The sequence below is a fragment of the Ambystoma mexicanum genome, chromosome 10, assembly GCF_040938575.1.
Source record: "Ambystoma mexicanum isolate Mex_15411 chromosome 10, UKY_AmexF1_1, whole genome shotgun sequence".
NCBI lineage: Eukaryota > Metazoa > Chordata > Amphibia > Caudata > Ambystomatidae > Ambystoma > Ambystoma mexicanum.
The window spans coordinates 1691921524-1691993612 of record NC_090932.1 but is presented as its reverse complement, the minus strand read 5'-3'; positions in this window follow the sequence as shown (position 1 = coordinate 1691993612).

Sequence of the window (72089 nt, the reverse complement as noted above, 5' to 3'; positions counted from 1 at the left end):
TCATAGGAGAGGTTAAAGACTGTATATGGCAGTTACAGTCAGAGAGTACATATCATATGAGAGGTTACAGTCTGTATATGGCAGTTACAGTCAGAGAGTACATATCATATGAGAGGTTACAGACTGTATATGGCAGTTACAGTCAGAGAGTACATATCATATAAGAGGTTACAGACTGTATATGGCAGTTACAGTCAGAGAGCGACATATCATATGAGAGGTTACAGACTGTATATGACAGTTACAGACAGAGAGTACATAGATCATATGAGAGGTTACAGACTGTATATGGCAGTTACAGTCAGAGAGTAAATATCATATGAGAGGTTACAGACTGTACATGGCAGTTACAGTCAGAGAGTACATTTCATATGAGAGGTTACAGACTGTATATGGCAGTTACAGTCAGAGAGTACATATCATCTGAGAGGTTACAGACTGTATATGGCAGTTACAGTCAGAGAGTACATATATCATATGAGAGGTTACAGACTGTATATGGCAGTTGCAGTCAGGGAGTACATATCATATGAGAGGTTACAGACTGTATATGGCAGTTACAGTCAGAGAGCGACATATCATATGAGAGGTTACAGACTGTATATGACAGTTACAGTCAGAGAGTAAATATCATATGAGAGGTTAGAGACTGTATATGCCAGTTACAATCAGAGAGTACATATCATAGGAGAGGTTAAAGACTGTATATGGCCGTTACAGTCAGAGAGTACATATCATATGAGAGGTTACAGACTGTATATGGCAGTTACAGTCAGAGAGTACATATCATATGAGAGGTTACAGACTGTATATGGCAGTTACAGTCAGAGAGTACATATCATATGAGAGGTTACAGACTGTATATGGCAGTTACAGTCAGAGAGCGACATATCATATGAGAGGTTACAGACTGTATATGGCAGTTACAGTCAGAGAGTACATATCATATGAGAGGTTACAGACTGTACATGGCAGTTACAGTCAGAGAGTACATATCATATGAGAGGTTACAGGCTGTATATGGAAGTTACAGTCAGAGAGTACATATCATATGAGAGGTTACAGACTGTATATGGCAGTTACAGTCAGAGAGCGACATATCATATGAGAGGTTACAGACTGTATATGACAGTTACAGTCAGAGAGTACATAGATCATATGAGAGGTTACAGACTGTATATGGCAGTTACAGTCAGAGAGTACATATCATATGAGAGGTTACAGACTGTACATGGCAGTTACAGTCAGAGAGTACATATCATATGAGAGGTTACAGACTGTATATGGCAGTTACAGTCAGAGAGTACATATATCATATGAGAGGTTACAGACTGTATATGGCAGTTACAGTCAGAGAGTACATATCATATGAGAGCTTACAGACTGTATATGGCAGTTATAGTCAGAGAGCGACATATCATATGATAGGTTACAGACTGTATATGACAGTTACAGTCAGAGAGTACATATATCATATGAGAGGTTACAGACTGTATATGACAGTTACAGTCAGAGAGTACATATCATATGAGAGGTTAGAGACTGTATATGCCAGTTACAATCAGAGATTACATATCATAGGAGAGGTTAAAGACTGTATATGGCAGTTACAGTCAGAGAGTACATATCATATGAGAGGTTACAGACTGTATATGGCAGTTACAGTCAGAGAGTACATATCATATTAGAGGTTACAGACTGTATATGGCAGTTACAGTCAGAGAGTACATATCATATGAGAGGTTACAGACTGTATATGGCAGTTACAGTCAGAGAGCGACATATCATATCATATGAGAGGTTACAGACTGTATATGACAGTTACAGTCAGAGAGTACATAGATCATATGAGAGGTTACAGACTGTATATGGCAGTTACAGTCAGAGAGTACATATCATATGAGAGGTTACAGACTGTACATGTCAGTTACAGTCAGAGGGTACATATCATATGAGAGGTTACAGGCTGTATATGGCAGTTACAGTCAGAGAGTACATATCATATGAGAGGTTACAGACTGTATATGGCAGTTACTGTCAGAGAGCGAAATATCATATGAGAGGTTACAGACTGTATATGACAGTTACAGTCAGAGAGTACATATATCATATGAGAGGTTACAGACTGTATATGGCAGTTACAGTCAGAGAGTACATATCATATGAGAGGTTACAGACTGTATATGGCAGTTACAGTCAGAGAGTACATATCATATGAGAGGTTACAGACTGTACATGACAGTTACAGTCAGAGAGTACATATCATATGAGAGGTTACAGACTGTATATGGGAGTGACAGTCAGAGAGTACATATCATATGAGAGGTTACAGACTGTATATGGCAGTTACAGTCAGAGAGCGACATATCATATGAGAGGTTACAGACTGTATATGACAGTTACAGTCAGAGAGTACATATATCATATGAGAGGTTACAGACTGTATATGGCAGTTACAGTCAGAGAGTACATATATCATATGAGAGGTTACAGACTGTATATGGCAGTTACAGTCAGAGAGTCCATATCATATGAGAGGTTACAGACTGTATATGGCAGTTACAGTCAGAGAGCGACATATCATATGAGACGTTACAGACTGTATATAACAGTTACAGTCAGAGAGTACATATATCATATGAGAGGTTACAGACTGTATATGACAGTTACAGTCAGAGAGTACATATCATATGAGAGGTTAGAGACTGTATATGCCAGTTACAGTCAGAGAGTACATATCATAGGAGACGTTACAGACTGTATATGGCAGTTACAGTCAGAGAGTACATATCATATGAGAGGTTACAGACTGTATATGGCAGTTACAGTCAGAGAGCGACATATCATATGAGACGTTACAGACTGTATATGACAGTTACAGTGAGAGAGTACATATATCATATGAGAGGTTACAGACTGTATATGGCAGTTACAGTCAGAGAGTACATATCATATGAGAGGTTACAGACTGTACATGGCAGTTACAGTCAGAAAGTACATATCATATGAGAGGTTACAGACTGTATATGGCAGTTACAGCCAGAGAGTACATATCATATGAGAGGTTACAGACTGTATATGGCAGTTACAGTCAGAGAGCGACATATCATATGAGAGGTTACAGACTGTATATGCCAGTTAAAGTCAAAGAGTACATATTGTATGAGAGGTTACAGACTGATTATACAGAGCACACGGTTCCCGGGAGGTTTGTAGGACACCAGCTTTGAAGCTGAAAATGTGTAACTGATTTAAGCAAACAACCAGGTGGATAGCTGAGTATAGCTGCGACATAACACTACAGGTTCCATTTTGGGAGTGCAATAATGCTGTTCACAGTTTTTGGGGTAGCTAAGTACAAGTTACTAGTAGAATTGCTGCCCACAGGTGCGTATCCTCTGTTTGATTCTTATATATTAAAGGATGCCAATTCGATGACTTAAAATAAGTGGAGTCAATAACAGATAGATGGGCACTAGTATTCCAACTAATTCTATTATTGTCAGTCTTAATTTCCAAATGCCCAAGGCTATTCTGAAAGAGCACATTTCAGGTAGGACAGGATCATACGAGCGTCAGGAAGCTATAACAGTTCAGGCTGGGAGTGAACCCATGACTTTTTTCGCATGATGAAAGGCTTTTTCTAATTATCTAACCATGACCAGTAAAGGATACAGGTATTACCGTGTAAGGGTACAAGTAGCAGGGTTCTTCCGGATCCTTGAGGAGAGGAAACGGCTTGAATGTAGTGAAGTCAAGAATAGACCTTCCAAATGATGCCACCTTATGACTGAATCTAACAGTCAGAAAGAGGAATCACTGGAAAGGGCGTGGAACACAATGGGACATCTGCCTAGAAGAAAATAACTTATCATGACTACGGGCCTCATTACGACTCAGGCGGTAAGGGGTTTACAGCGGCGTAAACAGCGCCGACCCTTACCGCCTGAATCCGAGGTCCCTTAGCGCCATGGAGGTTTTAACACCTGCTTTAAGCAGGTGTTAAAATCCATGGCGCTAAGGGACCTTGATGTTAATTACGCCACCGTAATTTACGGTGGCGTAATTAACGCCTTCCCCACTCCCATTATGCCCTATGGGGCAAAAATGGGAATGGGGAAGGGTAAATGGGGATTGGGGACTTACCGCCCCGCCAACCTCGGAATGGGGCGGTAAGTCCGCCAACCACCATGGCGTAAACGTAGTTTACGCCATGGTGGTAAAGGTACGACCCAGGCGGTAACTTACCGCCTGGGTCGTAATGAGGCCCTGTGTCTAAATACCTTTAGTTCTCTCTACTAAACAACTAATAAGAACACCACTAACCTGTGGACATTGAATGCTGGGAAGTTCCAACAAAAGTACTCCAAGGCAATCCAAGAAGGAACCAATGAAAAGGAGGGAAGGTTAGTAAGGGTAGCTTATCCTGAACAGCACAAGGGTCACACTAGATACCAGGTTGGTGCACCACAGGATAGCTTCTGAAGTAATTTTGCACTAGTAACCTTCTTAGTCAATAAACAATAAGTGATTGTCAGAGGAAGTGTTCCTTGCCCTTGTAGATCAGGAGATAGTCTTATTAATATACTTCAAAGTACTTCATTGGTAAAAGAAAGATGAGGCTCACATCCATGAACCAAAACAAAAGTAAAATGATGAGTTTAAGTTACCGCACTTTAAATAACACACACATGGCAGACCACTCCCTGAGCCGCACACTCAGTCACTAACGGCAAAAGGAATTTATGATTCCGCCTGTTTGTAAAAGCAAAAGGAAATATCGAGGCTGAGTACCCCAAAAGGAAATACACCAAACACGGTTTACAAAGATACACAGATCTTTATTCTACAACTGAACAGTTTTCAAAGAAACAAAGAATCGGATAGCTATCAGGCCCTCAGTACATCACAGCGAATACCAGCCCATTTGGTGTGAGAAGTGGGTGGGGCTGTACATCAGAACATTCCCTCTTTTATACAATTTTACAACATGATGTCGAGCCCATCTACAGGTTAATAATTCCTTGGGCTAGGGGTTCGTGCCACATTCACTTCTAATATATTCATCTATAGGAATATGGATTATTCCTACTATATTCACAAATAGGTCACAATGGCAACAGTGTATTCTTTGGATTTAACATTAAGCCTTCGTACATGTTTTATACAATGTAGTTCAACAAGTGTTCACATTCAGTATTTAAACAGCATTGTGCTTGATATATGCTCGCGGATCAGGATCGTTGGCATAGGTAAACCTTGATCTACAGGTCAACGAAGGACAAGGTCTCATTACATGAACCTAACATTTGCCTTTGGGCAGTTTAGGCATTAACTTGCATGTAGAGGTCAAGACGGCCAAGTTACAAACAGAAGAACACTGTCCACCATTTTAGAACACAGGGTGACTTTGGAGTGAGAATCAAAATGTCGGATGAACCTAAAATGGCGGCTGGATCGATCTAAGGTCAGGACTTTGCAACGCAAATTTCTTCGCAGAGCAACTGGGCTTAGGCCAATATATACAATAAAGGAAGCACAATATGATATCCCGTTTAATAAACCCTCCTTTTGGCCTAAGCCAAGCGCTAAACTACTTCTAGTCACTTTACGAGTAACTCCACGTCTCAGTGTCCATACATCCTGAATCACTATCGGAGATATCAATTGCCATAAGATCAGTTACTAAGATTTCTTTCAGCACATATTCATTGGAGTTCTTGTCTGGGGCGTATACCTTGTGTCCTAATGTACCCATCGCTTGTGTCAACATCCCCCTAGCATCGAACACATACCAGGAAGACAATCTATACAACAACAAAGAAACAACAGGATACCTAAAATGATCAGCAAGACCGAAAGTAATTTCCATTCCCAAGATCACAAGAAGTCCCAGAACCAAGCGCTAAGATCCCAGTTTCCCTCAGGAACATGCACTTCTGAATTTAGGACATGCAGATTCTGTATTGCCTTGAAGATAGTTGGGGAGGGATCTGGCACGAAAACACAGCAAGCGGATCCCACAAATTTACATACCCCACCACGTTCAGCCAGGATGAAATCTAATACCATCCGGTTCTGAAGTGCTACTAACCTTATTGCTTTCTGTTCTAGAGTCATATTATAGAGTATGTCGGTGGTCCGGTTGATGGTCCTATCCAGTACTCTCGCAAGTCTCCTGATATCTTCAGAGTTCATTATTTGTCCCCAAAATGGCACAAAGGATTTAGCTACATCTTCTAGAACTTGTGCTGAAGTGTCGCCATTCTTGTCTCGCCACGGACAAGTCTTTGGAATCTCTACAGTACTAGTAATGAATACCCCAAGTAACAGATTCCCTAAATAACAAGTTCCCTGCCAATCCCTGGGTAACCATGGAAATGCTACATTACCCCAAACAAAGTAGACAGGTTTGCATACATAAAAAGGTCTGTCCTCACTAGTCAAATTCGCAACATTGGCGCAACCCTTAAAATCACCCATTAACTGAGTACCATTCCTTTGTATGCAGAAAGAAACTGAATCGGGGCTATGATTAACAATGTAGGAAGGAGGCATGGCATCCTTATTTCCTATGGGAGCCATCTTGAAAGAGATCAAAGATTGAAAAGGACGGGACAGTCTATCAGAAGGCCTAATTCAAGCAACATTAAGCTTACTCCTATTCGCAAAGAGTGAGCATCCCAGGGGCATCAGAACACGTTTTTCAAACTTGTTCAAATTAGTCCATTCGAAGTTCCACGAGATGCTATCGTTCCATCGGCCAAAGAATAGTGCTCTAAGAGAAGCATAGAATGCAGTCGTCAAAGATAAAGGATGAATATACCAACCTAGCCCCTTATCCCTGTGTTGCGGTAAATGTGAACAGACCCAAAAATTTGATTTGTTAAAAATGGCATGTGTAGCATTCATTATGAGTAATAGTGTGTTGTGGTGATAACTCTGTCTGTGCTGAGAGTATCTAGGAGATAGAGTGTGCAGATGCACGAAAGGGGTAGAAATAGTAGGTACATTTTCAGTAGGTAAAAAATACTCAAGCGGATGTACTTCTTCTAGATACCAGAAACCAAAGACAATGATTACTGTGAAACCAATTAACATTATCACAAGACAGCAATACGTTTTTGGGGCCCACATATTAGATCGTCCATTTTCGCAGCTGGTCACACGTTCGCTTATGTGTTCAGTGTGTGCAGAAGCGGTTGCAGGCATTGTAGTCTTCAAACGAAAGAACCAATGTTATTTGCTGGCGACCTCCAGGCCAAGCGTTTTCTTAGTCCTTCCACAAACCCTAGCCAACAGAATCCCCTTATGTAAAAATGATTGGGCCAAAAAGACAAGCCCTTTGATGATTCTCCTCGATAGCACAGCCGAATCGTGCAGTAAGTCTATTTCCTCCAACGCAGATTGTACCTTGTGATCACTGGTACTGAGTGATCTTTGAACAACGTGTCGTCACTTCCCACTGGAAGTGGCGAATGATCAGAAGCAAGATCAGAGACAAGATTAGGGACAACTTCCGGAAACAAAACTGTTGGAGAGTGTGGCGATGGAATGGCTGTTTCCCCAGACCTCACAGGCTCAGGGAGAGTCTCTGATGCACTCTTGATGCTGGTTGCTGCTTCGTGATCGTTGGTTACAGCATTGGCGAGGGGTTCTGTATCTTCTGTATCGTGTGGCACTGGGTGTAGAATCCTCTTGGTATGTGACACGTGTATCCAATTCTTCCGGCCTGCTACCCGAACCGCAGTCTGTGTGACCAGCAAAACTTGGAAGGGGCCCAGCCAACAAGGTGCGAGGCAAGAAGATTGCCCAAATGATTTGGTGAGGATCCACTCCCCCGGTCGTATGCTGTGACCGGGGCCCTCGTACCGTACAGGTAAAGCCTCTCGCACATGGTGATAAATCAAATACAAGTTTTTAGTTAACTGGCCACAGTAATCAGAGAGAAGTACATTTTCAATGTCTCGTAAAGAACGAGACTTCAGAACATTCCAAATATTAGCTGGCCTACCCATAACCACCTCAAAGGGAGAGAGCCCAGTCTTAGTTTGAGGGGTTGTTCTCATAGATAATAACACGATCGGTAAGGCGCCCGGCCATTCTAGTTTGGTGCCGGCACACGTCTTAGCCAGCTTGTTCTTGATGATGCCGTTGTGTCTTTCTACTAGTCCAGCACTCTGAGCGTGTCTAGCTGAATGGAACCATTTATCGATCTGTAATCCCGTGCATATCTGCAGAATTGCAGCAGCGATAAAGTGTGGACCATTGTCCGACCAGATGACTCTCGCCAACCCAAATCTTGGAAAATATTCCTTTAACATAGTCTTTACCGTGGTCATAGCTGTGGCATTTTTGGCGGGAAAAGCCTCAACCCATTTGCTAAAAGCACAGATGACGACTAATACATACTTGAAATAGTTGCAACGCTCCATCTCAATAAAATCAAAATGAATAACCTCAAAGGGGACAGAAGGTGGACCAAAACTACCCCTAGGAGTTGATGTGCCCTTTCCCACATTATGCTGCAAACAAATCATGCACCCTGAATGAAACATTCAGCTACTTTAGGGATTTTGTCATTTACCCACACATTTTGCAACATTTTAGCAATTTTACAAGCACATATGTGGGTGGGACCATGAGCCATAACAACCATCATCATAATATATGCGTCAGACAGTAAGCATTTCCCTTCAACTTTGTCCACCCAACAGCCATCATCATCCAGTTTTCCCAAGCCCTCAGCCCATTTCTTAGACTCTTCTAATGTGGCATTGGCTTGGATATCCCTTACGGAATCAATACTCTCATCCAAAGTACAGTGATTTGTGGCTTCCCTTGAAGTAAACATTTTTGAAGAGAGATCAGTGGCAGTCTGTTTGGCTATCTGGTCAGCAAAAGCATTGCCTTTTCCTATATGATCTACAATTTTCTGATGCGCTGCACATTTTATGATAGCTAGCTGAGTAGGGAGTGCAAGTGCTGACAGTAACCGTACTATCAAGGGGCCATGTTGTGTTTTTGTACCATGTGACGTCAAGAAACCTCTTTCTGCCCAAAGTCTACCGAAGTTGTGAACCACCCCAAAGGCATACTGACTGTCAGTATATATGTTTACCGTAAGCCCTTCGGAAAGTTCACAAGCTCGGGTCAATGCTATAATATCTGCGGCCTGCGCAGAGTTATGCATGATTCTTTTGGTTTCCACAACGGTGCTCAATGTAGTGATTGCATAAGCAGCTGTGGATGTACCATCCGGGAGTTTGAAGCAGGAGCCATCGCAAAACAGCTCCCCTTGTGGATTGTTCAAAGGAGTATCTTTCAGATCGATTCTGCCTTTTGTCTCTTGTTCGGTAATGTAAAGGCAGTCATGTGTCTCTTCATCACTGCAAGCAGTATCTTGCGGGAAAGGTAAAATTTCAGCTGGATTGAGAACAGAACACCTCTTATTTTGTATGTGCGGTGCAAACAAGATCAATTCATATCTCGTTAATCGTGCGCAGGTGAGGGGTTGTGTTTGTGTTCTGTTCATAGAACATCTACAGAGTGATGTACAATCAGGGTTAAAGCATGGCCTAGGACCATTCCCTCGCCCTGTTTTACAGACGCAGCAGCAGCGGCGACAGCTCACAAACATCTTGGCAAAGCACATGCTACAGGATCAAGGGCTGAAGAAAAGTAGCTGCACGGCCTATTCTTCCCTCCATGTTCCTCCGTTAACACAGCCAAAGCACATCCATCACATTCATGCACATACAACACAAAGGCCTTTTCGTAGTTTGGTGTGCCCAAAACTGGTGCTGAATACAATGCAGTCTTGAGCAGATCAAATGCATGCTGGTGTTGTAAGTTCCACGGCAATGGAGAAGAAATGCCCTTCTTCATCAAGGCCAACATTGGTTTAATCACTAGTGAGAAATTGGGGATCCATTCCTATCAAGGCTCTAACTTATTTCTGTGTATTTGGGACAGACATGCTAGAAATGAGTTTTATTTGTTCAGGCGTCAACCTTCTTCCCTCCTTTGATAGGAGATAGCCTAACTAGACGACGTCCTGACAACAGTATTGACATTTTTTAAGCAAAGCTTTATGTCCATGTTTAGCCAAGTGAATAAGCAACAACACAGTGCCCTCCTTACAAGTGCTCTCTGATTCAGCAGCTAAATGCAAATCGCCAACATATTGAAGCAATGTACAAGTAGAGGGCAACTCAAGGATATTGAGCTGCTCTTTCAAAGCCCTATTAAAGATACTCAGACTTTCCGTGTAACCTTGCGGTGCACGGGTAAAGGTAAACAAGCGTCCCCCTAGGGTGAACGTGAACAGGTATCTACTGTCTTTGTGTATAGGAATACTAAAGAAAGCATTCTTTAGATCCACAACACTAAAATGCGTAGCTGAAGCCGGGATGATAGTTAATGTTGTTGTCATATCAGGCACAATTGGAAATTGTGGAGCAACAAACTTATTGATGGGATATAGATCAATTATGATGGCCTTTTTTGTACACGGGCAAAATTGGACTATTGCACAAACTACCTGCAATTTCCTCAATCACCCCTCGATGCACAAAATCGGAGACTATGCATTTCAAAGCTTGCTCACCATTGACTGAAATCTTATACTGTGGAATACGTGGCAGCTTTACTCCATGTTTCAAGACCATTTTAACAGGTTCAATTTGCATAATACAGACATCATTATAATCAATAGCCCACAAACACTCAGGAACATCACCGAATTCCGGTGGTAAAGGTCTGGTCAAGAATTGAGAGACAGAAAGTTGCTGTGCTGAAATCGTCAAACACACTCCATCAGAAGAACAATGAATTGCCGCATTTAATTCCTTCAACAGATTCAACCCCAACAAATTCTCTCCACAATTCGTAGTCAAAAGGACTGGACAGTGATCTGTAAATGGACCCAAAGAAAAAGGTACCGGCGATGAAACCGGACAGACAACTGGTGTGCCAGAAAACCCTACAGAAACATTGGTTTGCCCTGACAGTGGAATGTTTGGAACCCGTGAATGATCAATGGAACACTTTTGTGCCCCTGTATCTATCAAGAATAGATGTTTCCTATTTCTCACTAACATTTCTACGTAGGGACGTTTCTGATTAACGGGAGTAGACATTGGTTCCAAACCCTGCTTCGGGCAATCCTACCGAAACAGAATGTCATCAAAAGGAAGTTCTTCAGAGAAGTAAGCTGCAGAAGGATGATCAAAAATGTTTCTACTATCCACACTAGGTGTCTGATTGTCCTGTGAAAAAGGTTGCTGTGAATCCTGTGAAAACTGACCTCTACCAGGACCCCCTACACCTGGGCGACTTCTGGATCATCTACCCATATTCTCAAATGTGTTATTCGACCTCTGTAGGAGGATCTGGCATTGTGCAGGCCAATGACCCTCTTGTCTGCAATAAGCACACTGGTTAATGTTTACAGGACCCAAGGGTGCATTACCCTGTGGAAAATACCGACCTCTAAACTGCGTACTACCTACTCTAGGGCTACTAACAATTTGCTGCAATAGTACTTTTGTCTTTAAGTCACCTTTTCTCTTTTCAATTCTTTATTTGTCATTATTGACACGATTCTCGTAGTACTGAGCCATGTGCAATACTTCTGACTGAGATTTTGCTTGCCAAGCGCTCTCGGAGGACATAATTTGCGACTGGATGTCAGGCAGCAATCCACCACAAATTTGTCCACGAATAATCTTTTCCCAGACTCTGTGCCTAAGTCTTGTCCACTGAAATCCTTGAATACCTGTTCGAACCGATTAAAGAACTCGGTAGCACCCTCAGACTTCCCTTGGACACAGGCCGTAAACTTGTCCCAAATAATTCTCTTTTCAGGAATTATAGGTTTCAATTTTGTAACTATTCTTTCAGGCAAAGTTAGTATTACCTGAGGCGGTCTTTCGCCAGCTGGCCTTTCTCCATCGAGTCTAACCATGTTAGTCCATGTATCTTCTAGCACTGGTATATCATCTATAGTTCTAATCTGCTTCCACAAATCAACAGACAGGAGTACAGGAACTAACAAATCAATGTCACTTAAAGTGAATACCAATGATTGCAAAACAGACTCTATTTCTTTGTAGAACCCCCTTCGGATTCTTCCTAATGTCGGGAATAGATTGCTTGATGGTGTTCTCTTCCTGACTTGAGAACGGGATGTGAACAAACTGTGATACATAATGTGCAAGAATATTTTGGGCAACTGCACCTGTTGCAGGATTAGCCAGAATTTCAACCTTTGGGACAAATGTCGGAGGAACCTCTCTCATAGGCAACTGAGAAGTGGGCAACTCTGAACGCTTAGTAAACAACAGAGCCAAATCGAGTGCTAAAGCAGCCGAAGAAGTGTCAAACGAAAAAGCTCTCTTATAAATACTCTATAACTCTGCGGGACAACAAATCTTCTTTTTTACACACTCATCCTGTATGTACTCTACCATTACCTGTATCACTATCCTCTGCATTTCTGGCGTATACTGACTATACGTGTCATATACTTCAACAGGAGTTATCGACATGTCTGAGATCCATCTAATCGCATCTCTCATACAAATTTGCGTTTCCTCAGTTATCGATTTTCGACAAGGAAGGAACCGTTTCTGTACGAACATAACGTCCAAGCTATCACCATCTTCATCTTCATACCGTAACCTTTCCAGCTCCCTTCTATACTCAAGAATACTCTCAACATGCTCTAGCACCTTCTCCACAGTATCTCTAGAAAATCCTAAAGTATTCAGATCGCTCAACCCTTGTGGGAGATCTGTATTATTTAGCCTGTTCCACATTACACACAAATGAATTCCTGATCCTTCAATAAAAACTTTTTTCTCAGGAAGATTGTCTATATTAGAAAGTGTGGCAAAACATCAGCTTGTTCACCCTTCTCCATGCAATGCTTAACCCACGCAGTTAACTCACATTTCTTCTCTGAAGACACAGTACTATGAGTGACAACCCTCAATCCCGCTCCCCGATCTACTACAAGTGGTTTAGAACCACTTGGAAGAGGTAGAACAGGCAAGTTTTGAACATCAAGGAACAGAAGTGCTATTACTGGTACAGCAGGCAAAGGTGGAGGCACGGGTGGGGGAGCAACAACAAGAGGAGGAACAATCACTGGAGGAAGAGGAACAGCAGGAGGAACAATAGGAGGAATGATAGGTGGAGCAGGAGGAACTATGGGAGGAGGAATAACAGCAGGGAGAGGCAAAGCAGCAGGGAGAGGAACATACAGAGGTGGCGCAGTGGCACCAGGCCTTCATTCATTTAATAGTTTATTGATAAGTTCATCAGAAACACGAAAGTCTTCAGAAGGATACATTTTCTGAATACCAAGTGAAAAAGCCCTATCCATATTCCTAACTGACTCAGACTGTTTATTTTGGTCATACAACAACGCTTTTTCGGCGTCCGTCATATGATGGCGCGCATGCTTTTCTCTACTCTTAAGCTGCTGCAAAGCTTCTTTCTTCCAATTCTGTAATACATCAAATGCTGCAGGTCTAGCCTTTTTCTTCAATAATATAGATTCTAAGTATTCAATACGAGGGATTTCAAAACTACCATTGATTGGCCACTGAAGTTTGGAAGCATGCCTAGATTGTCTGTGCCAAATATCATTAAATACTATACTACCAATGCCGTGCTTACAGTACATAGTACACGGCGGTGACCCCTCCATTGGCGCCGGACGGCCAAATTCCAAAGATTGTCTGTCCTTGCGGAATAATGCCCTGAAGCAGGCAGACAATTTCCCAGGCATATCAGAATACTGGTGTTACCTGGTCAATAATTGAACTTGCAAGTGCAATACGCCAAAACAAATGATCAGGATACTTAAGAATCGGGTCACAACTCACCTGATCAAATCCTAAGGAGGTCCGATCAGATTACAAAGTTTTCTAACAAACATTTCCTTGTGTTTGGTAATTTCGACAAATCTGCCCACCTCGATATATGGACCCTCGTCAAGATGGTGACTCGGACCACGTGCTCACCATCCAGTGATCGGGTCATGCAGCGCTGCTGAGGTGTCACGTCTCATCCAAGAAAAGGGGCCCCCTTTTACACCGAACGATCCCGGTCCGATAGCCGTGTCAACCTTCAATGAGCTGGCATCAATCTTGAGGGTCCCTATTCGGACGCCATCGGTAAAAGCAAAAGGAAATATTGAGGCTGAGTACCCCAAAAGGAAATACACCAAATGCGGCTTTACAAAGATACACAGATCTTTATTCTACAACTGAAAAGTTTTCAAAGAAACAAAGTATCGGAAAGCTATCAGGCCCTCAGTACATCACAGCGAATACCAGCCCGTTCGGTGTGAGAAGTGAGTGGGGCTGTACATCAGAACATTCACTCTTTTATACAATTTTACAACATGCAGCCCATCTACAGGTTAATCATTCCTTAGGCTAGGGGTTCATGCTGCGTTCACTTCTAATCTATTCATCTATAGACATATGGATTATTCCTAGTATATTAACAAATAGGTCACAATGGCAACAGTGTATTCTTTGGATTTACCATTAAGCCTTTGTACATGTTTTATACAATGTAGTTCAACAAGTGTTCATATTCAGTATTTAAACAGCATTGTGCTTGATATATGCTCGCGGATCTGTATCGTTGGCATAGGTAATCCTTGATCTACAGGTCAACGAAGGACAAGGTCTCATTACATGACCCTAACATTTGGCCTGCGGCCAGTTTAGGCATTAACTTGCATGTAGAGGTCAAGATGGCCAAGTTATAAACAGAAGAACACTGTCCACCATTTTAGAACACAGGGTGACTGTGGAGTGAGAATCAAAATGGCGGATGAACCTAAAATGCTGGCTGGATTGATCTAAGGTCAGAACTTCGCAACACAGATTTCTTAGCAGAGCGACTGGACTTAGGCCAATATATACAATGAAGGAGACACAATATGATATCCAGTTTAACATGTTGGTTCATCACAGGCGGCAACGCTCATTCCAGAGAGCCGCAAGTTGGAATTCAAAGAGCCGCATGCAAGTTTTCTAAGTGCAGCAGGAAATGTTTAGAAATCCGCCTGTTGTTTCCTCACAGGCGGCAGAGCTTGTTCCTGAGAGCCACGCAAACGTTTCCTAAGTGCGACAGGATGAGTTTTGTAATCTGCCTGTTGTTTCCTCACAGGCGGCAGGACTCGTTCCTGAGAGCTGCACGTTTGTTTTCTAAACTCGGCAGGAAGAGTTCAAAGGAAATCACAAGTAGGATCTCTAGACACGGTAGGATAATTACCAAGGTCGGCGATCAGCACGCGTGGCAAACGATGCAGCACAGATGGCTTTCACTGCTGATAATTTCGGAAGGTGGCCTGTAAGCAAAATCCACCTATTCAAACGGAGCTCAGGAAGGAACATGAACAGTACTCCCATAGGAAAGTCGGAGAGAGTTGCGAGGATGCAGATTAGCCCTTCAGCTCAAGGACTCCATGGGCCTCATTACGACCCAGGCGGTAAGGGGTTTACGGCAGCGTTAACAGCGCTGACCCTTACCACCTGAGTACGAGGTCCCTTAGCGCCATGGCGCTTTTAACACCTGCTTTTAGCAGGTGTTAAAATCCATGGCGCTAAGGGACCATGGAGTTAATTACGCCACCGTAATTTACGGTGGAGTAATTAACGCCTTCCCCACTCCCATTATGCCCTATGGGGCAAAAATGGGAATGGGGAAGGGTAAATGGGGATTGGGGACTTACCGCCCCACCAAGGTCGGAATGGGGCGGTAAGTCCGCCAACCACCATGGCGTAAACGTAGTTTACGCCATGGTGGTACAGTCACGGCCCAGGCGGTAACTTACCGCCTGGGTCGTAATGAGGCCCCATGTGTTTAATCAGAAGCAGTGAGTAGCTTCCAAACACTGCTAATAACAGTTTAGAAATCACTTGTCAGTCTCTCAGCACGTGATACACGTGATACTAACAGCGTGTGTAATGCAAACACCGTTTGCTGGGCAAAGTATTGAATAGCCTCCATCTGGAATAGAAAGGCTGTGTGGTTCTGTAGGCATAACAATCCCTATGAGGATGGGGTGCTACAGGACCAGATGCAATCTAACTGCCATACATGACAATGGGAACATTCTCAGAAAAGAGTTAGAATGGGTGTGTGCATTTGGACAAGATCAGAAAATAGGTGGGCTGGAGAGGCTCCAGTAAGCAACCCAAGAGGTCAAGCATGTGGATGGCTGCTGATGGAGGTCAAGAGAGTGCACTAGTGCAAGAGACTTGTTACGTGTCCGGTAGACCGAATATTGTTGTAGGTTAATGCTGTTTTCTAATGGCAGAGGTGTTAAGGAACATCTGGTGTAAGGAGGCAAAGACGTTACATGTCTAGCTAGACCCAAATTTGTTGTAGTGATAGCTGCTTACTAATGTGTGTGGACGGATAGACATGTCTGAGGCAGATGTCCATGGAAGTGATGAGTTGATACGTACATTAAGCTCAGTTGGAGCTTATATTTGATCTCGCTGAGTGATCAGATTATTTGTGTGAAACGACAAGCTACCCTCATAGGCTCTTTTAGGCACTATAGACAAGCTACCCTCAAAGTCTTGTAAGCACAAGTAGATCAGCTATTTTAGTACATCTTCTAGGCATGACAGACAGGCTACCTTAAGATCTTGGGATCATAGGAATCTCTAAACGCAATAGACAGTCTACCCTTAGTGTTGCTATATATTTTACAGGATACCACATGGAATCTTTTAAGTGCAATATCAAGGATACCTGCATATATCTGTTATGCATTACAGTGGCTAACGTATAGATCTTCTGAGTGCAATGGATAGGTAACCATCACATATCTCGTAGCGTAATGGACAGGCTAACATTATAAACTGCAAAATAAAGGAAAGTAATTCATTTGCAACAAATCCCTGATCTCTAAAGTATAAACTATGCAAAGTGAGCTTAGTTAGACCTTTGTACAAAAAACACTTGAAGGTCCCCTAGTTTGGCATGATTGTTTTGAAAAACCAAATTGGGTCCATGCAGGACATGCTTATGCAACCCATAATGCTTAAGGTCCACACTTTGCTCAGATATTACATTTCTGTCTGACCAATTCTATTAAATCCTGTATATTAAACAAGGTTCCTTTGAGGACTTGTTACTCAAGAAGAATGTAAATAGTCTGATAGATTAGTATATTCCCCCCATTTCCCCCACAGATAATCTTTGATACCCTTTCTAGAACTAGTTGCCTATGAAATTTGAATCGTCACTGGGGGATCCATAGAACATAGCCCAACACCTAGTTTACATGGGGCCCCTGAACCCCATGACCTTTGTTCCACCCTTTTCCACAGCACTTTGCATCTGAGGGACCGCAGAACATATGAGGTATGAACTATCGGCCAAGAGTAATGATAACATTATCTCTGACGTCAGAGCATTAGGAAACATCATCATCATAGAAAGTAGGATTATGAAGCAGCAAATGACCGAGATTGAGGTGAAGGTCAGTAAGATGCACCATAAGATCAATAGCAGCAGGAATTGTATCTATATGGGGCATATTGATATTAGATCGGCTACATGTAGGTGAAACAGATTTTGAAGAGGCAAGTGAGATGCAAGACCAATCATAGGTAGTGCATGGTCATGTTCAAGGCTGGTCGAAGTTACAGAGGTATGTTTAGATAAGTCTGAAGCAGGAGTAGTGTTCTAAGTGAGCATAAGGCCCTTAGGGTATTGTGCATGCAATGGATGGGGATTCAGAATAACTCTGACACCAAATCATCGAACCAATTTAGGAAGATGCCAAAGGTTGCTGTTATAATAACAATTATCTAAAGTAGGGAGTTACAACGAACATCAACGGACTTCCGCTCAAGCTCTCAGTGCATTCTTCATAAAAACACATTTATATACTAAAAACCCATCATAGGTGATGTCATACTACGTTGCAAATTTGAAAAACCTACATGGGGTAGTATTGGCTCAAGGGGAACATCTAAGTATACTTTCTATAAGGGGTGGGATTGTGATTGGATATCTACTGTCATGTGGACAACTCATGCCTACCTTTAAAACATGCCATCTTTAACACTATGAAGTACATAGTATATCATTAGCTCTCGAACTATAAGGCCCTTCATTATACAGCCCTCTATAATTTGTTTGTGTGCAACATGCATGCATGTGCATGGCCAGTCATAATCACCAATGAGCCATGTGTTCCCATGCTTCCCAGCTTCCAGGGCCTGGTGTAGCAGAGACATCCTGAAGAATTAACTATCATGTGTGCTGCCAGGATAATTGGCATACACTTCAGTAATGATGCCCTTGGCATCACACACAACCTGAAAATTGATGGAGTACCAATGTTTCCGGGTGCGGTAGATGTGCTCTGTTGCTTCAGGTGGATATAGAGCAACATGGGTGCAATCAATGGCACCAAGCACTTTTGGGAAGTGTGCCATCCCATAAAAGTCTTGCACCACGGCCTGCCTTTCTGCCGGTGTAATGGGCATATAGATATGCCGGCAGAAGGATGTGCAGTTATAATTGCCAACACCTGGTATAAGCAGCGTGACTGCGTGGCCTAGGAGATGCCGCCTGCTATGGTGGTAGTGCGCTGGAATGAGCCAGTGTTCAATAAATGCTGAACATTCAGCACCTTTTGCAAGGGTCTCAGTGCTTGGGAGCACATGGTGGGTGATGTGAGGTAATCTTCCCACTCCATGACCAGGGAGAGGATGATATGGGGGAAACCTATACCTGCCATAGATCTGGTCTTCAAGCATCCCAAAAAGGTTGGTCCTTGGGTGGAAGATTCAGACCCCGGCCATCCTCCTCCTCATGCGGTGTCCCTGGATGACTGCTGCAACAAATGGTGCATTCATTGTGGCTGTATCCATGCATTTGTTAATCGTGCATGCTTTTTAGACATTTGTTAGTGTGCACATTGACGTTGACTCCTGCTATTGCGTGGCATAGCTGTTTTTTGCGCTCAGGCCTTCCCTGTTCAATTCCATGAATACTTTAGTTTTGCGCATGTATGGGCAGTGCGATTGTTTGGCAGTGTTATGTCCCTCGTAACGTCCACATTTTTTCTTGTTCTTCCTCATTCCACGTGCTGCGCCCCCTTTTTAGGTGGATGCTCAGGCCCGGCCGGCCCTTCTCTTGGAGTCTTGTACAAGGTGTTTGTCGGGTGGCAGTGACGTGGTTGACTGGAGTGGTTTCCTCGCAAGTGATGGGTAAGCCCTGTGCATTGTGTTCCATAAATCGCTGAACAGGTATTTTGTGTGCAAGTGCCGTGTGTTCCACGCAGATTATTCCCTGAATTGGGTCCATTGTCCCTAACTCCCGCCCCCTCACCACTGTCATATTGGAAAAGAAGGAGAAAAGCCATATATGGGATCCCATGTATTGTCCCAATACCGCATCAACTGTACGAAAGACGATATGCACTCGGACAATCATATAAAGTGTACCCTTCCACTGTTGGAGTGGAAGGATGTCATGTAGAGGATGTCAGCATGCACCATTGGACATTGTGGAGTGCTAAGTGAAACCTGAAGAGGTCAGAGTGATGTCATAAAGAAGATATAAGAAGATATATCCAAACAATATGAAAATACTCAAGAGTGATGATGTAACTGAAGCAACAAGAGAAACATTTAGGTAAGGATACAGTCATCATATATACAAAGAAGATAAAGTAGCTTGTTGGCCAATAACTGTGACTACTTAGTAACACAAGGTAGACGGGGCCTGCTACAGAGAAAATATAAAGTGGCAAGAACAGACCATAATAGGAAAAATGTTATTTGGCTTGTGCCAAATTTAGCCCAGCTACCTCAGAAACAGACCAAGGCTTCAAAGTCAAGAAATGCTGGAAAACAGCTTTGTGTGCAAAACAAAGAAGAGTCTATGCTGGACTGGGATCAAGGATGCTATTTTAAGGAATAAGTGCAAGGCACAAGGGGAGGCAGATGGATACGCCTTGTATGTGAGACATATATCTCTAAGATTAAAGAAAACAAAAACATCTGCAAGAGCCAAGTATTGGACAATGAAAAGTGTATGAAGTCTATAAAAGGTGGAGTGAGCAAGTCTCCAGATGCCATGAAGTGTAATGACACTGAGTATAATTAAATTAAATAGCAGTAAATGGAATGTCGAAATGGACACATTTGTGGTCCCTTCACGTGTGATTCCACGGTTGAGAACAGGGGCTACTCACTAAGCTTTGGAAGAAGACAGTGATGTGCTACGACTCCCTTAAATGTCCTAAAACAGAGAACAGGCTACAAGGCTACTGATGAGAAGACGTTAGCTCATGGTTGGACTGAGAGATGATTTATTAATTGGGAACGCTGGGAGTAATCTGATGTGGCTCGAGTACATGGGTTTAGTTTCTCTCTTGTGCTGCTAGCTGACCCGAAAGTCTAAGGGTGGGTGAGAATGCCCACCAATCAGCGGGTCTATGGGGTAACCTGTTATACAATGTTGTGCAGACCAATCTGCTGACTTTTTTCAGTATGATATGTATTTACAGGTAGTTTGAGGTGTGCCGTACAGATAAGAGGCATCCAATGAAGAACTAACCCGTATGTATGCCAGAGGTGCATGTGCTCCCCTAACCAATCCCTCACCTCAATAGGGTTTACAGTTTGCCACATAGGATGACGTCATAAATGATGCATATTGTGGCATAAAGCCTCTGTATAATCAGGTTTGTGTGTGAGTGTGCAGGCATCAGTCCGATGTCTGCCAGTTGACCCTGCTTTATTAAATTGAGAACAAAGTGGTACTTTGCCATATTGTTTGTATCTGTCAGGTTGTTTGGTCTGTGAACTTTATTGGTAATTCCATCTAGCTCAAGAGACGCTTCAAGGTGCTAGAGCACAGTGCCAAGTAGAAACATGCATGCAAAACGCACCCTAACACTCATTCTGTGAATGGGTGCCCAGCAACTCACTACTTCTCCCCATCCTTCCTCCTATGCAAAACCCACCCTAACTCTCATTTTGTGACTTGGTGCCCAGCAACTTACTACTTCTCCCTACCCTTCCTCCTATGCAAAACCCACCCTAACTCTCATTTTGTGACTTAGTGCCCAGCAACTCACTACTTCTCCCTACCCTTCCTCCTATGCAAAACCCACCCTAACTCTCGTTTTGGGACTTGGTGCCCAGCAACTCACTACTTCTCCCTATCCTTCCTACTGTGCAAAACCCACCCTAACTCGCATTCTGTGACTGGGTGACCAGCAACTCACTACTTCTCCCCACCCTTCCTCCTATGCAAAACTCACCCTAAATCTCATTCTGTGACCGGGTGCCTAGCAACTCACTACTTCTCACCATCCTTCCTCCTTTGCAAAACCCACCCTAACTTTCATTTTGTGACTTGGTGCCCAGCCACTCACTATCTCTTCCTCCTATGCAAAACCCACCCTAACACTCATTTTGTGACTTGGTGCCCAGCAACTCACTACTTCTCCCCATCCTTCCTCCTATGCAAAACCCACCCTAACTCTCATTTTGTGACTTGGTGCCCAGCAACTCACTATCTCTCCCCGCCCTTCTTCCTATGCAAAACCCACCCTAACTCTCATCTGTGACTGGGTGCCCAGCAACTCACTATCTCTCCCCACCCTTCCTCCTATGCAAAACCCACCCTATCTCTCATTTTGTGACTTGGTGCCCAGCAACTCACTACTTCTCCCTACCCTTCCTCCTATGCAAAACCCACCCTAACTCTCATTTTGTGACTTGGTGCCCAGCAACTCACTACTTCTCCCTACCCTTCCTCCTATGCAAAACCCACCCTAACTCTCATTTTGTGACTTGGTGCCCAGCAACTCACTACTTCTCCCTACCCTTCCTCCTATGCAAAACCCACCCTAACTCTCATTTTGTGACTTGGTGCCCAGCAACTCACTACTTCTCCCTAACCTTCCTCCTATGCAAAACCCACCCTAACTCTCATTTTGTGACTTGGTGTCCAGCAACTCACTACTTCTCCCTACCCTTCCTACTGTGCAAAACCCACCCTAACTCTCATTTTGTGACTTGGTGCCCAGCAACTCACTACTTCTCCCCATCCTTCCTACTGTGCAAAACCCACCCTAACTCGCATTCTGTGACTGGGTGACCAGCAACTCACTACTTCTCCCCACCCTTCCTCCTATGCAAAACCCACCCTAACTCTCATTCTGTGACCGGGTGCCTAGCAACTCCCTACTTCTCACCATCCTTCCTCCTATGCAAAACCCACCCTAACTCTCATTTTGTGACTTGGTGCCCAGCAACTCACTACTTCTCCCTATTCGTCCTACTATGCAAAACCCACCCTAACTTGCATTCTGTGACTGGGTGCCCAGCAATTCACTACTTCTCCCCACCCTTCCTCCTACTGCTGCTATAAATGCACTACCGCTTTTGACCCTTGCGTATACTTCCTAAGCCTGCTTCTAGCACCGACCGCCTGCCTCCCCGAAAGCTGTCAGAGCTCCAGACATGTGCCCCACTTTAAGACATGTGCGTAAACTTCCGACAAACGTTGTGGTCGAATCAAATGAAAATCTGACGATTTTAGGTTTGTGCGGTTAAGCTCTCCCAGGCCTACCAGAGACAAACCGGCAAAGTTGCCTGGAATCACCCTCACACGGCCGGCAAAGTTGCCTGGAATCACCCTCACACGGCCGGCAAAGGTGCCTGGAATCACCCTCACACGGGTCACGGACGCCCTGCCATCCATAGCTTCTGGAAGGATCTATGTGATTACTTGCCATTTTCGGCCATCGCAATTGTCAGGTCGACATGTTGGTACGATTCCCTTCCTGGGATATTGCTCCATGTTGAGCGGAGTCTCCTTTCATCCCCTGGATGTCTTTGCTTTTCCAGCGTGGTCCCGCACAATCTTTTTTTTTTCTGAGTAATTATTGCTCGCGGACATAGCTCTTGGTTTGCGGTGTGTCTTTACTGACAGGTATTTACTTAGAAATTCATCCCCTCCCGTGTCGCTGGCGTGCGATGCACGCGGCAGTGTGGGCCCATCAGATGGCAAAGAATCGCCGAGTCAGCAAATGGTCTGTCCCACTTGTCACATCAGAGGCGACGAGAAGCAATTAGAAGATCAAGCGCTGGTGCCAGCCAGTCCCCTATCGGTATTAATGGGCACGTCCAATCAGGATACCAGGCACATGTTCAGAGGAATGGGGGGCAGTTGGGATAAGGGGAGACACATCCCTGAAGCAGTTTCTGCTCCAGGGGCGGTGGCGGCTCTGACTTGAGCAGGTGCCTGCAAAGAGGGATCGCATGAGGGGAAGTCAGGGGTCGTAAATACACGCCCTTTGCTCTCCCCAGTGGCCCCTGTGTCTGTCTGTGCAGCACCGGACACTCCCAGGCTTCTCCCTAGTCTCTCGCCTCAGTGGGAGTGGAGGTATTGGTCCTTTCTGGGCCCTCTGTCCCTTCTTATGCTGATAATCAAGGAACTAAGGCCTCAGTCTGGCACGCTTTCCTCATGGCACAAGCATTATGCCTTCCGCTGTGCATCAATGGTGACTTGCACACATGCTTTCCTGAGCCACCTTGAAGCCAGAACTATTGCAGTGGAGTGCAGTGAGGGGGAGATGACGTATGGGGAGGCACACAATCCTAGGTATCTGTTGCTTATACCCGCCCATCACCATGCGAAAGCCTATGGCCATCCCTAGCCGTTTCCTGCCACATGCCTCTGCCATAAAAACACCCTGTTGGAATATCTTTGAGCACCCAGGCGAGCCTAGGCCACGTCTCAGATTGCAACACAAATCCACTGTTTGCAAAGAAGAGAAGCAATATGTGTGCACTTTGCCATCTGCTCTCTGTGCACCAAGGGAAGGCTGGGACCTACTTGAGTACCTCATCTCTGCAGGCAAACATGAGGTTACCCCATGGCAGTGCTTGGGCAAGGTCACAGGATAGTAACCACACCTCTCCCCTGTACTATGGTCACTGACCAGCATGCCACCACCAGCCCCTACCAGCACTCCAGAAACGTTTGCTGCATATAAACATTGAAAAGCACCATCATTAGTAGCTGATACCTCTGTGGGCGCGCACACCGGCGCGCACACCGGCAAACCCTGCCCCCGCACGCGCTCCAGAGCAATGTTGGTGAAGCGTTTCTGCACACCCAAAGTATCACAGTTGCATGAGTTTGTGCACACTCAATTTCTGACTGGAAATAAGGCTGTGTTTGGACATCTTTCCATACCACTCAGTGGAAAAACCACTACCATTCTGGGATGGCTTGAACAGCGTTGTAGGGCAAGTGTGTTCTTACAGTCAGGGTGTCACTAGATTAGCACAATGGAAGAGAAGGCCACTTCACCCTAGACTTGTCAACTACTGCATACCGCAGCAACTGCTTGGCTGCTATTGCACACTAGGCCCTCATTACAAGTTTGCTGGTCTGGTATTAAAGTGCCCGTAACAACGTATACCAGTACTAGACCGGCAAATCACGAGTCACATGAACCACTACTTCTGGAATGCCTTGTGCCGCCAACACCACCCACGGTATTAGTGGCGTTGGGCAGAAAGGCAATGGAAATTCCAGCAATGCTGGTGCAATCTGACATTAACACTGCACCGAAGGAAACACAGTCACATTATGAGCATGGGCTTGCCAGTAACACAGGCAGAAATATGACGGTATTACCGGCAAATCCATGCCAGTACCACTACCACCTCAGAGCTGCCGGTAAATGGACCCAGGTGGAGGAAAAAACAACACAGGTGCACCCTATTCACACAGCTGCACCAAATACACATAGGTACAGTACTAAAGGACAACACACACCACAAGAACATTTCCCAACACAACCATGCAGGCACACATTGTTGCTGTCATGGACATGGAGGCATAGCATGCTGGAGTGCAGCTGATTGAGCTGGAGCAGCAGCAGTGGAGACAGGAGGCCAGGGACAGGAGGACAAAGAGGAGGATTATTGGGATGAAAGTGGTGAGGCCGAGATGTGACGTGATTGCGCGCACAAGGGCCACACCCTGGGCTCCTGGGCTCTGACAGACAGCCATATACACACCCTGAACCGCCTACACAGAGAGACAATACTCAAACGCTTGTCCCTTATCCAGGATTACATAGGGAGCAGGATCAGCATCAGGACAGCCATACCACCGCTGTTGAAGTTGTTGTTGGTCCAGCACTTCCTCACCTCTGGCACGTTTCAGCACTCTATGAGCCAGCTGCATGGCATATCGCAGCCTGCTTTCTCCAGAGTGCTGGTGCAGGTACTGGAGGCCCTCCTGGGCCATATGGGGGAGCACATCATCCTCCCAACCGCCCAGGCACAGGTCAATGCCACCAAATCCCACTTAAATGCGATTGCGGGCATGCCCAATATGTTGGCAGCATTGGACTGCATACACGTTGAGCTGGTGGCCCCCAGCCCCACGCCTCAGAGGAGGTATACAGGAACCAGAAGCAGTACCATTACCTCAATGTCCAGGTGACCTGTGATCCAACCTGACTATCACACACTGCTGTCCCTGCTTCTCTTGGTTCAACCCACAATGTCATGATCCTAAGAATAGCACCGTGCCAACATACATGGTGTCCCACAGAGTAAAAATATCGTGGATGTTGGGTGAGTGCATTTCTATGTATGCCTACATATCAACAAGGGTCACAGGCAAAGGAAGTAGGTGGTCAATGCCACAAATGTATGTCCGCCATTCACCCTACAATTGCAGGACCAACCTGCGTACACCCAATTTACAGGCCACTAGACACAGGAGTAGCACATGACTGGAGAGGTATCAGTCACAGACCAGGCCATTTCCAACACCAAACATCAACCACATGTAATGCGCTACAGGTACCAGAATGCAACACTGCCACTCCTGCAAAACAAGTTTATGAGAGGTATGTCCTAGTGAGACTTGGTACATGCATGAACACACTGAAAGTTGAAAATCCACTGTCACAGCCAACACCACTGCCTATCACTCACACATGTCAATGTGAACATCAATGGGTCTTGTTTTGTGCACTGTTGCCACCTGCAGTGTATGGGTTGATAGTGGGATTGAGAGGGAGAGGAGCAAGATGGCAATGATGTGCAGTTGGCAGCTACAGTGTTGCCCAACTTGTCACTAGGTGTCAGGGCCTTCTATGCTTGGTAGCTGTCATGTGGTGTTGATCTATTAATTAGTATGGTTTGCCCCCATTGTGGGCGTCATGAAGTGCATGCAATCAGTGGTGTAGTAGAGGCATAAACACCTTTGAACTAGAAAAATAGGGAATTAATGCAGACTGGTGAGCCTACACTATTGTAGGTCAGTGGCAATGCATGTCCTACCTCCAGAAATCCACCCAAGGAGCTGAACAAAGCAAGGTACTGCTGTGACACAATGGCTGTCTCAGGGTGCAGCAGGGAGCATAAGGCACAGAAATACAATCGTACCAGATGCATGATGTTGCCAATCAACACAGACAGCCTAAGTGAAGGACATGGCAAATTGACACTGTCCTGCCACATGCAAGATAATGCTAACCTTATGTCCTCACCCCTTGCCGGTGACTCTGGATACCCTATGCCTCCATGGCAGATTACTCCTCTGAGGGATCACCAGACGCAGGAGGGGGTGGCATACAATAGGGTGCATGTGCGGACCATGGCAACCATAGAGCAGACATTCAGGATCCTGAAGGCACATTTCAGATGCCTACATCGGTCAGGTGGTGCACTCATGCACAGGCCAGAGAAGGTGGGGAAAATAGTCCTGGCCTGTGCAATGTTGCATAACATCTGCGTCAGACGCAACATACCCCTGCGCCAGATCTGGACATACCACCACCAGAGGATGAAGATGATGATGCCCCCTTCCACAATTCACTACCCCTCCACCTCACTGCATGTCATGCACACACACAATAAATACTTGCACAAAAAGAAGGAATGTACATTAATTGCTGCAAGTGTAAACCAAGATGTATTGAACACAGTTATCAAATTACTACCAATACCCTCTACCCCATACACATGCTTCCCCCTCTGCACATACCTCATCCCCACACACCCTGTCCCCATACACCCCCTCCAACTCCCCAACACCCTGTGCCTCACAACCCTACACTCCCTGCCCACATGCCCTATCCCCACGCAAACCCTCCCCACATACCCTGTCCCCACGCAACACCCCTCCCCCTCCCCACCCACCCTGTCCCCATACACCCCCTCCAACTCCCCAACACCCTGTGCCTCACAACCCTACACTCCCTGCCCACAAGCCCTATCCCCACGCAAACCCTCCCCACCCCTCCCCACATACCCTGTCCCCACGCAACACCCCTCCCCCTGCCCACCCACCCTGTCCCTCCACACCCACCCTGTCCCTCCACACCCACCCTCCCCCTGCCCACCCACCCTGTCCCTCCACACCCACCCTCCCCCTGCCCACCCACCCTGTCCCTCCACACCCACCCTGTCCTAGTGGCACAATATCATAGTCACTTCTTTGGCTTCTTGCCCACAGGGCCCTTGCCAGGCCCAGGTGTGCCCGTTAGCCCCTGGGAGTGGTGCCTCAGGCTGCCCTGCAGAGAGCTTGCTGGGGTGGTCACACTTGAGGGTGGGTCAGATCCCTGGGCCTCCGAGCAATCCAGGGTGGCCCGCAGGGTGTGGGTGAGAGACGGCCAGTGCAGGCACCCCCTCATTGCCCTTCTGGACCCTTTGTGCTAGTAGGACGAGGGCCTGAGGTGGCGAGTCCCATGGCCTGTGTGCACCTGCTTGCCTGCACACATTCCCAAATGCGGCATAACTCATTGGGCCTCATTACGAGGTTGCCGGTCCAGATACAACAGTACCGGTAAGCTTACCAGTACTGCTGTATCTGGACCGGCAAACTCCGAGTTGTGCTTGCGGGTGCCTTTCATTCCGCCAGGTCTTCCCTGGTGGAATGAAAGGCACTCACTAGCACAGCAAGCATGTAGCACTGGCACCGTTATATACCGGTACTGGCACCCACAAAAGGGCAATTAGTGGGTTTGGGGGGGCTGGAATACCCCGGTCGGATTTTCTTGCCTGTATGGAGGTAGCCTTGCCAGTAAAACTGGCAAGGCTATCTCCAACATCGTAATAAGGCCCATTGAGTTGTTGCTGCACCCTGATGGCCATTTCAATGGGTTGTTCCTGAATCCCACGTATTCTTATATCCCTGTTCCGGATGTTGGGCACAGGTGATGGAGGGGTACTGTGCAGGGTTTGAAGGGCTGAATGTTGGTGTTGGGTAGGGGATGTGCTCCACAGAATCATCATCACCTCCCTCCTCCTCAGCGTCCTTGCCGGGATAAACTGGTTCCTGGTGTGGTGTTGGCGTCACCACAGGTAGGGTGGGCTGGGCTACAGGTTGAGTGGGCTGTGCAACTGATGATAGCTTGGCTGCAGATTGAGTGGTCTGTGCTACTGGTGGTGGCTGCGTTGCAGGTTGAGAGGGCTATGCCGCACATGTTGGCTGGGCTGTGGGTGATGACGTGGCCATCCCACCTGCACTTGCCCATTCTAATGATGGACCTGCTCTTTCACTGTTGGAGGATGTGCCTGTTAGGATGAGATGAGTACGCAGTTAGTATTCAGTGAGTCACATCTGGCAGTGTGCATTACACTGATGCTACATTGTGTGTGTCATGCACCTGTCATGCTGTTTGGTCGTTTGGTTTGCTCTGATGCGTACATGTACATGTGGGCAGTGGGAGTGCACATTGACTGTTGGTCTGCCATAGTGACTTGTAGTGGTGTGTGTGCGTTGGAGCTATGCTTCTAGTTTTGTACTCCCTTGGTGCACATGGCAAGCACTCATGTTGCCATGTGTGGAACACTGCATGCTGTCTATAGCACTTGTGCATGGCTTCCTCTGTACTCAACCCTGGCATGTGCGGCTGTGTGATTTGAGCAATGTTCTGTGGATGTCATGTGTTGAACCCATTCCCTTGGCCATGCATTGTTTATCTGCCTGGGGATTTCTTCGTGTGGACACATGTTTGTCAATTACATGGGACTTGTACTTACCGTGATTTCCTTGTGTCCCGACTCCGGCCTCTGCCACAGCAACTCCCTCAATTCACTCCATATACAGTATAGAACAGCATGTTTCCTCCCAGGGCATCAGGGTCGGGGTAAGGCCATCCCTCCTGCTCTTGCCCGGGATTCCCTGCGATGTGCAGACATGATGTTCCACACATGCAAACGCAGGTCGTCCCATCACTTGTGGCAGATAAAGGGTGTGTGGGGGACAGGACCCATTGCAGAGACCTTCTTCACCACTGCCTGCCATATAGCAGACTTCCGCCTTTGGTTGGTGTCTGAGCGAAATACTGCCTCTGCATGATGTACAAAGTGGTCCGTTAGCGCAATGAGTTCTGGCTCCGTAAAGAGTAGCTGGCGGAGCCGGACCTCTGGTCGGCGAGATGTTCCACTCACAGGCATGTTGACAATGTTATCTTGTGTGGATGGCAACAGGAAGTGGCTGATTTTTAATGGATTGAGTTTTCCAAAACGGCTGCCGGCGAGCTTCCACATCCAACGATGATTTTGTTTCTGGTGTCACTAATTCCGCTACGGAAACACAGGTGCCTGTGGTTCCGGCACTGTAGGTGCCGCTATCATTGGTACCGGCATGTATTTGCTAGAATAAACATCATTTTGATGTTTACGCTGGTAATTCCAGTGCAACAGTAGTATCGTTTACGGCAAGAGGGGATGCACGCGCCCACAGACCTGGAATTTGCCGGTAATTCTGGCAGTCTGGTTGCCTGAAACGGTTCTACTGGAACAAAGGCATTACCAGCATTTTATCGCAAGCTTGTAATGAGTCCTGCATGCAGTGTAAAACACAATTGGAAAATGATCTGCGCATGGTTTTCATGCATTGTATGATTGTGGTGGATTTATGACCTGGAGAGAGGGCATGGATCATAATCACTGAATCGGTCACTGTACTGGTGTTGCCTCACGAATCCGACAGCATCATCACCCGCACCTGATTTTGATGATGATGGACATGGTTTGGTTTGCTGTGAAATCAACATGTGTCTGCAATGCAAAGGAAATGAAACATAGATGAGGCAAAGCTCTTGATTACACTGATGAAGCTGCAATGGGCAAAACGACTTTCCCAATACAAAAACGAGAGCTGCAATCAAGGACACACCTTTTCGCAGGCATTTTCTCTATGACCTCTGATGAATGACCTCAGCGTATAGTATATGTAAACAAGTGACTCAGCTATGTATCAATTTGCTAATAAAACAATTAATCGGACACACACAAAAGTCATTAAATATTAAATAACACTACATAACTTTTCAAAGCACATACAATACAAAGTTTATGTTTATGTTTATTATTTGATAATGCGCACAAAACCCAGAGGTAGCCGGGCGCAGCAGGTACAAGGTTACTTAAGCTTAGGTTACATACAGAGGATAAGAAGCATAACAATACAGTGCATGCATGTCCATACAAGCAGTTGAAAATGAAAAACTAACAGGTTACAATATTGAAGGTGTATACAAAAAGGTGAAAGGGTAAAAGCAGAATAGTCATGGACTGGTTTCAGGAGTAGCATGGCCGTAGGTACCGCACAGATTAGTTGTCGTTGGACCAGAGCCAGTTTTTTACCTTACATCTGAAGTTGGTATTGGGTAGGTTAGCCCTTAATGCAGTAGGCAATGCGTTCCACGCCTGGGCAGCTCTGACAGGGAAGCTAGATCCGATTTGGATCGTCCAAATCTAGGGGTTTCAAGCAGGAAGTGGTTGGTAGCCCTAGTGTGGTGTCTGGACGATTTCTGGTCAGTCTGGCCAAGATGTAGGGGGGTGCTGTGTTGTTAAGCCCTTTGTGGGTGAGCGATAGTGTCTTGAGAAGGACTCTGTCACTGATTTTAAGCCAATGGTGGTCTTTCCTGATTTTGGAGATATGTTCTCTACGGGGTATGTCAGGGGCTGCTCTAAGAGCGTTATTTTGAAGGATTTGTATTTTATTAATGATGATGGTTTTATTGGCTCCTGCATAGAGGGCATTGCAATAGTCCAGCTTGGACATTACTAATGTGTTAGCTAGTGTGATGCAGTTAGTTTTGGAAAGGTACGGTCTGCAGGTCCTGATTAATTTACAAGTGTACGCTGTAGAGGATGCCAGGGAGTTAACTTGTTTCTTGAGGGATAGAGTGGAATCAAGGTAAAAACCTAGAGTTTTTACCTCAGTTGCCACCTTGATTGACCATCTATGTTGAAATTGCTATAGTTGGGACCCCGTTTTTTTAGGTTGGAGTCGGAACCCAAGATCAGTATCTCTGTTTTGTCGTCATTTAGACGGAGGCCGTGGGAGGCCATCCATGCCTGAATGAGGAGGTAAATTTTGTTTACTAGAGCTGTGTCTTCGACAAAGTTGCCAGATAGTGGTATGAGAATCTGCGTATCATCCGCATAATTGGTGTAGATTACCCCTAATCTGTCAAGTTTGTCGAAGGGTGGCTTAGTAAATATATTATACATTGTCGGGGAGACACATGAACCTTGTGGGACACCACAAGTGATATGGATTGGGTCCGCTGCCGCTACAGGGGAGAACACTCTCATTGTCCGGTTAGCTACAAAGGATTGTACCCATGCTATATCTTCACTTGAGAAATGGGCGGCAGACGCTAAGTGGTTGCATAATACTGCATGATCCACCAGGTCAAAGGCCGCTGATGAGTCAATGAGGAGGAGCATAGCTGTAGTACCTTTATCCTTCAACTCGTCGATTTGTGTCTTGAGGTCAATAAGGACCGTTTCAGTACCGTGAAGAGGAGGTCAGCAATCGGGATAGGCCAAAAAAGGACTTTGCAAGTGGCCTTACCCTAGGTTTCTCTCAACCAATTTCGACATGTAAACGATGGTTTGGTACGTCTTCATCAGGAGATAAGGGTAGATGTCTATAAACAAAACAAATATATGGGCCCATCAGTTCCCTATCCAAAACTAAGATTAAGTGAAAAAGAGAGGCCAAGTGAAAGGAAGCAGAAAAGAGAATGCAAATACATGACTTCACAAAGCTAAATTGCAGACATAAAATGTTCTGCTATTGTCCTGCTGAAAATCCACCAATATCTACACATATTGGGGTTAAACTCAGGGCGTCATGCATGGTGTGCTACCATAAGGAATCAGTGTCCCTAGACCAGGCTGGTGCAGATCATTAATGTGGCAAAGAGTGATGGAAAATTAGATACACACCAATTGGAAAGAAGTCAGAGCCCACATGCAATTATTTGGAAAAAACTTTTGAAGGGACAACTTGCAAACCAACCTTGGCAACTGTAGCAGGAATCAATCCGTTGTTTAAATTTTGTGTGGAACAGAAAACACTGGCATGCACATTGGCAATGTTCTGATTAACAATCCTGCATTGCAGATGGTTGAATTTTAAGCTCCAATCTGTGAGGGTTTCAAAAGAAATTATATCAGAAACCCTAGCCAGGAATATGTAAAAGTGACTCGTACCTTATTGGTACATAGATGTATTATACAATATCCATGTAACAGAGGACGTCTAAAAAGAGCTACTTACCTGCGGATAGCATCCCACGAAAATCGTAGCAGCTGCTTGAACGGGAACTAAAGTCCACGGGATCAGCTGCTTGCTCCGGTCATCTATGACTCGTTCAAACAGGTGGGAGATGCGCATCTAAACTGCGTCTTCTTACCCACGCGTTAAGAGCACCTGGCTACCTATCACGTGATTACCCTGTGGCGCGTTGATAGGGTAATACATGACCTGAAGGGACACGTGATTGTTGGTCCACGTAGCGTGTGCGTCCGTCAATCGTGAATACTGAATGACGTATTCACATTGAGTCGCGTAAATGGAAAAAGTGATCGGAAAAAGTGATTGGCTTTTGTATGTATAATTATAAAAGAAATTTTAGAGCTGATCAACAAGGAATACTATGTGCCTGCATGCCAAAGTATTTAACCCCTCGGTCAATGTTTTTAGATTGAAAATCCATAATTCTTCTTTGTAGGCTAGGTTTTTTAGGATTTGAGTGGAATTATTATCAAAGACCTTTTCCACACAAAACCATTCCCTTTGATCTACTTTGTGGCCCATCTCAACGTAATGGATCACCATTGGGGCATTAAGGTTACGAGTTTTTATTTTTGAGCGGTGCTCGTTAATCCGTGTACTCACTTCCAATGTACATTTTTTGACATGGGCATCGAATTGCGTAAATTACATTTTTACTTTTGCAAGTCGTAAAGGTGCGGAGATCCCAATTTTTTTGTTGCATAGAAAACGAAGTCGTTTTTTTAGAGAATCTGCAAGCCACACAAGTGGTACATGGATAATGCCCGAGTACCGGATTTTGATTAAGATCCCGTATCATAGTAGGTTTAGGATTGCTTCTGCTGGCACGTGTAATCTTCTGTTTTAGATTTTTACTCTTTTTAAATGCAAAGAGAGGTTTAGGTAACATAGTGCCTGATGCATTTAAAATGAGCCCATTTTTTAATATAATGCATTTTATGGCTTCACTATGTTGACAAAAAGTAGATGCACATACTAGTTCTTCTTTTTTCTGTAGTTGAACTTTAGGTAACAGTAAGGCCTCTCTATTTGCAAAACAAGCTCTTTTTCTGGATTGTTTTCTGGACAACTCATGTCTACCTTTAAAACATGCCATCTTTAACACTATGAAGTACACAGTATATCATTAGCTCTCAAACTATAAGGCCCTTCATTATACAGCCCTCTATAATTTGTTTGTGTGCAACATGCATGCATGTGCATGGCCAGTCATAATCACCAATGAGCCATGTGTTCCCATGCTTCCCAGCTTCCAGGGCCTGGTGTAGCAGAGACATCCTGAAGAATTAACTATCATGTGTGCTGCCAGGATAATTGGCATACACTTCAGTAATGATGCCCTTGGCATCACACACAACCTGAAAATTGATGGAGTACCAATGTTTCCGGGTGCGGTAGATGTGCTCTGTTGCTTCAGGTGGATATAGAGCAACATGGGTGCAATCAATGGCACCAAGCACTTTTGGGAAGTGTGCCATCCCATAAAAGTCTTGCACCACGGCCTGCCTTTCTGCCGGTGTAATGGGCATATAGATATGCCGGCAGAAGGATGTGCAGTTATAATTGCCAACACCTGGTATAAGCAGCGTGACTGCGTGGCCTAGGAGATGCCGCCTGCTATGGTGGTAGTGCGCTGGAATGAGCCAGTGTTCAATAAATGCTGAACATTCAGCACCTTTTGCAAGGGTCTCAGTGCTTGGGAGCACATGGTGGGTGATGTGAGGTAATCTTCCCACTCCATGACCAGGGCGAGGATGATATGGGGGAAACCTATACCTGCCATAGATCTGGTCTTCAAGCATCCCAAAAAGGTTGGTCCTTGGGTGGAAGATTCAGACCCCGGCCATCCTCCTCCTCATGCGGTGTCCCTGGATGACTGCTGCAACAAATGGTGCATTCATTGTGGCTGTATCCATGCATTTGTTGATCGTGCATGCTTTTTAGACATTTGTTAGTGTGCACATTGACGTTGACTCCTGCTATTGCGTGGCATAGCTGTTTTTTGCGCTCAGGCCTTCCCTGTTCAATTCCATGAATACTTTAGTTTTGCGCATGTATGGGCGGTGCGATTGTTTGGCGGTGTTATGTCCCTCGTAACGTCCACATTTTTTCTTGTTCTTCCTCATTCCACGTGCTGCGCCCCCTTTTTAGGTGGATGCTCAGGCCCGGCCGGCCCTTCTCTTGGAGTCTTGTACAAGGTGTTTGTCGGGTGGCAGTGAGGTGGTTGACTGGAGCGGTTTCCTCGCAAGTGATGGGTAAGCCCTGCGCATTGTGTTCCATAAATCGCTGAACAGGTATTTTGTGTGCAAGTGCCGTGTGTTCCACGCAGATTATTCCCTGAATTGGGTCCATTGTCCCTAACTCCCGCCCCCTCACCACTGTCATATTGGAAAAGAAGGAGAAAAGCCATATATGGGATCCCATGTATTGTCCCAATACCGCATCAACTGTACGAAAGACGATATGCACTCGGACAATCATATAAAGTGTACCCTTCCACTGTTGGAGTGGAAGGATGTCATGTAGAGGATGTCAGCATGCACCATTGGACATTGTGGAGTGCTAAGTGAAACCTGAAGAGGTCAGAGTGATGTCATAAAGAAGATATAAGAAGATATATCCAAACAATATGAAAATACTCAAGAGTGATGATGTAACTGAAGCAACAAGAGAAACATTTAGGTAAGGATACAGTCATCATATATACAAAGAAGATAAAGTAGCTTGTTGGCCAATAACTGTGACTACTTAGTAACACAAGGTAGACGGGGCCTGCTACAGAGAAAATATAAAGTGGCAAGAACAGACCATAATAGGAAAAATGTTATTTGGCTTGTGCCAAATTTAGCCCAGCTACCTCAGAAACAGACCAAGGCTTCAAAGTCAAGAAATGCTGGAAAACAGCTTTGTGTGCAAAACAAAGAAGAGTCTATGCTGGACTGGGATCAAGGATGCTATTTTAAGGAATAAGTGCAAGGCACAAGGGGAGGCAGACGGATACGCCTTGTATGTGAGACATATATCTCTAAGATTAAAGAAAACAAAAACATCTGCAAGAGCCAAGTATTGGACAATGAAAAGTGTATGAAGTCTATAAAAGGTGGAGTGAGCAAGTCTCCAGATGCCATGAAGTGTAATGACACTGAGTATAATTAAATTAAATAGCAGTAAATGGAATGTCGAAATGGACACATTTGTGGTCCCTTCACGTGTGATTCCACGGTTGAGAACAGGGGCTACTCACTAAGCTTTGGAAGAAGATAGTGATGTGCTACGACTCCCTTAAATGTCCTAGAACAGAGAACAGGCTACCAGGCTACAGATGAGAAGACGTTAGCTCATGGTTGGACTGAGAGATGATTGATTAATTGGGTATGCAGGGAGTAATCTGATGTGACTCGAGCACATGGGTTTTGTTTCTCTCTTGTGCTGCTAGCTGAGCCGAAAGTCTAAGGGTGGGTGAGAATGCCCACCAATCAGCGGGTCTATGGGGTAACCTGTTATACAATGTTGTGCAGACCAATCTGCTGACATTTTTTCAGTATGATATGTATTTACAGGTAGTTCGAGGTGTGCCGTACAGATAATAGGCATCCAATGAAGAACTATCCCGTATGTATACCAGAGGTGCATGTGCTCCCCTAACCAATCCCTCACCTCAATAGGGTTTACAGTTTGCCACATAGGATGACATCATAAAAGACGTATATTGTGGTATAAAGCCCCTGTATAATGAAGTTTGTGTTTGAGCGTGCAGGCATCAGTCCGTTGTCTTCCAGTTGACCCTGCTTTATTAAATTGAGAACAAAGTGGTACTTTGCCATATTGTTTGTGTCTGTCAGGTTGTTTGGTCCGTGAACTTTATTGGTAATTCCATCTAGCACAAGAGACACTTCAAGGTGCTAGAGCACAGTGCCAAGTAGAAACGTGCATACAGAACGCACCCTAACTCTCATTCTGTGACTGGGTGCCCAGCAACTCAATACCTCTCCCCACACTTCCTCCTATGCAAAATCTACCCTAACTCTTATTCTGTGACTGGGTACCCAGCAACTCACTACTTCTCCCCACCCTTCCTCCTATGCAAAACCCACCCTAACTCTCATTCTGTGACCGGGTGCCTAGCAACTCGCTACTTCTCCCCATCCTTCCTCCTATGCAAAACCCACCCTACTCTCATTTTGTGACTTGGTGCCCAGCAAACTCACTACTTCTCCCTACCCTTTCTACTATGCAAAACCCACCCTAACTCGCATTCTGTCACTGGGTGCCCAGCAACTCACTACTTCTCCCCACCCTTCCTCCTATGCAAAATCCACCCTAACTCTTATTCTGTGACTGGGTACCCAGCAACTCACTACTTCTCCCCACCCTTCCTCCTACTGCTGCTGTAAATGCACTACCGCTTTTGACCCCTGCGTATACTTCCTAAAGCTGCTTCTAGCACCGACCGCCTGCCTCCCCGAAAGCTGTCAGAGCTCCAGACATGTGCCCCACTTTAAGACATGTGCTTAAACTTCAGACAAACTTTGTGGTCGAATCAAATGAAAATCTGACGATTTTAGGTTTGTGCGGTTAAGCTCTCCCAGGCCTACCAGAGACAAAGTCCTCATTACGAGTCTGGCAGTAACTCTGCCGGTGCTACCGGCGGGTTGCTGCCGGACTCGTACAATTTTACTGGTGCCTGACTTCCCGATGCCACCGGCAGATTACAAGTCCAGCAGCCCAGGAAGTCAGGCGCTGGTAAAATGTAAGTCAGTCCCCTCTCCCATAGACTCACATAGGGCTCTATGGGAGAGGGGACTGGGAAGCGCCAGGAGTGTTGCCGACAGTGCCTGTGCTTCCATGACCGGTCTGCCTCCTGTGGCCGCTGCACCCGGCAGGGTCAGACCTGTCGGGCACAGTGGCCCTGGCAGGCAGACTCGTAGTGTGCAAGGGTGCCGGTGAGCTTCCCGACACCCTTGTTTCCGGACTGGCAAACTTGCCTGGAATCACCCTCACACGGCCGGCAAACTTGTAATTAGGCCCTGTGTAAAGGTGCCTGGAATCACCCTCACACGGGTCACGGACACCCTGCCATCAATAGCTTCTGGAAGGATCTATGTGATTACTTGCCATCGCAATTGTCAGGTCAACATTTTGGTACGATTCCCATCTTGAGATATTGCTCCATATAGTGCGGAGTCTCCTTTCATCCCCTGGATGTCTTTGCTTTTCCAGCGTGGTCCCGCACAATCTTTTTTTTTTTCTGAGTAATTATTGCTCGCGGACATAGCTCTTGGTTTGCGGTGTGTCTTTACTGACAGGTATTTACTTAGAAATTCATCCCCTCCCGTGTCGCTGGCGTGCGATGCACGCGGCAGTGTGGGCCTATCAGATGGCAAAGAATCGCCGAATCAGCAAATGGTCTGTCCCACTTGTCACATCAGAGGTGACGAGAAGCAATTAGAAGATGAAGCGCTGGTGCCAGCCAGTCCCCTATCGGTATTAATGGGCACGTCCAATCAGGACACCAGGCACATGTTCTGAGGAATGGGGGGCAGTTGGGATAAGGGGAGACACATCCCTGAAGCAGTTTCTGCTCCAGGGGCGGTGGCAGCTCTGACTTGAGCAGGTGCCTGCAAAGAGGGATCGCATGAGGGGAAGTCAGGGGTCGTAAATACATGCCCTTTGCTCTCCCCTGTGGCCCCTGTGTCTGTCTGTGCAGCACCGGACACTCCCAGGCCTCTCCCTAGGCTCTCGCCTCAGTGGGAGTGGAGGTATTGGCGGGCGAACGCGCCAGGGAAGCTGGCATGGCGGGCGCCGCCCCTTAGTGGGGCGGTCCATCCGCCCCCCCCCTCCAGGGACGATTGGTGCAGTGATTTGGGGACGGGCCTGCCGTGGCGGGGAACATCCCGAAAAGGGTCTTCCTCTTCTTAGTAGATGCAATTATAACCGTTGTTTTCCTCTGGTAGCAAAGGTTGGTTTCTCATGGAATTGGGATGTGTCTTTCATTAATGGTCAGAGTTAAACGTGGTGTTTTCCAGGTTTTATTTTGCAATCGTGGCTTGTCCTTTAGGAGTTGGTACATTGAAAACAAAAAAAACAAAAATAAAAAATAAAAATAAAGGGGGAGGAGGTACCAAACTGGCAAATTACTTTTATGTTGGGTGTTGGAGACGATATCGACCCAGTGGGAGGCCTTTTTGGTAGAGGGGGTTTAAAGGGATTTTGTTTCAAAAGCAAGTGTGAGCCCTTTGTTTTTGTATTCATTTTGTTAGTGTCCACTACTCGCAAAACAGCACTGCACACATAGAATACACATGTATATAGTAATGGCTGAACAAACATGTGTAAGCATTAAAGTGTCAGCAACGGGAGTGCATTTGCTGGTAGGCAGTCTCGCATCATTGTCGCCGATTGGTGGCGTCGCCTTGGTTTCTCAGGCTGCTGTCGGTGTCCTGTGGGTGGGGGGGGGCCCGCCCTGTTGCGTGTGGGCAGGCGTCCTTGGGGGGCTCCCCGCCGTGGCGGGCCTGCCCCTGCGGGAACATTTTTTGTCTCCGGGTCGCTGTGCGGTGTTCGTGGGGGCCGGCGGGCCCTTCCTGTCGGGGAGCGCTGTGGGGTTCCGTTTGTTGCTCTGTTTGGTGCTCTTGTGGTTGTGGTGAGGGTCTTTGGTCGTGTGGGTTGCCAGAAGGTACTTTTGACGACCAGATTGGAAAAATGAACATGGCATTGGGTACATTAAAGCCACTGGCCCTCATTAGGACCCTGGCGGAGAGGGGTTTATGCCAGCGTAATGCATGGCGTACCTCTCCGCCAGACTACGACATTCCGTAGCGCCATGGAGATTTTTACGCCTGCTTTTTGCAGGCGGAAAAATCCATGGCGCTACGGGACTCATTGTTAATTACGCCACCGTAATTTACGGTGGCGTAATTGACGCCTTCCCCACTCCCATTATACCCTATGGGGCAATAATGGGAATGGGGAAGGGTAAATGGGGATTGGGGACTTACCGCCCCACCAACCTCGGAATGGGGCGGTAAGTCCGCCAACCCCCATGGCGGTATTGGCAGCTCTGCGCCATGGTCCATGGTGCAAATTGCACCATGGACCTCCGCCAGGGTCGTAATGAGGGCCACTGTGTCACTGCGCCCGGACATGCATGATAAGGAAACATGATAAGCCCACGGTGTACCACAGAATTGTTCAGGAGACTGCCACCAGTTCTTTGAGTGTCTTGTTTGCCACATATGCTGGGGAAGGGGTCATCTTTAAGTGAGAGCCCCACTTCCCACAGCATTTACTGAAATGTCATCTCCTCCTGATGCCGGATCACTCGTGGGCTTCCAACGGCGGTCGGGGGAGGGCAGGCGTTGTGTGACTAGGTCCAGCCAACACTACTCTGATGCTTTCCAGTCACCCATGTCTTCCTCGCTAAATTGTTTTATTTTCCACAACCACTTCCGCGTGTATCATTGTATACCCCTTTCGCGCTCTGTGCTCCATTACCCCTTTCCTGCTTCTATGTATCGCAGTGTATGTATGTATGTGTATATATATGTATATATATATATGAATGTGTATGAATGTGTATGTATATATATATATATATATTTATATATATATATATATATATATATATCTGTCGAGCTCTGTAGTCCTATCTCCCCATTTATATAGGTCTCTGTCCATCCTAACTTGTGATAACTGCAATCCAGTCTAAACCTTTGCGCTCTACTTTATGCTGAACTAATATTGACATTGGGAGTTTATTTTGTGTGTACAAAAAGCGAGTTGAATCAGAGAGACCTCGCTTTTATGCACACGTTTCAGGGCTATAAGGGTATTACAATCCCCAGCAGGATTGTAGTCCTTGAACGCTATTCCCCTTACTGCATTCTGTGCATGGAGGCGCAAGGAGGGTCTCATAGATAAGCAAGTCAGCCAAATTTACGCGCAAAGGCGCAGCCAAAACTAGTGGGGGAGAATAACTTCAGCCCACTGGACCCTTACAACTAAATCATAACTCCTCAATTAAAGCTGGCACACAGCGCTCTGGTCTCACGAGGTTTAGCGATGGTGAGACCACCCTCTTTCCAACAATGCAATGCAATACTTTATGTCAGGTGGGCACTGATACCGTGTGGGCATTGTGCAAGAAGGAACAGAATGGGGGGTCAGATACCGACAGATCGCGTGATGGGTGCTAAAGGGTCAAAAGGGGGTAAATATTACATGAATGGCGGCAAGGGACATGCAGGACACAGGGTGGCACAGTTAAAACAAGTTTTATGTACTCCACAGTGACCCAAACATTTGTTTTACATAGGTCAACATGTCGGTACATGCAAACACAGTCAACACCGGGCTGGAGGTGGTAGAGCTCGTGCTATCCGAAGACGGCCAGACATTGGAGGAAGCGGCCGGACCATCAAACACGGGGCGAGGAATGGATGCACAATCTTGGGCTGAATTTCTAGCCCTCACTGAGGTCTTGGGGTGGCAGGAGGCCATGGCAAGGATGGGGGGCCCAACAATCACCAACATAGTCGCCATCCCAGGAAGCAACCCAGAGGGGGGCAAAACCGTGCCGGAAAACAAGGAGTCGACAAGTGGCGAAGGGGCGGGGGGCCACGAGAACTCACCTGCGGGTGGGGGTCAGGAGGGGGGCCCCCACGGAAGCGTACGGCGAAAACAAGTGGGGGCCCACACGTAAAAAAGACAAAAAGGGACTTGGAGGAAGAACTGGCAGCTTTAAAAGCGAAGTTGGGGGCGACACCGGCACCACCCGCAACCGCACCAAATGTGCCAACGCCGGCACAGCCGCCCGCCCCACCGCCTAAGACCCAACCGGGGGGCCGGGTCAGTACCAAGCAGTGTGCCTGTGGGGAGTGAGGGTGAGTCGGAATTTATCCAAAAAATCGTAAGAGCAGTGTTGGCAGCGCAAGGGGCAACGGCCGCATCAGCCTCCATAGCAAACAAGGCACCTGGGACAGCCTCCACGGGAGCAAGGTCTGGCGGGGGGGGGAGACGGGGCAATAAGCAGCACCCCAGCAACTAGCATCACTTCCAGCACTGGGGTAGAGGGCACAAATACCAAATTACCGCCAGCAACGGGGGGCAATTACTCAGCATGGCTTCTGCCCGAGTGGGTGAAACAAGAAATTTGGGAGGGCAAGTTCATTGACATATTATCTCTCTTGGAGCACGAAACAAAGGGCAATGACACACTGCGGGGAACAGGAGGGAGGGAATTAGCCAAGGCCAGGAAAAGAGTGAGGCCGGCAGAAACCCTGGAAAATTGGCTCGCAGCATTTAAGATATTGTCCCAGACACTTAATCAGAAGGACCCAGACCTGGGTCCACACTTGATGGCATACAGGGCATGTGCTATACATGAAGATCATCAACAGGGTGGGAATGATTGGTATTTGAGAGACCAGCGATTTCGTTTACAAATGGAACATGATCCCAAACTAAAATGGAATCATAAGTCAGTCGAGGACTGGCTGGAGTCTTCCAGTGGGACAATAGAGCAAGCGGATGGGACAATCATGTTGGCGGGAGGGCGCATCAATCCCTGGGCAGAGGCAGGGGGTGGACGCTCGGCAGTGGGGACAGGGTTAAACAGCGCAAGTACGGCCCCCAGACCAGTGGCACCAAGAGAGGGGAGGATGGAAATGACAGCATGGGCCAATAACATGGGGCCGCAACCAGTCCGGGGTAATACAGGCACAGTACAACCGGTCCTCCCAGAAGCAATATCAAGGCCAACTGGGGCGGGCCGAACGAACACCGGGAGCGGGAGGACACTGGCTTACTGCAGATTTTACAATGAGGGGGTATGCAACTGGGGAGCGACTTGCAAATTCAGACATGCTTGCTCCGCGTATGGGACCCACGGTCACCCAGCACGGGAGTGCAGGGTAAGGCCAGCAGCAAGCGATCAACAAAAATGAGCGCTGGGAAGGAATTCAATGGGGAACATCTGGGACAATGGTCAATTGATGTCATTTATTCGATCGTTGCGTATCAAAACAAACATTGTATACTAAAATAAATAATTTTCTTTTAAGGTGCCTGGACAATGGGTTCATCAAGAGAAGAGGGGGCAAGGGCACTCACGGCACCGGGAGCAGGCACAAGAGCCAGCGATGGTAATGATGGGGGCAGGGGGAACCAAAGGGGGGGGCAGAGGGGGCCGGGCAATGGCTTGAATAGCAAGGGGTTTTCCCCCATCAATGTTGATAGCTTGCTCACATGGCTAGGACAGTACCCGGCTTCCTTAGGGAGGGACACATTAGCACAGGGGTTCGTGGAGGGGTTACTCATCCCTTACCAAGGACGCATTGGGGCCAGAACAGCAAATAACTCAAAGTCTATTTTAGAGTGGGCTGATGTGGCCAGGGCAAAGATTAACAAAGAAATTGAATTAGGAAGGATAGCAGGACCTTACCAGGGTCCCCCATTGAGCAACCTCATCATCTCCCCTTTGGGGATAGTACCGAAGAAGGAACCTGGGACGTTTCACCTAATACATAACTTGTCGCACCCCAAAGGAGGCTCAGTGAATGATGGATTAGACATAGAGGCTTGCTCAGTAACTTATGCATCGTTCGACCAGGCCATAAGCTTAGCACGGGCAGCGGGAAAAGGGGCGCTCTTGGCGAAGGTGGACATAGAAGCAGCATTTAGGTTGCTCCCGGTTCACCCGGACAGCTTCTTCCTCCTAGGCTTCCAGTTCGAGGGTCAGGTGTACGTAGATAAATGCATACCAATGGGGTGCAGCATCTCTTGCGCATATTTTGAAGCATTTAGTTCCTTCCTCGAATGGGCACTCAATAAAAAGGAGGGCAGGGGGGGGAACACATTATTTGGATGATTTTCTGTTCATAGGAAGAGGGGGCACGAATATTTGCGCAGCACTTCTCGATAATTTCTTGGGATTAACGGAGGAGTTGGGAGTACCTCTGGCGGGTGACAAAACGCAGGGACCCTGCACCAGGTTAACCTACCTAGGCATAGAAATAGACACAGTTGAAGGGACATGCAGATTACCGGTAGAGAAAATAGAGGAATTCATTAGCGACATAGATATGGCATTACAAGGGGAGAAGGCAACCATAAAAAACATACAATCATTGGTGGGCAAGTTCAACTTTGCCGCCAGGGTGATACCGGCCGGAAGAGTTTTTGCAAGACGTCTGGCAGCGGCGACAGGAAGGCACGGAAAAGGGTGGCATAAGGTACGCCTCGGGGCGGGCGTGAGGGAAGACCTCAAAGTATGGCGCGCCTTTCTAAGGGAATTTAATGGGGTATGCATATGGCAGTCCTCTTGGATGGCATGCGAACAGTTACAGCTATTCACCAAAGCGGCAGGTAGGGTGGGATTTGGGGCAATATTAGGAAAGGAATGGTGCCGGGCCGACTGGCCTAAGGCATGGGTGAGGAAGGGGATGTGCAAAAACATCACCATGTTGGAACTATTCCCAGTGGTGGCAGCAATGCACATTTGGTCGCGCGAGCTGTGTAACAAACGATTAGTGGTGTGGTCGGACAATTTGGCAGTGGTACAGGCGGTGAACACGCATTCAGCAAAATGCCCGGCAACGTTGTGCCTATTAAGGCATATGGTTCGCAAATGCCTGGGGATGAATGCAGCCGTCAAAGCGCGGCACGTACCTGGGGTGGGTAATACAGCGGCTGATGCACTTTCTCGTTCACAGATGATACGATTCGGGAAAGCGCACAGCCAAGCACAGCGCATCATGACTCCGTTCGACAAGGAACTATGGCAGCTAGTGAGTTGGGTCAAGGAATGAGGAAGCTCGCTTCCAGAGCTTTAGCGGGGAGCACCTGGAATCGATACAAGGCCAATTACGATACATTTTTGTTGCACACCAAACATTTGGGGGGTGGCAACATGGCCAAGAGAGTGGACTGTTTTGTGCTTTGGGCAAAGGGGATGGGAAAATCAAGATCATGGCTGGCGGGACACCTGAGCGCAGTGGCATTTCATAGCCAGCTGGCAGGCCAGCAAGACCCAACTAAAGGTTTTCTGGTGAGAGCTGCATTAAAAGGGTGGAACAGGGGCGGGATGGGCACGGCAACAACCCTTTCAACTCTAGTGAGGAAACCCATTGATTTTGAATTATTACAGAAGGTCATGATGGCAACAACAAGGGTGTGTTACCCGCAATATGAAAGCATTATGTTCAAAGCATGCTTCGCATTGGCCTTTTTTGGGGCCCTACGGATTAGTGAGTTAGTGGCTAAAGCCAAGAACGACCAGAGTTTCAGAGCCTTACTATGGGGAGATGTACGCCAGATTGGGGGGGGGCGATATCAGTCAACATCAGGATATCAAAAACAGACCAGAAGGCCAAGGGAAGCGAGCTGGTGTTGGCCAGATTGGGACAGGAGGCATTTTGTTGAGAGCACGACAGCATATTTTGCAATCAGGGGGGGCGAGCCGGGGTATTTGTTCCGAAACAAGGACGGAACCCCACTCACCCAGTTTCAATTCAGGCGAGTCTTAGAGGGGGCCTTTGCAAGTTCAGGTGTGGATCCGGGGCAATATTGAACTCACTCATTCCGCATAGGCGCCGCAACAACAGCGAGCAGGGAAGGGCTGGGGGAGGACAGGGTCAAAAGGATAGGGAGATGGACATCTGACAAATACAAATTGTATGTGCGCTAACAGAGTCGATGCGTTGGCATCCAGGGGGGCAAGGGGGTAGGGCAGCACATGGGACAAGGGGGCACTAACTGGACCACACAAGCTAATACAACCAATCATGTCTCCCAGAAGCCAACAGGGTATGGGTCGTGGGCCACTCCTTCGTGGCCCGGGCAGCGGACAGAGCACGGATGGCGTTTTGGGATGGGAACTTGGGCCTACGGAATACGCAGATTAGTTGGATCACCAAAGGTGGTTTGAAAGGCACGTCCGTATGGGCGACATTGGAAGAGGTGGCGCAGCAACATCCTTCACCCGACATTATCTTGTTACATATAGGGGGAAATGATTTGGTGACTAAAGGAAGGAAGGATTTGTCAGAACTTTTAAGAAACTTACTAAACAGGATAGGGAGGACTTTCAGGGGATGCGAGGTGATGTGGTCCGAGATAATTCCAAGACAGGAGTGGAGGGGTGCGTTACGCCATGGGGCCATAGAGGAAGCAAGGAGGAAAACGAACAATCGTATGGGGAGGTTCCTAAAAAGCAGGGGGATGTTATGGATTCGGCATCCCCTCATCACTCTAAAACTACCCGGGTATTTCGAGAAGGACAGGACCCACCTGTCCGAGGTGGGCACAGCCATGATGTCCTTAGAATGGAGGACAGCACTAAAGAACGCGGGATGTGCGTGAGGGGGTGCGGATCAGGAAGGGGGGGGAGGCGGAGGTATCACCCACAATGCCATGGAACCAAGAAAGGGAGTGCCCTGTGCAAGCAAGCGGGGGGGGCACTCTCCACCGCCGGCAGCCAGCAGAGAGTCTTGGAGGAGTCACAGGTCAATCCCTGAACAAAGCACTGACAGACCCATAGGGGAATGATCAGCCAATAGATTAGATGTACGGCGCCCCAAGAGCAATAGGCTTGGGGGAGGCCCTGGGTAAAAGGGGAGCGATGTAGGGGACTTGGGAGCCAATTCCAAGACCAAAACTGCGGGGGGGGGAGGGAACGAACAACAAAACTCAAACAAGGGCAGCAAGAGAAGCCGGTTGGGGGGTGAACAAGAGGAGAATACGGGGGGTTATGCAACGGGGACAAAAAATTACAGCAAGGGGAAGTCTTCACAAAGGGGGGCGGCATGAGGGGGGGGAGTTGGTGGGGGGATTCAAGAAAGGGAAGAATATCGGGGGGTAAGGGAGCCCGGACAGGGAGGGCCAGAAAGAACAGGAAAAAGGCGGCCTGCCGGGGCGCAGCAAAGGGTGGACCGGGGGAATGGGGGAGCCAGTTGGGAAAGGAAGGAAGAAGGAGGGACAGGGTATCCGGAAGAGATACGACACCGGGAGGGGGGGCACCGGGTAAGGCTTCACCGGAGGGGGCCTTGGGAGAGAGGGAACAGGGAAGTTCTTGGGGGCTCGGGAAGACGGAAGGGAGACCTGGGGGTTGCATGGCTTAGATAGGACTGGGATTCCAGTACCAGCCGCAACTGGGGGACGTAGGGGGGACAGAGTAGAGTTAGAAAAGAAAAGGTCAGATGGACGTCGCAATGCGACGACCAACTAGGCAGGCAGAAAGTGGTGGCCGGCATCGGAGGGCGGTGTCGGCCCAAACTACGGATATGTAATATGTGTAATGTTGGAGCACTTGTGGTAGTGCCGGTATAGGAACCTGAACATTAGCGAGGCACCGCGTGGCTGCCGGTTTTAGCTAGACCCAGACCAGGACACGGGGGAAGTGTCAGGGGAGGAGCGGGGCGGTCGGGTATTCCCAGCAAAAGACCTAGAGGAAAAGGGGGCCTAGGGAAACACGGGTGGAAATCAAATCACAAACGGCCGGGGTAGAGAGAGGTTACTAGCCAGGGCCGGGCTCAATCTGAGGCGTCCACCGGACGAGGACGATGAGGGAGGGGGGGGGTGGAGGGCAAGGAATCCCTAGGTAGCCGCACATTGAGTAGTATATCAGTGGCGGTGAATTACGGATTGTCTGTAAGATAACTCCAGGACTTTATGCAAAATAAAGCTGCTGAGGCATTCTAATCTTCCAATCTTAAACAAAGTGTCAGCGTCATTATTTGCTTCAACATGTAATGTATGACCTATGCCGGGAGGTGAAGACGGAGGGGGGTGCGAGGGGTCTGGATAAAGAGGGGGGAGGACAAGGCACTGGGTTGCCCACGCTATGGCGGGCGAACGCGCAAGGGAAGCTGGCATGGCGGGCGCCGCCCCTTAGTGGTGGCGGTCCAGCCGCCCTCCCCCCCCTCCAGGGACGATTGGTCAGGGGGGGGGAGGGAGAGAGGCACACGGAGCCCGCCCCCCCTGAAGTGCGCGAAACCAGAGGGGCGGGGCGGGAAACCGAGGAGAAGCCAACCCATAAAGGCACGGGCCCGTGTGAACAATCTCACATTCTCCCTCGGTTTCCCGCCTCGCAGGAGCTCCGTTTCGTTTCCCACCCACCCTCCCAAAAATAAAAAATGTTTAGTAATATATTGTCTTTTGTTTTACAGGTTGCCCAGTGGAGTTACATTGCGATACCTTTAAACGAAGCACTGACAGACCCATAGGGGAATGATCAGCCAATAGATTAGATGTACGGCGCCCCAAGAGCAATAGGCTTGGGGGAGGCCCTGGGTAAAAGGGAAGGGGTTTTGGGGACTTGGAAGCCAATTCCAAGACCAAAATTGCGGGGGGGGGAACGAACAACAAAACTCAAACAAGGGCAGCAAGAGAAGCCGGTTGGGGGGGGAACAAGAGGAGAATACAGGGGGTTATGCAACGGGGACAAAAAATTACAGCAAGGGGAAGTCTTCACGAAGGGGGGCGGCATGAGGGGGGGAGTTAGTGGGGGGAGTCAAGAAAGGGAAGAATATCGGGGGGGTAAGGGAGCCCGGACAGGGAGGGCCAGAAAGGACAGGAAAAAGAGGGCCTGGCGAGGCGCAGCAAAGGGTGGACCGGGGGAATGGGGGAGCCAGTTGGGAAAGGAAGGAAGAAGGAGGGACAGGGTATCCGGAAGAGATATGACACCGGCAGGGGGGGGCACCGGGTAAGGCTTCACCGGGGGGGCCTTGTGAGAGAGGGAACAGGGAAGTTCTTGGGGGCTCGGGAAGACGGAAGGGAGTCCTGGGGGTTGCATGGATTAGATAGGACTGGGATTCCAGTACCAGCCGCAACTGGGGGACGTAGGGGGGACAGAGTAGAGTTAGAAGAGAAAAGGTTAGATGGACGTCGCAATGCGACGACCAACTAGGCAGGCAGAAAGTGGTGGCCGGCATCGGAGGGCGGTGTCGGCCCAAACTACGGATATGTAATATGTGTAATGTTGGGGCACTTGTGATAGTGCCGGTATAGGAACCAGAACATTAGCGAGGCACCGCGTGGCTGCCGGTTTTAGCTAGACCCAGACCAGGACACAGGGGAAGTGTCAGGGGAGGAGCGGGGGGGTCGGGTATTCCCAGCAAAAGACCTAGAGGAAAAGGGGGCCTAGGGAAACACGGGGTGTAAATCAAATCACAAACGGCCGGGGTAGAGAGAGGTTACTAGCCAGGGCCGGGCTCAATCTGAGGCGTCCACCGGACGAGGACGATGAGGGAGGGGGGGGGTGGAGGGCAAGGAATCCCTAGGTAGCCGCACATTGAGTAGTATATCAGTGGCGGTGAATTACGGATTGTCTGTAAGATAACTCCAGGACTTTATGCAAAATAAAGCTGCTGAGGCATTCTAATCTTCCAATCTTAAACAAAGTGTCGGCGTCATTATTTGCTTCAACATGTAATATATGACTTATGCCGGGAGGAGGGGGGGTGAAGACGGAGGGGGGTGCGAGGGGTCTGGATATGGAGGGGGGAGGACAAGGCACTGGGTTGCCCACGCTATGGTCCTTTCTGGGCCCTCTGTCCCTTCTTATGCTGATAATCAAGGAACTAAGGCCTCAGACTGGCACGCTTTCCTCATGGCACAAGCATTATGCCTTCCGCTGTGCATCAATGGTGACTTGCAGACATGCTTTCCTGAGCCACCTTGAAGCCAGAACTATTGCAGTGGAGTACAGTGAGGGGGAGATGACGTATGGGGAGGCACACAATCCTAGGTATCTGTTGCTTATACCCGCCCATCACCATGCGAAAGCCTATGGCCATCCCTAGCCGTTTCCTGCCACATGCCTCTGCCATAAAAACACCCTGTTGGAATATCTTTGAGTACCCAGGCGAGCCTAGGCCACGTCTCAGATTGCAACACAAATCCACTGTTTGCAAAGAAGAGAAACAATATGTGTGCACTTTGCCATCTGCTCTCTGTGCACCAAGGGAAGGCTGGGACCTACTTGAGTACCTCATCTCTGCAGGCAAACATGAGGTTACCCCATGGCAGTGCTTGGGCAAGGTCACAGGATAGTAACCACACCTCTCCCCTGTACTATGGTCAATGACCAGCATGCCACCACCAGCCCCTACCAGCACTGCAGAAACGTTTGCTGCATATAAACATTGAAAAGCACCATCATTAGTAGCTGATACGTCTGCGGGCGCGCACACCGGCAACCCCTGCCCCCGCACACGCTCCAGAGCAATGTTGGTGAAGCGTTTCTGCACACCCAAAGTATCACAGTTGCATGAGTTTGTGCACACTCAATTTCTGACTGGAAATAAGGCTGTGTTTGGACATCTTTCCATACCACTCAGTGGAAAAACCACTACCATTCTGGGATGGCTTGAACAGCGTTGTAGGGCAAGTGTGTACTTACAGTCAGGGTGTCACTAGATTAGCACAATGGAAGAGAAGGCCACTTCACCCTAGACTTGTCAACTACTGCATACCGCAGCAACTGCTTGGCTGCTATTGCACACTAGGCCCTCATTACAAGTTTGCTGGTCTGGTATTAAAGTGCCCGTAACAACGTATACCAGTACTAGACCGGCAAATCACGAGTCACATGAACCACTACTTCTGGAATGCCTTGTGCCGCTAACACCACCCACTGTATTAGTGGCGTTGGGCCGACAGGCAATCTGCCATTAACACTGCAATGAAGGAAACACAGTCACATTATGAGCATGCGCTTGTCAGTAACAAATGCAGAAATATGACGGTATTAGCGGCAAATCCATGCCAGTACCACTACCACCTCAGAGCTGCCAGTAAATGGACCCAGGTGGACGAAAAAACAACACAGGTGCACCCTATTCACACAGCTGCACCAAATACACATAGGTACAGTACTAAAGGATAACACACACCCCAAGAACATTTCCAAACACAACCATGCAGGCACGCATTGTTGCTGTCATGGACATGGAGGCATAGCATGCTGGAGTGCAGCTGATTGAGCTGGAGCAGCAGCAGTGGAGACAGGAGGCCAGGGACAGGAGAACAAAGAGGAGGATTATTGGGATGAAAGTGGTGAGGCCGAGATGTGACGCGATTGCGCCCAAGGGCCAAACCCTGGGCTCTTGGGCTCTGACAGACAGTCATATACACACCCTGAACCGCCTACACAGAGAGACAATACTCAAACCCCTGTCCCTTATCCAGGATTACATAGGGAGCAGGATCAGCATCAGGACAGCCATACCACTGCTGTTGAAGTTGTTGTTGGTCCAGCACTTCCTTACCTCTGGCACGTTTCAGCACTCTATGAGCCAGCTGCATGGCATATCGCAGCCTGCTTTCTCCAGAGGGCTGGTGCAGGTACTGGAGGCCCTCCTGGGCCATATGGGGGAGCACATCATCCTCCCAACCACCCAGGCACAGGTGAATGCCACCAAATCCCATTTATATGCGATTGCGGGCATGCCCAATATGTTGGCAGCATTGGACTGCATACACGTTGAGCTGGTGGCCCCCAGCCCCACGCCTCAGAGGAGGTATACAGGAACCAGAAGCAGTACCATTACCTCAATGTCCAGGTGACCTGTGATCCAACCTGACTATCACGCACTGCTGTCCCTGCTTCCCTTGGTTCAACCCACAATGTCATGATCCTAAGAATAGCACCGTGCCAACATACATGGTGTCCCACAGAGTAAAAAGATCTCGGATGTTGGGTGAGTACATTTCTATGTATGCCTACATATCAGCAAGGGTCACAGGTAAAGGAGGTAGGTAGTCAATGCCACAAATGTATGTCCGCCATTCACCCTACAATTGCAGGACCAACCTGCGTACACCAAATTTACAGGCCACTAGACACAGGAGTAGCACATGACTGGAGAGGTATCAGTCACGGACCAAGCCATTTCCAACACCAAACGTCAACCACATGTAATGTGCTACAGGTACAAGAATGCAACACTGCCACTCCTGCAAAACAAGTTTATGAGAGGTATGTCCTAGTGAGACTTGGTACATGCATGAACACACTGAAAGTTGAAAATCCACTGTCACAGCCAACACCACTGCCTATCACTCACACATGTCAATGTGAACATCAATGGGTCTTGTTTTGTGCACTGTTGCCACCTGCAGTGTATGGGTTGATAGTGGGATTGAGAGGGAGAGGAGCAAGATGGCAATGATGTGCAGTTGGCAGCTACAGTGTTGCCCAACTTGTCACTAGGTGTCAGGGCCTTCTGTGCTTGGTAGCCGTCATGTGGTGTTGATCTATTAATTAGTATGGTTTGCCCCCATTGTGGGCGTCATGAAGTGCATGCAATCAGTGGTGTAGTAGAGGCATAAACACCTTTGAACTAGACAAATAGGGATTGAATGCAGACTGGTGAGCCTACACTATGGTAGGTCAGTGGCAATGCATGTGCTACCTCCAGAAATCCACCCAAGGAGCTGAACAAAGCAAGGTACGGCTGTGACACAATGGCTGTCTCGGGGTGCAGCAGGGAGTATAAGGCACAGAAATACAATCGTACCAGATGCATGATGTTGCCAACCAACACAGACAGCCTAAGTGAAGGACATGGCAAATTGACACTGTCCTGCCACATGCAAGATAATGCTAACCTTATGTCCTCACCCCTTGCCGGTGACTCTGGATACCCTATGCCTCCATGGCAGATTACTCCTCTGAGGGATCACCAGACGCAGGAGGGGGTGGCATACAATAGGGTGCATGTGCGGACCATGGCAACCATAGAGCAGACATTCAGGATCCTGAAGGCACATTTCAGATGCCTACATCGGTCAGGTGGTGCACTCATGCACAGGCCAGAGAAGGTGGGGAAAATATTCCTGGCCTGTGCAATGTTGCATAACATCTGCGTCAGACGCAACATACCCCTGCGCCAGATCTTGACATACCACCACCAGAGGATGAAGATGATGATGCCCCCTTCCACAATTCACTACCCCTCCACCTCACTGCATGTCATGCACACACACAGTAAATACTTGCACAAAAAGAAGGAATGTACATTAATTGCTGCAAGTGTAAACCAAGATGTATTGAACACAGTTATCAAATTACTACTAATACCAACTCCCCAACACCCTGTGCCTCACAACCCTACACTCCCTCCCCACATACCCTGTCCCCACGCAACACCCCTCCCCCTCCCCACCCACCCTGTCCCTCCACACCCCAAACAACCAAATGTCCTAGTGGCACAATATCATAGTCACGTCTTTGGCTTCTTGCCCACAGGGCCCTTGCCAGGCCCAGGTGTGCCCGTTAGCCCCTGGGAGTGGTGCCTCAGGCTGCCCTGCAGAGAGCTTGCTGGGGTGGTCACACTTGAGGGTGGGTCAGATCCCTGGGCCTCCGAGCAATCCAGGGTGCCCTTCTGGACCCTTTGTGCTAGTAGGACGAGGGCCTGAGGTGGCGAGTCCCATGGCCTGTGTGCACCTGCTTGCCTGCACACATTCCCAAATGCGGCATAACTCATTGGGCCTCATTACGAGGTTGCCGGTCCAGATACAACAGTACCAGTAAGCTTACCAGTACTGCTGTATCTGGACCGGCAAACTCCGAGTTGTGCTTGCGGGTGCCTTTCATTCCGCCAGGTCTTCCCTGGTGGAATGAAAGGCACTCACTAGCACAGCAAGCCTGTAGCACTGGCACCGTTATATACCGGCACTGGCACCCACAAAAGGGCAATTAGTGGGTTTGGCGGGGCCGGAATACCCCGGTCGGATTTTCTTGCCTGTATGGAGGTACCCTTGTCAGTAAAACCGGCAAGGCTATCTCCAACCTCGTAATAAGGCCCATTGAGTTGTTGCTGCACCCTGATGGCCATTTCAATGGGTTGTTCCTGAATCCCACGTATTCTTATATCCCTGTTCCGGATGTTGGGCACAGGTGATGGAGGGGTACTGTGCAGGGTTTGAAGGGCTGAATGTTGGTGTTGGGTAGGGGATGTGCTCCACAGAATCATCATCACCTCCCTCCTCCTCAGCGTCCTTGCCGGGATAAACTGGTGCCTGGTGTGGTGTTGGCGTCACCACAGGTAGGGTGGGCTGGGCTACAGGTTGAGTGGGCTGTGCAACTGATGATAGCTTGGCTGCAGATTGAGTGGTCTGTGCTACTGGTGGTGGCTGCGTTGCAGGTTGAGAGGGCTATGCCGCACATGTTGGCTGGGCTGTGGGTGATGGCGTGGCCATCCCACCTGCACTTGCCCGTTCTGATGATGGACCTGCTCTTTCACTGTTGGAGGATGTGCCTGTTAGGATGAGATGAGTACACAATTAGTATTCAGTGAGTCACATCTGGCAGTGTGCATTACACTGATGCTACATTGTGTATGTCCTGCACCTGTCATGCTGTTTGGTTGTTTGGTTTGCTCTGATGCGTACATGTACATGTGGGCAGTGGGAGTGCACATTGACTGTTGGTCTGCCATAGTGACTTGTAGTTGTGTGTGTGCGTTGGAGCTATGCTTCTAGTTTTGTACTCCCTTGGTGCACATGGCAAGCACTCATGTTGCCATGTGTGGAACACTGCATGCTGTCTATAGCACCAGTGCATGGCTTCCTCTGTACTCAACCCTGGCATGTGCGGCTGTGTGATTGGAGCAATGTTCTGTGGATGTCATGTGTTGAACCCATTCCCTTGGCCATGCATTGTTTATCTGCCTGGGGATTTCTTTGTGTGGACACATGTTTGTCAATTACATGGGACTTGTACTTACCGTGATTTCCTTGTGTCCCGACTCCGGCCTCTGCCGCAGCAACTCCCTCAATTCACTCCATATACAGTATAGAACAGCATGTTTCCTCCCAGGGCATCAGGGTCGGGGTAAGGCCATCCCTCCTGCTCTTGCCCGGGATTCCCTGCGATGTGCAGACATGATGTTCCACACATGCAAACGCAGGTCGTCCCATCACTTGTGGCAGATAAAGGGTGTGTGGGGGACAGGACCCATTGCAGAGACCTTCTTCGCCACTGCCTGCCATATAGCAGACTTCCGCCTTTGGTTGGTGTCTGAGCGAAATACTGCCTCTGCATGATGTACAAAGTGGTCCGTTAGCGCCATGAGTTCTGGCTCCGTAAAGAGTAGCTGGCGGAGCCGGACTTCTGGTAGGCGAGATGTTCCACTCACAGGCATGTTGACAATGTTATCTTGTGTGGATGGCAACAGGGAGTGGCTGATTTTAATGGATTGAGTTTTCCAAAACGGCTGCCTGCGAGCTTCCACATCCAACGATGATTTTGTTTCTGGTGTCACTAATTCCGCTACGGAAACACAGGTGCCTGTGGTTCCGGCACTGTAGGTGCCGCTATCATTGGTACCGGCATGTATTTGCTAGAATAAACATCATTTTGATGTTTACGCTGGTAATTCCAGTGCAACAGTAGTATCGTTTACGGCAAGAGGGTTTGCACGCGCCCACAGACCTGGAATTTGCCGGTAATTCTGGCAGTCTGGTTGCCTGAAACGGTTCTACTGGAACAAAGGCATTACCAGCATTTTATCGCAAGCTTGTAATGAGTCCTGCATGCAGTGTAAAACACAATTGTAAAATGATCTGCGCATGGTTTTCATGCATTGTATGATTGTGGTGGATTTATGACCTGGAGAGAGGGCATGGATCATAATCACTGAATCGGTCACTGTACTGGTGTTGCCTCACGAATCCGACAGCATCATCACCCGCACCTGATTTTGATGATGATGGACATGGTTTGGTTTGCTGTGCAATCAACATGTGTCTGCAATGCAAAGGAAATGAAACATAGATGAGGCAAAGCTCTTGATTACACTGATGAAGCTGCAATGGGCAAAACGACTTTCCCAATACAAAAACGAGAGCTGCAATCAAGGACACACCTTTTCGCGGGCATTTTCTCTATGACCTCTGATGAATGACCTCAGCGTATAGTATATGTAAACAAGTGACTCAGCTATGTATCAATTTGCTAATAAAACAATTAATCGGACACACACAAAAGTCATTAAATATTAAATAACACTACATAACTTTTCAAAGCACATACAATACAAAGTTTATGTTTATGTTTATTATTTGATAATGCGCACAAAACCCAGAGGTAGCCGGGCGCAGCAGGTACAAGGTTACTTAAGCTTAGGTTACATACAGAGGATAAGAAGCATAACAATACAGTGCATGCATGTCCATACAAGCAGTTGAAAATGAAAAACTAACATGTTACAATATTGAAGGTGTATACAAAAAGGTGAAAGGGTAAAAGCAGAATAGTCATGGACTGGTTTCAGGAGTAGCATGGCCGTAGGTACCGCACAGATTAGTTGTCGTTGGACCAGAGCCAGATTTTTACCTTACATCTGAAGTTGGTATTGGGTAGGTTAGCCCTTAATGCAGTAGGCAATGCGTTCCACGCCTGGGCAGCTCTGACAGGGAAGCTAGATCCGATTTGGATCGTCTAAATCTAGGGGTTTCAAGCAGGAAGTGGTTGGTAGCCCTAGTGTGGTGTCTGGACGATTTCTGGTCAGTCTGGCCAAGATGTAGGGGGGTGCTGTGTTGTTAAGCCCTTTGTGGGTGAGCGATAGTGTCTTGAGAAGGACTCTGTCACTGATTTTAAGCCAATGGTGGTCTTTCCTGATTTTGGAGATATGTTCTCTACGGGGTATGTCAGGGGCTGCTCTAAGAGCGTTATTTTGAAGGATTTGTATTTTATTAATGATGATGGTTTTATTGGCTCCTGCATAGAGGGCATTGCAATAGTCCAGCTTGGACATTACTAATGTGTTAGCTAGTGTGATGCAGTTAGTTTTGGAAAGGTACGGTCTGCAGGTCCTGATTAATTTACAAGTGTATGCTCTGGAAGATGCCAGGGTGTTAACTTGTTTTTTGAGGGATAGAGTGTAATCAAGGTAAAAACCTAGAGTTTTTACCTCAGTTGCCACCTTGATTGACCATCTATGTTGAAATTGCTATAGTTGGGACTCCGTTTTTTTAGGTTGGAGTCGGAACCCAAGATCAGTATCTCTGTTTTGTCGTCATTTAGACAGAGGCCATGGGAGGCCATCCATGCCTGAATGAGGAGGTAAATTTTGTTTACTAGAGCTGTGTCTTCGACAAAGTTGCCAGATAGTGGTATGAGAATCTGCGTATCATCCGCATAATTGGTGTAGATTACCCCTAATCTGTCAAGTTTGTCGAGGGGTGGCTTAGTAAATATATTATACATTGTCGGGGAGACACATGAACCTTGTGGGACACCACAAGTGATATGGATTGGGTCCGCTGCCGCTACAGGGGAGAACACTCTCATTGGGGGTCATTACGACCCAGGCGCTAATTGCGCCAACTTTACCACCATGGTGTAAACTATGTTTACACCATGGTGGATGGCGGATTTACCGCCCCATTCCAAGGTGAGTGGGGCGGTAAATCCCCATTTCCCATTTTCCCTTCCCCATTCCCATTTTTGCCCCATAGGGCATAATGGGAGTGGGGAAGGCGCTAATTACGCCACCGTAAATTACGGTGGCGTAATTAGCATCATGGCAGGTTAGCGCCATGGATTTTAACGGCTGCTAAGAGCAGCCGTTAAAATCAGAATAGGCGTTAAGGGTTAACAACGGCGTTAACCCTTAACGCCTGGGTCGTAATGAGGCCCATTGTCCGGTTAGCTACAAAGGATTGTACCCATGCTATAGCTTGACTTGAGAAATGGGCGGCAGACGCTAAGTGGTTGCATAATACTGCATGATCCACCAGGTCAAAGGCCGCTGATGAGTGAATGAGGAGGAGCACAGCTGTAGTACCTTTATCCTTCAACTCGTCGATTTGTGTCTTGAGGTCAATAAGGGCCGTTTCAGTACCGTGAAGTGGTCTGAAGCCAGATTGCCGTGAACCTAATAGTTGGTGTGTCTCCAGGTAATTTTGGATTTGGAGGTAGGCTACTCTATCGATGATTTTAAGGAGAAATGGGACCGTAGTTCATAATTCAGAGAGCACCATGTACATCGAAATACACATAGTAATATACACATATACCACCAAACATTGAGGAAATGAGACAATATTGTTCCAAAAGTCATTAATCAGGGGACCAGAAGACTCTTGTTATGTCTTAAAATTGATGGTAGTATGGCCACCACATCATTCTCACGCCCAACATGTTTTAATCCCTCTGAACTATAGGATCTTCCTCATAGGGCATAATATGGTGGGGTGTGAGGTGAAAAAGATCTGAAAGAAGACCTAGTCACCACCCAATCGTTGGACCTGGGTAATTGATATCTCAGAACAAGAATTATAATGTTCTTTCACTGACCTCATACCATGAGGCTTAATAGAGGTGTTGCAAGAAGCATCATTATTATTATTTATTCCTTTTCCATTTTCAAAATAAAAAAAACGATCTCATAAATAGAGTGAATCCTGCATAAGACAAATATGAAGTATTATTTAGTATATACTCTAATAATACCTAAACCATATATGTCTATGCACGTATTGGAGGACATTAAGCTTATAAGGCGTACCTCAATGATGAGGTATACTTGTTACAGCTCACAAGACTTGAGAGTCTTGAGAGGAACGTGCTCACCTTGGAAGTAAAACAACACAGAGCAACACAGGTTTGATCCCCGGGTCCAAGCTAAAAAATCTCTGGGTATTAAGCGCTTTATAAATAACCTCAAATATCATATCACCATAGCCTAATAAGAAGTGTCAAGAAGGGTTACAAGGTGATTGAATATATGGAGTTAGAGGTAAAACCAATTAGGAAAAGGGTGCAATAAAAGGTGGAATGCCATTTCAACTTATTAGAATAGATTGTAGAAGGATGTGAGCGGGTGAGGTGTAATCACTGTTGCTCTACATGCTCTTTAAAAATAACCAGGGGTAACGACTCAGCATGTCAGGAAAGACTGCAAGGACTAGATCGTAACTACCCCGTATTTGGGACAGTAAGATGGCGCTAATGTGAGAAAAATATATATAAAAAGTGTAATGCACGGCGCCATATTGGAATAGAGTAAAATATGTTCAGATTGTATGGAGACATGGGTGCATAAGCCTATTAGTGGGAATTCAATGATACATGATGTCCTCATTAAGACCATTAACATGACACTTGATTTTGAAAATCAAACGTTGTTCCATTCTTCATGAATTTTGTTTTACTTCTTGGTCACCACTTACAGTTAGAAGTTCAGACTAAACAAAATCAGTTTCTTTATGACCCTTATTCAAAAAGTGGGAGACGAGAGGAGCTGTTAGATTTTGAATTTTAATGCAGCTGTGGTGTTCATACATTCTGACCTTCATTTTCTCTTGATCATCTCAATATATTGAAGCCGACAGGGGCATTAATCACATATGCGACCTGACTAGTATTGCATCCATCCGTTGTTTCATCACCCAAAGTGTACTAAGACCCAGATTTACATGTGTAGTCATCTTAGTTTTGAGTACACATAGTACACTTACGGCAAGGGTAATTCTGTTATAGTCGTTTATTTAGGAAAGGTGTGCAAACATCAGTGTGTACAAGAATGTCCCTAGTATTGGATATCCATTTGAAATCGAACACACGGTGAGAGAGTTGAAAAAGGCCTTTATATAATATAGTATAATGTTTAAGACTAATTTTCATGATCTCATAAGAGACATTGGAGCAGGTATTGAAACATTCTAATTGATCACGATTAGTGTGTTTGGTAGGTTGTCTACTAGTGCTGCAGGATTATTATTTTCAGTTTGTTTTTTACACTCAAAGATCAATTTTTTAGGGTACTTCTTTTAAGATAACTAAGAAGATACTATCTGGACATGTTCATTGGAAGTTTCTCTGTCTGTTCAATTTCTGTGTGGCCTCAAACATTGACCATATGACAAGTTGTCTCTTATACAGCGTGGTTGAAAGCAGTCATAATTCAATAATTAATTCCTAGCAGTAGGCATGGTGTAAGCGGCAACCATAAGGACATCATTTTCACCCTATAAAACGATGTCCAGGAAGATGGTCCGGTTAGTATGCAGTTGTCTAGAAAATTTGAGGGAAGGATTTTTGTGTTCAGCCAGTCAATGAAATCCTGGGCATCAGTAATGGAACTGTTTCATATGATCAAAACATTGTCAATACATCACTTCCATAGATCAATATTAGGAAAGTAAGGATTGTCAACTGAATATAAAAAGGTTTCCTAATAATATTCCACGTATAGATTAGCGACACTAGGTGCCACTAGGGATCCCATTGCTGTGCCTGTGCAAAGGAATCCATTCAAATTGTGTCTGCCATTGAAAGATACTGCGCAGGGGCAGGGGTAATGTACAATTGTTTGCATCATTGAAACCAGGGATGGACTTGATTTCTGTGCATACATTAAAGGCAGTACCAAAAGAATCAGACTACGATAGAAGGAACTGCTTGTACCTAAGTGCATTCGTAGGTAGTCCTGTCCATGCATTTTGTGGGTTTGAGCAAAATAACACCCTTTCATGTTTCCCATCTCTTACAGGAAGGAACTAAAAGCTCTCAGCATGGAATTATAAGCAGCAAAGCGTTATTTTCCCCAAAAGATTAAAAAACACGCTTATGCATCAAGAGCATTAGTTTTCCCAAAATAGCCTCAGTGTACGAAAATAAAAATAATAGCCGCTACCTCCTGCAAGGGTGCGCGATGGACCAAATCACAACGTGTTTCTTAGGCAAGTTCTTTAAAAGCAAAATGTTATTTTGAAGATTTGTGAGTCTCAAGGAAAAGGGTGTGCACAAAAGCCAGACACAGGAAGCAAATGGTAAAAAATAGAGCTGCCTGCTGTGTCTGACAGCACTCCTCCAAAAGGCCTAAAATAACATTTTTGAGAGAAATAAATCTGTACTTATGATTTTCTTCTCACACATTCTGACCACAGCATTCAAATAGGCACATGGTTTGTTGACCCTTCTGTTGAGGTGCTTAAGACAGCACCAACACGATTTTTAGAAATGGAGGCACAGATGCAAAGCAAGTCTGTGCCTCAACTTCTAAAAATCGTTTTGGGTTGGGTGTACATGTACATCTGTGCACCCCTGCATTGCATATGTGGAGGGAGGTGTCAGGGAGGGGGCAAATTAGACTGTTTGCATGTCTCTGAGTGTGTACGTGGTGAGAGTGAATGCCATGCTATGGGCGGGGAACAGAGGCGTTGAGGGAGGTCACTCCCCTGAATTCTAAGGAAGCTAACAGCGTGGCAGAGGGTGGGAGTGTGGAGTGAGGCGGGATTACCTTCTTGGGGAGGTTTAGCGGGGTGGGTGGGCAGTAGAATGTGATAATACGGCCTTTTGAAGACCACACAAATCGGCCAAAATAAATCAGTCTTTTTTGTATTTGTTCTTCAAAATGCAGAATTATCACATAGAACCCAGTATTGACCGTGCCATACTGTTGACCTTGTTCATTGTAATATCCTTCAATGGGACAGTACTTGCAGGGCCTAAAGGTGCAGAGCTAATGGGCTTCTATATTTTTAAAGAGACAGTAACAGCACTTCTCAGCAGGGCTGTGTAATCTATTTTCTACTAGAGCTGCCATATTTGAAATGGGGCAATGCTGGTACTGCTCAGTTAACTTGCTAAACAGGGCTTCTATAAATGTAATACTATGCTTTTGTTGAGGCAATGCTAGTTCATCTTAGTGGGGCTGCTATACTTTTGATGGGACAACATCAGCACTTCTCAATTGAGCTGCTACACTCTTATTGACAAGGCCCCAGCACTTCTCAGCAGGTTTTTTATTTTTTTATTTTAATTGGTTATTTATAATGCGCGTAATAATACCCAGAGGTTTCTAAGCGCAAAACGAGGGATAGAACCTTTGTTGCGCGGACCGAGGGCTCAAACCTGTGTTGCTCCATGTCGTCTTGCTTCCATGGCGAACACGTTGCCCGTAAGCTATCCTCCTGTGACTCTGAAGATCTGAAGTTCATTTAATGATACAGAACCAGAACTATTGAGCAAGACTAACTTCATCTGCAACATCAGAATAACTCAACACTGTTCTAGTTATACAAGAGCTAATATATTTAAAGGGATGGAATTACTCAGAATGTAGCAGCACTGTTCAATAACCCAAAGTGCATAAGCATAGTTAATGTGAAAATACTACACTTCTCACCATTGGGACAGTTCTGCCACTTCTCACAGAGGCTTCTACACCTTTTATGGGGCAGCACTGATCCAGCCTACTGGACAGCTTCACTTTTAATGGCACTTCTCAATAGGACTACTATACTTCAATAGGAAATGACCAGCACTACCCCGCTGGGAATTGCATACTCTTGATGCCACCGAAGCAGCACTTCCACCCACCACAGCTGCTTTATTTTTAACAGCACAGTGTGTGTACTTCTCAGCCACTCTGCTTTACATTTAAACAGACCGAATTGTCATTCCTCAGCAGGACTGCAACACTATACCATTGTGTTCTGCATGTTGAGTGCTTCTTCACCGCCAATGTGGGTTCATGGCACTCTCCCAGTGTCTAAATAGTAGATCTGGCTACATTCAATTGGCAACAGGCACGTCCCAAGCTGCCTGGTGTCCATAAGCTGCTGTTCAGGATGCTGGGAGCTGTGATGGGGCAAGGGATAGAAGACTCGAGCCTGTAGGATAGCAGAATCAGCAGGGTCTTATCAGCAGGGTCATTCTGGAGTCAGGGGCCATGGGGCAAAATGAGCCTGATCCCCCATACTGGGGGTTGTTACCCCTTTATCTCTCATGAATGAAAGAATGAGCTCTCTCAGACACAAGTTATCACCCCTGCACACACAATGAATGAATATGGTATGGATCTATAGATCGGGAAAACTGGAATGAGAATTCAGTGTTTAAACAGAAATATAATTGTTTTCCCAGATGGGAGACTGAATCCATCAATATACATGGGGTCACTGAGATAACCAAGAGTGAAACTGTACGTTCAGTTGTGAGATTACCAGCAACGGGTATACTATGCTCCAATTAGTGAGGTGCCCACTCAATATATCACACTGTTTAAAGGTGTGAGACCCATCCTGAATGCCTGCCCAAAGAGCCTTGTCCAGAGTTTCACACTGAAGAAGTGAGCATGTGATCCAGGGTCTGCAGCCCATACTCATGCATGGGATTCCCATGCACCAACTTGTGAAATTTGCACCAAATTAGTTAGATTGTGCTCCAAATTAGGAGGCACACATACAGTCTATGCTCTGAGGTTTGACACACTCCCAGGATGGGATGGGATTTCGTTCTCCAATCCTATTTGTGTTGCTCTGCCTTTTAAGGGCTACTACAACCTGGATGATTATAGAGGGGTGGAGTAGGGGCAGTATTGGCCTACTGGAATGCAACTGGAAGGCTTAAACCTCCTTCTTACTTGACTTTAGTATATACAGTACATCATAGCCAATGTGTCCACTGTTCTGCGCCCGCCCTCGCCGCCCTCGCACCAAGTTGGCAACTACGTGCCAATGCGTTCATATAACTGCTGGTGATGTCACTTCCTATATTCGGGCACCCCCTGGGAAATTCATAAGTCGGCTCCCCTGCAAACCCGTACTACACAGTTAAGTAGTAGAAGTAGCTGAGCAGTCAGACTTATCTCAAGAGTAAAGTGAGCAGTACAAGGGGTTACACAAAGGACTAGCAATCACAGTGATTCAAACAAATACTTACTCAAGGTTTCTTGGTAAAAGAATATACATTTATTTACACATTTAGTTAGAAAACATTCCACTAGTTATAAGCAGCTCAATATCACACTATCATACACTACAGAACACAACCAATACGTTTCTGAACAAGTTAGGCTCCCGTGAAGTGGGAGCAAAATGTCACTTCAGTAACTTTCAAAAGGGGTAGAGACAAAGGTTATAAGAATCAACACACAGTTACTTTAAAAGGCAAGGCAAATAGTTTCAGTTGACTACAAGAGGTAATTCAATTCAATAGGCCTGGGCCAAAGTCAATGGTTCAGTGTCTTGGATAGGATAGCACAGGTCTGGTCGTAAATGGTTAATTCTCTGCCAATGTTATTGGATGTAGTTTGCAAGAAAAAGAGTTATATGTCGGATTAGGCGCGAACAAGACTCTAAAGTTGGGAAAGTTTCACAAACTTTCACAGCGGCAAAGAGGATTTCTCTACCGCATTTGCACAGTACCTTATGGATGAAGAAAAGCTGTAGCTGAGGCAGTTGTTCCTGGCAGTTCCTGCAGATCTCGCTGTTCCTGAGCTTCAGTCATGGGGACAAGAAGGAGGATGTTGGGAGGTTCCTGCACTGCCCGGGAAGAAGCCACAAGCTTGGCTAAACATCTGTTTAAAGGTGTGAGTGCCTTAAAGTCCACAAACTAGTATCCTTCTCACTGGCTATCCAGTTTTCAACAGCACTGTGAAGAAAATTCGACCAGTATAGAGGCAGTGTTCAGGCAGCTTAAGGGTTGGTTGTTTCAACCAGCTCAAGGGAAGAAGTCATCCTTGAAGGGCTTCTCTGTCAAGGGAGTTTCAGGCAATTCGGACCTGCAGCACGGCTTCACCGGGCAAACCAATGGTCCAGGAGTTGCAGTAGTGGTCTTCCTTCAGCTCATCTTCGGTTCTTTCGTTCCAGTGGTCGACTCTGCCTTCCAAGTCCCAGAGACCTGCTTTTAAACAGTTTTCTCCCATTCGTTCCAGCCTAGCTGTCACTCACCCAGCAGGGTGGCTATCCTTGCTGGACAGTCAGCCAGCCAATACCAACAGAGTGCATTCAGGTCTCCTAGGTGACTAAGCACAGGGAGATTCAGGCACCCCCCTCACATCCTGTCCACCCCGGACACGCAGGCGCCAGAGGAGGGCTTCAGCACTGAAGCTCACCAAAGGCCATCAAACAAAGGGAGACAAACACGAGAAGGACCTTCCTAAAACAAACGGCAAAAAATGATGACTGGAGTCGGTTTTAACAGAGGGGTCTTGGGCGCCATCTTGGAAAACATGGCTCACACGATTTTTAGCTATCGGTGTTCGCGGTCTTGAAGAATCATGGTAGTTAATTCTAAAACCACTGCCACCAGCCATTCCAAGAGGAAAGGGTAACATTTGATTGTTACATGAGTCTTTGAACACAGGGGATGTTAGGCAACCCCTCCAGCACTCTATAGGAATATAGTGTGTGCTGGGTCTATGAATTTAAAAAGACTAGCAAAGTCCAATTTACTTTACATGCTCTGGGAGACAGTAGTCAGTCCCACAGAAGGTATTTAAACCATGGGAAGTCTAAAAGACATCCCTGTGCCATTGCATTGAAGGTGCTGTGTGACACACAAGAAATAGATGATGCCTATGAAGTGGTCTAACACTCCATAGCCAAAGAACACAAAAGTAAAACACATATCAAAATACATGAAAGAGTGAGAAGAAAGGCTCACACTCTTTCCAGGTAAAACTTACAATCCTAGAAATCCAGCAAAGTTGATGGGAGTCTCAAAAGGTGTAGTGGTGGTTATATCTCTGGAGAGGTTGGCAGGAAGGTTAGTTAACAGTTTGTTGGCAGTGGCAGGTTGTTTAAGGTTGGCTGTGTGGGAGGACTGCTGGGCAATGTTGCACCGCAGTTTTAGTGGAAAAGGAGCAGAGGAAGGGATGTTGTGCAGAAAAATGGGTGTGAGGCTTTTCATTTTCTGAGATGTAGCTTGCATAGTGGCATGAAGGTGGGTAGGAGTGGGGGCCATAGTTTGGATGTGGGCTACGTTAGTGTGTGCGCCTGTGTGATTGGAGGGTGTGGTGTGCAGAGTGTTGAGGCGGGAGCGGGGGGATACTGTGCTTATGGGCTGGACATAGGTAATATCTTGGGGTTGCAGGTTCTCGGGCGCTAGTGAGCGGGGGCAGGTGGTGCTGGGTGGTGAGGCGAGTAACTGGAAGTTGGTGAAGGGTAGCTGTGCTGAGGTACAGTGTTATGGGCTGCTGTTGGCTAACAACATTAGAACGGCATGGCTGACAAAAATAGATGCAGTTTCGTAAAGCACAGCTAGCAATAGATTAGCAAGGCTAACATGATTAGATACAATCCTTACGGCACAACTAGCAATTAATAGGCAAGGCACAGCTAGCAATAGATTAGCAAGGCTAGCATTATTAGATACAATCCTTACGGCACAACTAGCAATTAATAGACAGGGCAGGCATGAATTAATGCAATTCTTCTGGCCGTGTTAGTAGCTAGCAGTTCGTCTGGGTGTCTAGATGAGTAGATGACCAGGTACGAAAAGTGAAGGCATCGTACTCCGTGATCCGGTTTGGTTGAGAGTAAAAGGGCTCTGTACGAGTCGTACTGCACCCACCGCATGTGCAATATAGAGGGTCTAAGCAGTATATGGTAGGGTGAGACAGGAGTGGGCTTGCGAGGAGGAGATTTGAAGTGCAGTGAAGGGTACTGCGTTCGACGGGCATAAACACAGTGATGAGTAGTTTACATGTGAACATGTACATAGGAATACAAGATATAGCAGTAGGTATGCAATACAAAGGAATACAATTGCTGTTGTGGTGCAGGGTCGTTCTTACCGCCAGAGTGCAGTGGGTGCCTCGCAAGTCGGCAAAAAGATTTGCTGTGTTTGATGAGGTTCAGTGTCCATGTGAGTATAGTCTATGGTAGCCCTCCGGCCGTCCCGGCTCTGACAGGCTCGGGACCGGGCCTTATGCTGGGGGCCTTAGGGCGTCAGGTCCGGTTTCCGCCTACCAGTGTAGGCAGTGTGGGTAAATAGCTTCCTGTATGTTGTTGCCCGGCATCGGCAATCACAAATGCAGCAACAGGGTCTCAGCGGCCATTTTCAGGTGCCGGCCAGGAAATAATAGCACAGATGTGCTTCAAATGAAACAACGTGGGCTCTCAGAATGCTCGTAGGAGCTGGGCATGACGAATACTGCAGAATGCAGCATCAGGTGAGAAAATTCAAGGGTGAACCTCTGTTGATGCAGTGCTCACGGCGCTCCTTTTAGCAGGATGGGGTGAGAGGTCCAGACACTGCAGCAGCGGTGTGTGACTGGAAGGGGCTACTGTGCTGGAAGCCTGTGGTCCTAGAGGCCTAGGGCGTTGGGGCCGGCTTCTGCAAACCGGTGTAGGCAGTGTGGGTAAATAGCTTCTTGTATGGTGTGGCCTGGCAACAGCAATCACAAATGCAGCAACGCGCTCTCCGCGGCCATTTTCAGGTGTCCTCGTGGCGGCCGAGAAACAATAGCACAGATGTGCTTCAAATGAAACGACGTGGGCTATCAGAATGCTCATAGGAGCTGGGCATGACAAATACAGTAGAATGCAGCATCAAGCGAGAAGGATCGAGGGGGAGCCTCTGTCGATGCAGTGCTCACAGTGCTCCTTGTAGCAGGATGGGGTGAGAGGTCCAGACACCACAGTGGCGGTGTGGAACTGGAAGGGTCTCCTGCCCTGGAAGGTTTGTGGTCTCAGGCTCATTATCATAAATTCTGTCACCTAGTGGGCAAATCCCATGCTTCTGACTTAGACAATCCTCCCTATGCCTTTTAGGTTCAAGGTAAATATGTTTGGTACCTCCCCTGAGCTTCCTACCGAATTATCAAGTGTCAGCTTCTGGCCCATTTATCTCGAACAGCTTCAAGCAAAATTATTTACATGGCATAAATGTCCCTAATTCAGGGACTCACTGTCACAAGTTGTTGATCTTAGCTCTTAAGGAAGATGTTGTTTATTCCTCTAACACTGAAAATGAAGTGGATTTGATTTCATGGCCTTCTCATTATAACTATTGGTTATTTTGTTTACAATAAGCAAAGCAAAATAAGAAAAAATACTAAAAAAGGAAGGCTTTACCAGCTTATACTTCTTTTACGACAAGGTACATTTCATAAAATGTTCTTTATATTCATTAATTAATCATATAATTTTAGCATTCATCTAATTTACATATGTTTTTTACAAAAGCTAAAACTTGTAGTTTCTTTGGCATTGATTCCCCATGAAGCATTTTTATCCATAAAAGGTCTCTCAATAGCCAGACGTTGTGGATGAATTCTCCAAAATACATTTCTCTTTGTGTTGCCAAATACGGACATTCAACCATTAAATGACGTAATGTTTCTAACTCTTCTTTAACATTGCAGAATCTGCATGAGCCATTTTCCATACCTCTTTTTGCCCTTAGGCATTTAATTTCGTTTGTTAGGTATTTAAATGTCATGAATCCAATTTTCATTATCTTATTTGGAAATGTCTTTAAATATGGTTCTAATTCTCCAACAATGTTCCCTGCTGTTAATACATGTAAATACAGTCTTGTATTACAAATTACCATAGAAGTTTTTTCCCAATCAACTATTTTAAGTTTTTTCTTAACTAAATTTGGATTTCTTTCCATCACTTCCATTGAGATACCTATATTTTCCAATACTATTTCACATTCAAGCCTTAAAGTTTTAATGAAACCCTCTGTGTCATTCAATCTCAACTGTTGGTACAGAGTTCCTTCTTTTGAAAAATCGCATTTACTCAAGAGACATAGTTTTTTCCACTGTATCAGGCTTACCAATGATTGCAAACCCATTTAATACCTGATTCCTTCCAAAGGTATACATTTAGGTAGAAAGTAGAAGATGGCTTTCCAAATTCTACTTTCAGCTGCTCTATAAACCGATTCCATATCAGAACGCCAGAATTTGAACCCATATGTAATATTCAGTACTTTGCTTCTGTAGAATTCTCTACAAGGCTCTAGAGAGAACTTTCCATATTTGTTGTCCGGCCTCTTCATTTGATTTATCATTGCTTTAACTTTTGAATTTAAGTAATTTACCATAAAGATCTTACTATACTTTGCCACTACAGGGTAGCCCAGGAATTGGAAATTTTCTTTTACTGCTAGTTCGTTGTTTTCCCAATTCCAAACAAACTTCATCTTTCTATACTTTATTTCTCCTTTTCTTACTTTGATTATCACTGTTTTGGACGAGTTGATTTTCAGGTCGATTCCAAACATGTAATTTCCAAATGTATTTATGAGTCTTTGAAGGCCAACAGGAGTTGTATCAATAAGGAGGAAATCGTCAGCATATCCTACCCAGCTTATTTTTAGTTTCCCAATATTAGGTGGTAGGAATGCAATTTCATCCAAGGCTTTACCCACTCCTTCTACATATAGGGCGGGGCCCAGAATATAGCCTTGTCTGATTCCCTCATCTGTTTTGCATTCTTTTGATAAAAGGCCTTCTGAGTTCAATCTAACTTGTATTCTAGAATCGTTATGAAGAAAGATTATCAAGCTCAGCAGACCCTTTGGTAATCCCTTTCTGTCCAGCTGTTGCCATAGCGTGTTTCTGTTCACGCTGTCAAAGGCTTTACTAAGGTCAATGGAAGCCAAATAAATTGGTGCATCCCTGGCTCTCCAAGCCTTGTTCTGCAAACACTTTATCAATAGACCTCCACAGTCAGTGCCTATGTGTTTTCGGAACCCTATTTGACGATAATCTATAATGTTGTTTTATTCAGCCCACTCATTGATTCTTTCAAGCCCCATAGAGGCAACAATTTTTGAGTCTTCGTCCATTATACAAATAGTTCTATAATTTGCTGGTTCTTCTTGTAAACCCCGTTTAAAAATTGTTATCATAAATGACTGTTTCCAGGTTTTCCAGAATTGAATGTGTTTCTATTATATCCCAACATTTTACGTACAGTATTTTAGCCCATAACTGGGGAGTTTTTTTAAGACATCATTTGTTAATTTATTAGGCCAGGGGCCCTTGATGGATTTGCCCTCATTATCTTTGCCTCTATTTGTTGCGTGGTTACCTCCAGATCCCATTTCGCTATTTTCTGTGTATATGGGTCATTCCCCTTAATAGTGAACAATTGTTCAATGTACTTTAGCCAGACATCCTCTGCTATTGCATTTGTCATGCTGCTCCAATTAATTTCATCTTTTTTGTTATTCAAATCCCAGAAGGCCCTTGAGTTTTTTTCCTTGTAAGCTATCTAACATCTTTTCGCCATCTTCCTGAGTTAATCTAAACATGTCATACTTTAACCAATTTTTGTACTTTTGCTTTAGTTTCCTTATTGTTTCCTGTTTATTAATATCAATATCTAAGCTCTTTGTGATGTTCCTTATATCCATTCTTAGTTCATTCTTTCTACTACGTATTTCCATGCTATAGTTATGTTTGTGCATCTTACTCCTAATGGGCCGGTTTTTCCTCTTGCCCTCAACACCCCCAACCTTTGTTTCTAGATATTCGGGGAACCCCTTTACTGAGTATCTCTGCACCTTCTCTTCTAGTATGCTGTCATTGAATTCCTTTAGCATACATGTGTCAAAATTCAAAATGTTTTCACCGGTCCTCCTTACACAGTTTCCTCTTTTATTGATGCATACATTTTGCAATTTTTTTCGTTCCTCCCAATTGCTGTTATTCTGCCACTCCATGTCCGCCATTAACATAGCTTGATCACTGACACTTGTCTCTTTTACCTGAAATCTGTTCATACTTTAATAGGTTCTAGCTGACATGAAGACAAAGTCAATTTGTGACTTACAACCTCTAGCTGACCATGTTGACTGTTCATTCTCAACACATTTTAATCCCCAACTCGCCACCCAATTTGTCCACATACCTCCCTCAACTTTTTTCCGTTTGGATTTCTCTACACGTGCATAGTCTGTTAGAAAACAATCCATACTTTCCATTCTTTCCAGATTGCAACTTGCATTAAGGTCCCCAGCTAGTATAATTTCCACCTCTTCATTCCTGGAGAAGCATTCATACAGTTTCTGGTCTAAATGTTCTAAGCTTTCTTGCAGGTTTACCTCAAAGGATCTATAAACGTTTATTAGCAGCAGTACCTTCTTTTCTTCCCTATTAGTTGTTTGCAACATCGTTCCGAGTATTTCCCGGTATACATTCCACTCTTCACACTTCTGAAGTCCCTTTCCTACCTTAACTAGCGTTGTTAACCCACCCTTAGGACTCCCCATTTTACCTTGTGTGGCAAGTATACAACTAGAATCAAACCCGTCCTTTACCAGTTTTTCTGTGGACCATGTTTCCTGATTGTATAATACATGAAATGTTTTTAATTCTGCACAAATACTGCTGTTACCTATCAAATGATTGTTCCCCTTTGAGTTCCAGCTTAAGAACCTTGACGTAACAATAGGTCTAAAGAGATTGGCTTAATTGAGCGATGGAGTCTTCCAATACCTCTGCTAAGCATTTCAATTTTTGATTTTCCTTTTGTTTTCAGTAGGGATTCATCCTGCTTTTCTGATGTTGTCTCATTTCCAATTTTTTCAAATGTTCTCCTACTTTCGTCTTTTGATTTTTCCCAGAGACATACATCATCACCAAATTTATGGAGGCTTTCTGCCTCGCTCATGATGATATGCCTTACCAACGGTGAGTGTATTACAAGTCTTACATAGTCATACCTCCGTCCATGTATAAAGTCAACCAATAGAATGTCTACAGAAGTAATTAATGTTAATTCTGGAATTAGTTCGATTAGCTTTAGTGAATGGGGACCTCCTTCTTCAAACAGATACTGAAGGATCAAACCCGGTGCTTCTGGAATTTGGGTTGACGGAGTTCCCACGCGTTCCCCTCTTCTCTTTTATCTCCTTCCCTATGCCCTGTCCCCCTATTTTCTGATTGGGTAGGTTCCTTCAAGTTCTCCCTATTCCCTCCAACCCTTCCTCCTCCTTGTTCACTACGTCTGCTTTCCTCCTTTATTTCTTCTTCATCCTTTGTCCATTTTCCTTTTACCTCTTTCTCTTCATCCCAGTTCTTTTCTTTCAAATTCCCTTATAATGTTCCTCACATTTTCCTTTGATGTCTTTGTTTCTGTTTCCTTTCTTCCAGCCACCTTTCTTTCTTCTTGCTTTCCCAATTCTTCGATTATTTTTTTAACTCGACCTTTGGGGTAATTGTATTCCTCTACTTTTTCTTCCTTCTCGCTTAGTTCCCAAATGCATTCCCCACTTATACTCTGTGGAGTTCTTTGTGGATTTTGTTGTTTCTGTGGGATTTGTGCCATTTGTTTGAATACATCATACAATGGTCTTCCTTCTTTTATCATCTCTATTTTCTTTTCTGTTTTTTTCTTTTTTAAAGCGCCCTTTATGCTTATCTCTGGGTTCCTGTACTCCTGTTGCTCACCTTTTTCAGAGCGTAGTTCCTCGTACCTGTGTCTTTGGTCTCCCTCCTCCACATTTTCTATTATTGCCTGTTCTGCAGTTAGCCCCTTACCTATATTCCTCATACATTTTCTAGATGATAACTTGCTCATCTTAAATTCTGCGGCTTTGAGAACCCTTTCTTTTTTTTCTACCTGTAACTCTTCTTCTTCACCATTTGTCTTTATTGTTTCTTCTCCTTGCTTATCCATCCTAGGTACCACCTCCCCTATATCCTCCTTATCCTGTTCTTCCAACCAACCCTATTACC